The sequence below is a fragment of the Aquarana catesbeiana genome, linkage group LG05, assembly GCF_042186555.1.
Source record: "Aquarana catesbeiana isolate 2022-GZ linkage group LG05, ASM4218655v1, whole genome shotgun sequence".
NCBI lineage: Eukaryota > Metazoa > Chordata > Amphibia > Anura > Ranidae > Aquarana > Aquarana catesbeiana.
The window spans coordinates 397,991,556-398,063,644 of NC_133328.1; the positions used below are offsets into that span (position 1 = coordinate 397,991,556).

General features: G+C 42.7%; 1 protein-coding gene across 1 annotated transcript; it reads left to right on the forward strand.

The window, feature by feature from the left end:
• The first annotated feature begins 18,438 nt into the window (after positions 1–18,438).
• On the forward strand, positions 18,439–50,975 carry STMND1 (stathmin domain containing 1). The gene is made up of 5 exons (XM_073631109.1): positions 18,439–18,618; positions 25,299–25,467; positions 44,698–44,834; positions 45,161–45,295; positions 48,020–50,975. The coding sequence occupies exons 1-5, from the start codon at positions 18,529–18,531 to the stop codon at positions 48,311–48,313; spliced, it is 825 nt and encodes a 274-aa protein (XP_073487210.1). The 5' UTR covers positions 18,439–18,528; the 3' UTR covers positions 48,314–50,975.
• The last annotated feature ends 21,114 nt before the right edge of the window (positions 50,976–72,089 follow it).

Here is a 72,089-nt window from a genome sequence, read left to right on the forward strand (position 1 = left end):
TTAAGAATAAAAGATGAGAAAACAGAAACAAAAACAAAGGAAGATGGGAATGAAAACACCAATCTGCCGATGTGTGTGACCATTCCCCATCATATGGATGTTTGCCATCGAAAGCGAGGAGATCGGCAGGTCTGTTAGATCATTATTGATATCAGTCCCAAATACATTGTTTTTTTCACTAAGGATTACATCAGTGTATATGAATACATGAATGTGGATTAACCATCTTGTAGTTGTACCGACATCTACACTAGAATAAGAAAATCATTGAAGATGTAAGTTAAAAATAGGAGAAAGGGGACTTAATCAAATCCTGTTTGTGTTCGGCCCCACAAAAACGATGATGTCAGTGGCGATATAGGAATATATAACATATTCCAATGCACACCAACTGCCACAGATCCATGGCATCCGTCAGCAAACAGAGCAACCACTTCTGATTATATGTGGTAACCTCGGGAGGCATTTTTCTGTACAGGGATGGGACGTGTCTCATTCATAAAAGTGAGACACACGTCCCATTCAAAGTTGAGGCTGGCGAGCCTTCTGGTATTCAAAATGAAAATCCATCGGACCTCCTGTTTACACAGGATCTTGAAGTTGTCTCCACCTCTGGGTACCTTCACTATCCTTTCTATGCCCTGAATGGCCAAACTAGATGTGTCTTTATGGTGAAGTTCATTCCAATGGCGCACTACATTAGTGGAATAGTCCTTCTCTATGTCATAGAGATGATCATAAAGGCGATCCTTGAGTCTACATGTTGTCCTTCCAACATACTGTATGGAACACAGTGTGCATGTTATAACATACACTACAAACCGCGTATTACAGTTGATGAAGGACAATATTTTGTGTGATTTGCCTGTAGTAGTCAAAAGAACTGTGTCTCCCCCCTTAATAAAGGGGCAATATGCACAGCTCTTTTTCCCACATTTGAAGGTCCCTTTAAACTGTAACCAATGTGCAGGGGCTTTCTTGCTGGTATAAAGACTAGGAAATAACCATCTACTGAGCGAGGGTGCCCTCCTGGAGACTGTACGTATACCTTTGGATAATATTTGAGAATAAATGAGGTCATTAGATATCACAGGCAGGTATTTAGTAATTACCTTTTGTACTTTTTTAGATTCTGCACTGTATGGAGTCGAAAAAGTTGCAACGTTGCTAGACTGTTTTTACCTCCTGTTTTTATACTTTTTCTCCATGGCCAGTTTATCTACCAAGATTATGTCGAGGCATTTTGTCAGCAATACTGAGGGCCCTGTTAATGACAGACTTAGGGTATCCCCTATCTTCAAATCTAGAGGACATATGAATGGCCTCACGTTTAAAGTCGGAATCTCTACTGCATAGACACTTCAACCTGAGGAACTGGCCGACCGGGATGCGGTTTATCGTATGCCCAAAATGATGGCTGGAATAAGCACACAACAGTGTGTTCCCTGCAGTGGGTTTTCTGTAGAGATTTGAAGTAATTTCACAATTGTCTCCTGTTAACATCACATCTAAAAATTCAATAGACTTCATATTATGCTGTCCGGTGAATTTTAGATTAATGGTATTGTCATTCATGTATACCAACCATGTGTCTAGGTTAATGTGTTGTCCAGAAACTATAAAGAGGAGGTCATCAATGTACCTGCAATAAAATATAGTATCTTTTCAACGGGGACTATCAGGTCCAAAAATGAAGATTTTTTCCCACCAACCCATGTATAGATTGGCCAAGGAAGGTGAAAATTTAGTCCCCATGGAGGCTCCACACTTCTGGAGGTAATAGTTCCCGTCGAACATAAAAAAGTTATGCGTGAGCATGTATTCCAAACACATTAAAATAAATTCCTGCAGCATCAGTGAGAACCTCCCCGATTTATTTTAAAAAATAGGACACCGCCTGTAAGCCCAGAGCATGCGGAATAGAGGAGTATAGATTTGAAACGTCGCATGAGATCCATCTGTAACTGTCTTCCCATGCGAGGTTACTCAATTTAGATAAAAGTTGTTTAGTATCCCGAAGAAATCCAGGCAGATCCATTACTAACGGTTGTAATTGTTGGTCAAGCCACTGACCTAAACAGTCATTCATTGAGTCTATGCATGCTACAATGGGTCTCCCTGTAAGGGGATTTAACCTCTTGTGTATCTTCGGAAGATGGTGAAAGACTGGCAGCACTGGGAAATCAGGAATAAACATTTATTTTTCCTTTGATGTAAAAATACCCACTAATATCGCTCTATCCATAAGAGTAGAAAGCTCCTTTTTAAAGGCTTCGATGGGATCACTTCTCAGTTTACAGTAAGTGGTTGTGTCTGACAGCTGCCGTAGTGCCTCATACTAATGCCCCGTACACACGGTCGGACATTGATCGGACATTCCGACAACAAAATCCTAGGATTTTCTCTGACGGATGTTGGCTCAAACTTGTCTTGCATACACACGGTCACACAAAGTTGTCGGAAAATCCGATCGTTCTGAACGCGGTGACGTAAAACACGTATGTCGGGACTCTAAACGGGGCAGTGGCCAATAGCTTTCATCTCTTTATTTATTCTGAGCATGCGTGGCACTTTGTGCGTCGGATTTTTGTACACACGATCGGAAATTCCGACAACGGATTTTGTTGTCGGAAAATTTTATAGCCTGCCCTCAAACTTTGTGTGTCGGAAAATCCGATGGAAAATGTGTGACGGAGCCTACACACGGTTGGAATTTCCGACAACAAGGTCCTATCACACATTTTCCGTCGGAAAATCTGACCATGTGTACGGGGCATAACAGTCAAACTCTGATACACTAGCTATGATTAAGCACCAAATTAAGGTGTGAAAGGCGTCAGCTATTTTTCCCTGCCTTTGCAACATGAACTGACTGTATTTGGATTTTTATCTTCAATAAAAGTGCCTTATTGGTGTGCGGCTGTCCAGGACTTGTTTTTGCTCTCTGATTCATTGCATAGCCTTCACCTGAAGTGTTCCAACAGGGCATATGCTTTAAGAGGTTTTGGGTATGGAGCAGCAATCTTTTCCCTGTTATTTTTACCTGGACTGTGCTTCCTATGTTGTCTGCTCAACCATAGTCTTCTTTGCATTCGGTATCCCATTTAGCATTGCATAGTAAACATCTATGACCCAATGAACACGGCACTTATTATGGCAGAATCCGCAGCAGTTCTATATGAAGCAAAGACAGGGTTCATTTAGACCCTTACAGCGCCAATCGACAACCCACTCCGTTTAAGTCAGCGAAGTGGACTTTCACAAACCTCAGACATGAGTGATTTGATTCTAAAGCAAACTTTTTGGACATTGGAGAGTCTGATGGCAAAAGAGATTAGAGCCTTCTGGGATGTTAACACGCTAACGGGGTATTTGGCATTGGAACAAATCCCACAAGGGCTTAGAATCAAAAAATTTCCAACCTTTGAACTCTTTGATGAAGATCTCAAACTGGAGTGGACACACACCCTTTCCACTTGTTCCTTCAAGTTAATGCAAATTATTGTTGAATCCAAGAAAAAGAAACTAGACTGAGTACAGGGTGAAATGACCGCTATCCAGAAAGAGTTAACCATACAACAGAGTTTTGCTGGCTTCACAGATTTGGATGGCCAGCTGAATAAGAGGCTGGATGAATTAGAAACAGGTGTAATTTCAATGAAAAAAGAGAAACTAATTAGAGATCACATATATTATGAGACCAATAATGTTTACATATGGAAACAAAAACACTTTCCGTCCGGGTCGTCAACTTAGAACATCTTCCAGAAAATGAGTGAGTTTTTCTGATGTTGAAGGAGAGCCAGTAAATGATACCCTAGAGGTAACAGGTTCAGATTCATCTCCTGATACAAGTCATATAGCCGCAAGTACACGCAAAGATAACACACAGTCTTTAAACTCAGATGCCAGTGGCAACAACAAAAAGAAGAAAAAGAAAAAAGCAGGAAAACGAGGAGGGGAGGAAAAAGGCACAAGAGATGTGAATGAGGGTCACTATCAACTACGAGGTCGGAATCGGCACTAAACCTCAATGTAGTTAATTTGTCGCAATGATCGCTATCGGCCAAAGACATGTCTCTTCTATGAAGAGGACTGAATTTTTGCCCCTCCAACCACTTTGGAACTAAATTCGATGTTAATAAATTTGCATGAATATTAACTCTAAAGAAGCATTAATTTGTTGATCCTGAGAGCTACAAGTCCTTCATGTCTGTGGAGCAGTCACCGACGGGTGAGTCGATTCCCTTTCCCCAGTTTTTTACTGAAATATGTGCATTGTCAGATCTTACCAATCTTGCTTTTGAATCTTGTTCAGATGTTGACATCAATTTATGGCATCCCATAGTTTCATTTAAACTTAAATCTGATTTTTACCCTGTGGGTTCTAGAGTTAAAGATATGGACACATATCAAAAATTGGTGGAAAGGGACTTGACAAACCTAGCACGGAATGTCCCCAGAAATGCATCTGAAAATCTCACAGCTGATGAAAAGTTATCTCTTGAAAGTTTGAATAAAGATATCAGCATAGTTATTAAAAATGCAGATAAAGGGGGTCAACAGTGATTGTAGATTCAGCAGATTACAGAGCCTTTAAAAAAGCTTTTAAAAAGGAGCTTTCTACTCGTATGGATAGAGCGACATCAGTGGGTATTTTTAAATCAAAGGAAAAATAAATATTTATTCCTGATTTCTCAGTGATGCCGGTCTTTCACCATCTTCCAAAGATACAGAAGGGGTTAAATCCCTTTACAGGCAGACCCATTGTAGCAGGCATAGATTCATTGAATGAGCGTTTAGGTCAGTGGCTTGACCAACAATTACAACCGTTAGTAATGGATCTGCCTGTATTTCTTCAGGACACTAAACAACTTTTATCTAAGTTGAGTAACCTCGCGTGGCAAGACAGTTACAGCTGGATCTCATACGACGTTTCAAATCTATACTCCTCTATTCCGCATGCTCTGAGCTTACAGGCGGTGTTCTATTTTTAAAATAAATCGAGGAGGTTCTCATGGGCCCTGCAGGAATTTATTTTACCGTGTTTGGAATACATGCTCACGCATGACTTTTTTATGTTCGATGGGGACTATTACCTCCAGAAGTGCGGAGCCTCCATGGGGCAAAATTTTCACCTTCCCTGGTCAATTTATACATGGGTTGGTGGGAAAAATTCTGCATTTTTTGGCCTGATAGTCTCAGTCGAAAAGATACTATATTTTATTGCAGGTACATTGATGACCTCCTCTTTATAGTTTCTGCACAACGCATTAACCTAGACACATGGTTGGTATACATGAATGACAATACCCTTAATCTAAAATTCACTGGACAACATAATATGAAGTCCATTGAATTTTTAGATGTGATGTTAACAGGAGACAATGGTGAAAATACTCCAAATCTCTACAGAAAACCCACTGCAGGGAACACACTGTTGCGTGCTGATTCCAGCAACGTTCCAACTTTTTCGACTCCATACAGTGCAGAATTTAAAAAAGTACAAAATGTAATTACTAAATACCTGCTTGTGCTATCTAATGACCCCATTTATTCTCAAATATTGGCCAAAGGTATACGTATGGTCTCCAGGAGGGCACCCTCGCTCAGTAAATGGTTATCTCCTAGTCTTTATACCAGCAAGAAAGCCCCTGCACATTGGGAAAAGAGCTGTGCATATTGCCCCTTTATTAAGGGGGGAGACACAGTTCGCTATTACAGGCAAATCACACAAAATATTGTTCTTCATCAACTGTAATACGCAGTTTGTAGTGTATGTTATAACATGCACACTGTGTTCCATACAGTATGTTGGAAGGACAATACCTAGACTCAGGGATCGCCTTTATGATCATCTCTATGACATAGAGAAGGACCATTATACTAATGTAGCGTGCCATTGGAACAAACTTCACCATAAAGACACATCTAGTTTGGCCATTCAGGGCATAGAAAGAATAGTGAAGCCACCGAGAGGTGGAGACAACTTCAAGATCCTGTGTATACTGGAGGTCTGATGGATTTTCATTTTGATTTTCATTTTGAATACCAGAAGGCCCGCTGGCCTCAACTTTGAATGGGACGTGTCTCACTTTTATAAATGAGACACGTCCCATCCCTGTACAGAAAAATGCCTCCCGAGGTTACCACATACAATCAGAAGTGGTTGCTCTGTTTCCTGACGGATGCCACAGATGGGTGGCTGTTGGTGTGCATTGGAATATGTTATATATTCCTATATCGCCACCGACACGGTACGACTACAAGATGGTCAATCAACATTCATGTATTCATATACACTGATGTAATCCTTAGTGAAAAAAACAATGTATTCGGGACCGATATTAATAATAGTCTAATAGACCTGCCGATCGCCTCCATATGATGAGGGGATGGGGGGATGGTCACATGCATCGGCAGACTGGTGTTTTCATTCCCATCTTCCTTTGTTTTTGTTTCTGTTTTCTCATCTTTTAATCTTAATGCCTTATATGTTTTCTCTAAATGTCAGCAAAGACTACACACAGGGTAGATATATACGTATCTTCTCAGAGATCATTATATACACCTATTTCATTCACATTTAAAGCCCTCTAGTCTTTTTGATATATAGTAAGGGTCAATCTCACATCCATACATCTATTAATCGAGAGCTATGCTTTTCTAGTTCTCATCTACAAGGAATAGAGAGTCAGTATATGTGTTCACACATTAAGTAGCATTTACCTGAACTCTACAACAATATTGTAACGAGCCCCTTGCTCGCTCGGTTCCACTCTCCCGACACTCCTCTGCAGCTATAGCATCAGATTGCAGATCGCAACATCTGATTGTTCGGTCATCCAAGGTTCCGGGATTAGAACTACAGCTCTGTGCCGTTCTAACCCAGTTGTGATAGCTCAGAACAAACACCAGGCAGGATGTATGTAAGTTCAACCAGGAATATCTTTTATTGGAAAATACAGGCTTTTATACACTCAAAGTGGCGGTGCAGACCTCCGGCTCATATTACTCTAACAATACACCTGTAACCTAATTAACCTAATTAACATGAGCTAATTAACTAATCCCTTTAGACAGCCTAGATGACTCAGACATGACCGTTAGGCCAGACTGGCCGTCTTGTAGTTCAGAAAATCCAATCAACATTAGCACAATCAACATAGACTCTTCTTCACACAATAGCAGAGTTAATTAACACAAATAACAATGGGGATCTAATGACTCTTAGATCCCATAGTAGACTTATTTACAATACACATTTTCAGCAGACAATAGACAGACAGGTGTTGGAATTTACATCAGCATCTCCTAACAGTATCTGTCCCAGCATTATGAATCAGCCACTATTCCAATATGGCAAATCCAGGGTCCCCAGGCATACAGCTCACAAAGAGGACCGTTCCCCCAAATGCAAGGGCCCCCGATCGATTGGCAAGAGGCTTGCATACAGTCCCCTCCAAAAGTCTCTTTCCCGGCTAGGTCTGTCACAAATATGATATGTGTATTTTTCCATGGATGTATAACTGGAATAAATACAACATTCCAAATAACCAATTTTTTAATCACAGGTTTTTGAAAAGGATCTATGATCTTTTTATTAGGTGAATAGCTGTATATAATATAGGCTAGAACATGTATACTAACGAGATTTTATCTATTATCATGCAAGATGCTTCTTACTTATTCAACACAATAGTTCTTGTTCTTCCAATAATTTTATTCCATCAATATGAGAGCATCTTGGAGTGGGATCCTTTGGGAGGGGTATGAAAATAATGCATAAAGATATATATGGTAAATAGGACCTTGCAAGTCGGCACCTCCCATGGGCTCACCTCCCAGGTGTTCTCCATTCACAGTCTGATTGTGTAGAGTGGGTGTCTCCGACATACTTTCCATTGACTGGACACCAATCCCTACCCTTGCTTACAGTCAAACTGTGATACATTAGCTATGATTAAGCACCAAATTATGGTGTGAAACGCGTCAGAATTTTCCCTGCCTTTGTAACATGAACTGACTGTATTTGGATTTTTATCTTCAATAAAAGTGCCTTATTTGTGTGCGGCCGTCCAGGAGTTGTTTTTGCTACCTGGCTATAATGCTGACCCGTGGGTCTGAATGCTTTCTAAGCCATAGCCTGTATGCACATCAGAAAAGTTTAGGGAAAGTTAAAAATTCTTATCTGCATACCTCCCCCGGGTAAATGACTATAAATATTAGAACAACAGAGCCATGGTGCTGGCATTTTCAGAAAGAAAAGTCAGTAGTGGAAACCTCTTTAAACATAAAAACAGATTAAGTGTTCCAACAGGGCGTATGCTTTAAGAGGTTTTGGGTTTGGAGTGGCAATCTTTTCCCTATTATAGCCAGGTAAAGAGCAATTTTAGAAGGTTAGCAATTATATCTCCTACATATCTATGATGAAATAATGGATTTAACACCTTGACTGCAATTATACAAGTAGTGCTGTTAGATGAGCTCCAGAACATGGACACAGGCTGCCTCACCTCCGGCAGGTGCCGGTTGCAGTTGGACAGCTCACACTCAGCTCTTCAGGCATGCCCCCTTCCTTTCCTCAGGCTCTGAGCAGTGCTGTCTGGAGAAGATGGAGGAGGTGGGTGGAGCCAAAATTGACCAGGCGTGAAGGAGGAAGAAGTTCCTCCTCTGCTCTGAATGCTGGGGCCTCGCCTCACCTGCTAAATGCCAGGTGGCAGGCAAGTCTAGCAACCAGTGCAGCAGGCAGCAGAGAGGCCAGCGAATGATGGAATAAGAGAGTCTAGGGAGTCGGGGCGGCGCCACTGCTGTTGAATGTAACAGTGCCGCAACTGCCACAGCTTCGGCACTGATTCTTTGCGGTAGCTTGTGGCGCCTGGGCGCATTGCACCTGCCAAGTGTCCATGTGCAGACACCTTGCTCTGAGGGGGCACTTGTCCCCCCCTGCGGACGCCCATGACCTCCAGTTTCTACTATGGAGCGGCAGATGTCAGCGCACACACGTCAGCGGACACCGCCATCCGATCCGATCCTGTTTGCCAAAAATACCTATTCCCCATCCATTTTCATCCGATTGCCCCATAGACAATAGCAGCCTATGCCCATGACTGCTCTGCATAAGGGCCTAAGAAACTGCAGTGTGCATGTACAGATATTCACAACCAGCACACCTTCACAATTTCATTTATGAGTTTCTTTTTTTTTCCATTTTCGAGTAAAATTTTGACATGCACATTTCTTAGTTCACATAATCTGAACAGAAGACACAAAAGCAGCATTATTTGAATGCTTGGTGTACATAGCAAACCAGGACCACACTATATGCACTGTACATCAATGTACAGTATGCTGGACAGTTTCAGGAATTGCGTTCTCTATGCATGTTTTGGTCTTCACGCTCATGCGCGGCTGCAATGCAAGCGTTCCATAGCGATGTATCCCTGTTCTTGTTCTTTTACATTAATAATGCAGGTCCAATCTCTACCATTTCACGTCTTTCTCATTTTAAGTTGGCTGGATGCTAATCTTTTACAGCATTCAGATATATGGGTGTTTCTTAACCATATAAAAATAGCATGTGCTTTTTTTAGGTTTGAACCTACTACCCTGTAGAGAGGGCAATTAAATGTCATATTTAGTAATGTTCCTTTCATGTTCTCAGTTTCTGTTCTCTCTTTTCTGATTAGGTTTACATATGTTTGCTGGCAATGCCAGTAGTTAAAGCAACCTGTTTGTTAGGTCTCACAGCTGCTGTGAATACCGCATCTCCAGCCAGGAAGGGCTGCTTTCTTGTTTAGCTCATAGCACTGAATGGACCTCATAGAAGAGCATGTTGTAAGACTGTTTGATTTGGCTAAGCACCAAGCTCCTCCCATATCTGAACTTTACAATTTTATCTTTCCTAGAAACTTGAATAAGACAGACAACAACACATGTTCACATATCGTATCTGCTATACATAGATTTACATATGCTTGTCAATGAATACATAATGCATAGACTGGTTAGCTATGACTACTTCTTGTCAGAAGCTGGCAGCAAGTTCTAAGCTATATTTTTTCCAAATAAATTCTATTTCTGAAATAAAATATTTGTCTAGAATAACAGTGAAAGTGGCCTTACACACTTATTCTGGTACAGTGTACTTAAAAAATACCGTCATACATTATTTCCATTTCTATTCCCACTACTGGTTTCACAAGCTATAATGGTTAAGTCATTTGTATACTCAGCAGGAGATTTTTACTGTCTGTGATTACAGCTCTAGTATCTGTGGGATTCTGAATTTAGCCTTCAGATCCTAACCATGGGCATCTGCTATATTTTAAAGTACCGTAACTGCAATAATACAGCCCCATCAGTACTGCAGGATAAGGAGCAGAGCATCACTCAAACTGGTGCCAATAATGTATCCTCTTTAAAGGAAGAACCACCTAGTCAAAAAAATCTGTGATATGCAGTAACAGCATCCCAGGTAGACACTTGTCATACATGGTATGTACAGTGCCACAGTCTGAGCCATCATCATGATAAGAAATGGAAAAACTATGTGTTCATAAGAAGCAAATGATTTACTCCCTTCATGACCAGGCCATTTTTTGTGATACAGCACTGCGTTATTTTAACTGACGATTGCGCGGTCATGCAACACTGTAATCCAATAAAATGTATGTAATTTTTTTCCCACAATAGAGCTTTCTTTTGGTGGTATTTGATTACCTGTGCGTTTTTTAGATTTTGCGCTATAAACAAAAAAAAAGTCAATTTAAAAAAAAATATATATATATTTTTTTACTTTCTGCTATAAAACAAATCCAATAAAAACATTTGAAAAATCTAATATCTTCAATTTAGGCCATTGTGTATTCTGATACATATTTTTTGTAAAAAAATCCCAATAAGCGTATATTATAAACGTTATAGCATCTAAAAAATTATGGGATTTATGGGACTAGAATTTTTTTTTTATACTAGTAATGGCGGCAATCAGCAACCCCTATAGCAGGACTGCGATATTGTATTGGACAATCGTACACAGACAGTGCTAAAAATATGCACGATCACGGTACTAATGACGCTGACTGGAAAGGGGTTAAACATCTAGGGCGATCAAAGTGTTAAATGTGTACATAGCCATTGTTTTTGTGTGCTGTGTGAGGTGCTTTTACTAAGCAATGTGATGAATTTTCTCCAGCTTTGCAGGGAAAAAAAAATCTATACACAGTATCTCACAAAGGTGAGTACACCCCTCAATTTTTTGTAAATACTTTATTATATCTTTTCATGTGACAACACTGAAGAAATTACACTTTGCTACAATGTAAAGGAGTGAGTGTACAGCTTGTATAACAGTTTAAATTTGCTGTTACCTCAAAATAACTCAACATACAGCCATTAATGTCTAAACCGCTGGCAACAAAAATAAGTACACCCCTATGTGAAAATTTCCAAATTAGGCCCCATTAGCCATTTTCCCTTCCAGGTGTCATGTGACTCAGTGATACAAGGTCTCAGGTGTGAATGTGGAGCAAGTGTGTTAAATTTGGTGTTATCGCTCTCACTCTCTCATACTGGTCACTGGATGTTCAACATGGCACCTCATGGCAAAGAACTCTCTGAGGAGCTGTTGTCCCAGAAGGAAGCCTCTTATACAGATGATGCACAAGAAAGCCTGCAAACAGTTTGCTGAATACAAGCAGACTAAGGACAAGGATTACTGGAACCATGTCCTGTGGTCTGATGAGACCAAGATAAACTTGTTTGGTTCAGATGGTGTCAAGTGTGTGTGGCGGCAAACAGGTGAGGAATACAAAAACAAGTGTGTCAGAGATTAGTCCACTCTCTACTCTGCACCCTGGTGCAGTGGTGGCTGGTGAAGTTTTAGGATGGGGGGACGCCAGACCCCACCCTTCCTTTTTCACCCATCCCACTTGGTGAAAATGGGCGTGGTTTTAGTGAAATAGTGGGTGTGGCTCTAAGGTGGTGTGGTTAGCGTCTGAGATGAATGAGGGATGGAGGGAGAAGGAGGGAGAGAGGGAGGGACAGCAGACCCAGATCCTACACAACAATAGAAATATGTGTATTCTAGAAAGTTTAACAATCAGCAGATAAAGATACTCCAAACACCTGGTGTTAGCACTTCAATCATCCCGGCACTATGGTTGTTATGGTGTCAGGATGATTGAAGTGCATTATTTCTATTATTACATTGTAATATAAAATGAAATCATGCAACTCGCCATAATATAGAATCAGTGGGAGCCCTGAGCGTGTCATTTGCCTTGTCGCCTGCCACCAGATACCATCAGGTGTCCCCAGCGGAGTCCGTCCTTACATCAGTTGCCCCCAGTGGAGTCCCTCCTTACATCAGGTGCCCCCAGCAGAGTCCCTCCTTACATCAGGTGCCCCCAGCAGAGTCCCTCCTTACATCAGGTGCCCCCAGCGGAGTCCCTCCTTGCATCAGGTACCCCCAGCGGAGTCCCTCCTTACATCTGTGTCCCCGTCAGTGGAGTCCCTCCTTACATCTGTGTCCCCGTCAGCGGAGTCCCTCCTTACATCTGTGTCCCCATCAGCGGAGCCCCTCCTTGCATCTGTGTCCCCAGCTGAGCCCCTACTTACATCTGTGTCCCCAACGGAGCCCCTCCTTACATCTGTGTCCTCAGTGGAGCCCCTCCATACATTTGTGTCCCCAGCGGAGTCCCTCCTTACATCCGTGTCCCCATCAGCGGAGTCCCTCCTTACATCTGTGTCCCCATCAGCTGAGCCCCTCTTTACGTCTGTGTCCCCAGCCGAGCCCCTCCTTACATCTGTGTCCCCAGCAGAGTCCCTCCTTACATCTGTGTCCCCAGCAGAGCCCCTCCATACATCGGTGTCCCCAGCGGAGCCTCTCCTTACATCTGTGTCCCCAGCAGAGCCCCTCCTTACATCTGTGTCCCCAGCGGAGTCCCTCCTTACATCTGTATCCCCAGCAGAGCGCCTCCTTACATCTGTGTCCCAAGCAGAGTCCCTCCTTACATCTGTGTCACCAGCGGAGTCCCTCCTTACATCTGTGTCCCCAGCGGAGCCCCTCCATACATCTGTGTCCCCAGCAGAGTCCCTCCTTACATCTGTGTCCCCAGCAGAGCCCCTCCATATATCTGTGTCCTCAGCGGAGCCCCTCCTTACATCTGTGTCCCCAGCAGAGTCCCTCCTTACATCTGTATCCCCAGCAGAATCCCTCCTTACATCTGTGTCCCCAGCGGAGCCCCTCCATACATCTGTGTCCCCAGTGGAGTCCCTCCTTACATCTGTGTCTCCAACGGAGTCCCTTCTTACATCTGTGTCCCCAGAGGAGCCCCTCCTTACGTCTGTGTCCCCAGCAAAATCCCTCCTTACATCTGTGTCCCCAGAGGAGCCCCTCCATACATCTGTGTCCCCAGCGGAGTCCCTCCTTACATCTGTGTCCGCAGCAGAGTCCCTCCTTACATCTGTGTCCCCAGTGCAGCCCCTCCATACATCTGTGTCCCCAGTGGAGCCGCTCCTTAACTCTGTGTCCCCAGCAGAGCCCCTCCTTACATCTGTGTCCCCAGCGGAGTCCCTCCTTACATCTGTGTCCCCATCAGTGGTGCAGCAGGGTCCTCCTCACATCTGTGTCCCCAGCAGCACAACCCTCCTTCAAGCCACGTCTGTCTCTCCCCAGCTAGGTCCTGGCTTTCTCCGTGTGTTCAGTGGAGAGGGGAGGGGCCTCCCCTCTCCACTGAACACAAGGGGATTAGTCCTCACGGTGGCCATCTTTTTGTAGCCCGCCGGAAGTGACTTTGTTCTCACACTGATGAGAACTCGGAGCTCGGCGTGATGGATTGCGCCGCAAAGCAGCTCCAAACCCCGCCAATGAAGCACAGCGTCTGCAATCTCGTGATTGCATTGACGCGGCACTTCCTATAGTGCACTGTGTCCGGCGCCCGAACACAGTGCACTTAAGGACTTTCTTTTTTTTTTAAAGGGCCATGTTTACATTTTTTTTTTTTTTTTTGTGACTGGGGGGGGGGGGGCAGGGCGTCCACTGCCCTGGTGACTCTGGCTGTCGGCACTCTTAAACTCAGCACTCCAGATCCCACTCAGGCCGATGACATATAGCAGTAATGGTGCACACTGAACAGCGATGTGCACTCTCTGGCCTCCCTCACTGCAAAGAAGGAAGCTGTGTCCTGTACAGCCTGAGAACATGCAGCTCTTTTCAATCCATTCAACCACGTTCCAACAGAGCACATTCATGAAAATAGGTTACGGCTAGCTTCACCTAGCTTTGCCGATAACCACTGGAGCTCTTTCATATTCTTTAGGTGACCCGCTACAATATCAGTATTTTCAGAAATGTAAGTACAGCACTCATCACCAAGCAAAGCAAACACACTTTCTTATGCAGTTAGAATACAATCATCTGCTGCTCTATTCTGAAAAGCCACCCTATGGGTCTGTGAAAGCTCCCAAGAGAATTCTGCAAGTGCATCAGAGGTTTCATGTTTCACTTGATCTAATATGGGTAAAATACAGGTTCAACTTTTTTTTTATTATGTGAACCCCTCACCCTGTCCATCTTGTACTCAAAAAATATGCCATATCCCTATTTGAAAAGATTTCCCATTTTTAGGGCTGCAGCCAGAGATGGGCCAAACGAACCCCTGTTCAGTTTGTGGTAGAACCTTTGAAGATCGCAAAAGTTCGGAACCGATTAGCAAACCAACTGAAGTCTATGGGCACCAAACTGGAAAAATTAAAAGTGACTATTTTAAAAGCTTATATGCAAGTAATTGTTCATACAATGGTTATGGGGGTCCAGGTACTGCCCTGGGGGACAAGCATCAATGAAAAAAAGTTTGTAAAAAACATGATTTTTAAATGAGCAGTGGTTTACTGATGCTTAAAGTAAAACCATCAAAATGAGAAATAACAATAAAAATGAAAAATTCCTTTAAATATAGTGCCGGGGGGGGGGGGGCCCTTAATCTGCCTGTAATGTGACACATCTGTACCGTGTATAGAGCCTGCTGCAGCAATAATGACATTTATAAAGCCAAAAAAATTACATTTTCCACTCAAGCTTTCTTTAGGTTATAAACAACGGCTTGGTGATCCAGTCTGTATGATGAGCCCACAATTTAGTGTGCTCAGAACAAGATTAGAGATTTTTTGGATAAATTCTGGTGTCTCTTTCACAGACTTTGGATAGATAGAAGTATACAGGTGCAGTTGGGCTTTGGATGCCTTCACACTGTAACCCTATTGAGGTACTCTTGATAAAAGCAAAAATTGGCCTTGTTGTCAAAAATTGCAACGATATGCACCTGTCAAACAGGTGCAGAAAAATTGGTCTTTGGGTGTCGGTGGTGCCTTCACACCAATACCCTATAGAGGTACTCTTGATGAAAGCAAGAATTGGTCTTGCTGTCAAAAATTGAAATTTGATAACCCGCTCAAACAGTTGCAAATAAATTGGTCTTTGGGTGTCGGTGGTGCCTTAACAGTGTATCCCTATTGAGATACTCTTGATGAAAGCAAGAATTTGCCCTGCTGTAAAAAATTGCAATGATATGCACCTGTCAAACAGGTGCGGGAAAAATTGGTCCTTGGGTGTTAATTGTGCCCACGAAACCTACACCAAAAATATCTTTCAGATGAAATTAACACCCACAAAGCTGGGCAGTCTAGACAGTCTTTCAGAGATTTGAGATCCTAAAAGCACTTAATCAGCGACATCAGATAGCTAATCCAGGACTGATTCATTTTTATAAGAGTCAAACAGTCCACGGAGTCTGTGGACAGACGCATTCTCTTATCTGTCATGTATTTTCTGGTCTTTTCGCAGGCTTTGAAGAAAGAGGGAGCACATGCCTTGCAATTTCATGGAGGCATGAGAAGCAGACTCTTCTGGGTCACTGTCTAGAAGGCTCTGTCAGAAGACAGAATAATAGCCGCAGAAGAAACCCTGTTCCCCAAATGCCTGGGGGAAGAGGAGCATTAGCACGTGCTAAAGTGCAAATGCATATGCGCAGAAATGCGAGCACACATGCGCATGACAGATAAGGGTGGCAAAAAGGCTATTTAAGCTGGATCAGCACCCAGGATCAGTGCTGTCTCGTCTACAGCATTCTGTGAGTATCCTATTTCCTGTTACCTGCATCTGCTCTTGAAGTATTGACCCGGCTTGTTCCTGACTATTCCTGTTTTCCACCTGCATCGACTCCAGCTTGTCCTTTGACCATTCTCCTGCCTCCACATCTGTACTTGATCTGAGAGTTTGTGTATGACCCGCCTTGTCTGACTCTGCTTACATTCCAGCCCCTCCATAGCTACCAAGTTGCTAGCACCTGTCCAGCTACCTTTGGGACCTGCTCTTCGGCAAAGTACCAGCCTATTCCTGTCCACGGAGACCCAATGCCATCTGGTGGACTACTGGATCAGCAGCCCAACAGCAATAACATTTACCGGCACACGTGCAACTCTGCACTCCTGCATTACCTGAATACTCTACCAAGGGCCCCTAGTCAGAGGTGAAAGAGAGGCCTTCCTCTGCATAAACCAGGCTCTACTCACCAGGTATGTGACAGTATGAGACAGCCATGTCTGAGCCTGAGCGAGGAACCTCTCCCATGGATGAACTGTGCCAACATCTAGCCGACCTCACACAAGCCTTCAAAAACCTGCAGGAAGGTTATGTTCAGCTCGAGGAACGTGTACAGACTTTATCAGCACCCTCTGCTACCCCCGGTGCTGCTTCCTCATCTAACACTGGAAGCTCAGCACCTACAGTGGTGATGTTACCACCAGAGCCCAGAGTGCCTACTCCTGAAAGGTTCTCCGGTGACCGCAACAAATTCAGGACTTTCTGCTTGGCCTGTGAACTATATTTTGCCCTACAACCTTCTACCTGGAAACTACCAAGGTTGGATTCGTCATTAGGGATGGGTGAAACGTTTGGCACGAGCATAAGTTCGGGCCGAACTTTCGTTGTTCAGTCATTCAGCGAACATCCGAACAAACAGGTAGTTCGACCATTTGTTTGGCCCCCCAAACCGATCACAATGCATTGCGGTGCTGAACAGTGCATTGCAAGCCCTGATTGGCTAAAGCAGTGAAAGCTTCAGCAAATCGGGTCACAGAGCACTGTCAGAATCATGATTGGACAATGGCATCATGACTTTATCATGGCGCATTCCCGGCCCACAGTATAAAAGTATTATTTCAATGGCAGCCATTTTCAGTGTTATTTTGGCATGCAGAGAGATAGAACAGGGCTCTCTTCAGTGCTGTTAGTTATTGTGCTATACTGTGCTATTTTGCTTCAATTGTCAGTGTAGAATATTAGTTTAGTGTCAGTCTAGGGATACCTATCAGTGCTCATAAGTACCACCTAACAGGGCCCATCAGTGCTGCCTATCAGGGCTGCATATCAGTGCCACTTATCAGTGTCACCTATCAGTGCCACCTATGGGCACCAATAGGCACAGATGCCGCCTATCGGTACCCATCAGTGCTGCATATTAGTGCTGCTTATCAGTGCCCATCAATTCTAAATATTAGTGCCTCCTCATCAGTTCCCCTTTAGAGCCAGTTCACACGGGGGCGACTTGTCAGGCGACCTAGCCACCTGACAAGTCGCCTCCCGTTCTGTACAATGGAACCGTTCTAATCGTCGCTCCGACTTAGAAGAAAGGTTCCTGTACTACTTTGGGGGCGACTTGCATAGACTTCTATACAGAAGTCGTCTTGCAAGTCGCCGCGGCAGTCGTGTGCAGGTGGCCTCGGTGAGGCGACCTGCAAGTCGTGCCGCTTCTAATGTGAACCGGCGCTTAGTGCCACCTTAGTGAAGGAGAAAAATGTTATAACAGAAACAAAGAAAAACGTTTTTGTTTCAAAAATATCGGTCTTTTTTAGTTTGTTTAGCAAAAAATAAAAACTCCAGCGGTGATTAAACACCACCAAAAGAAAGCTCTATTTGTGTGAAAAAAGGATAAGTATTTAATTTGGGTACAAGGTTGCATGACTAAGTAATCGTCATTCAAAATGTGACAGCGCTGAAAGCTGAAAATTGTCCCGGGCAGGAAGGGGGGAAAATGCCCAGTATTGAAGCAGTTAAAGTAAGGCAGTGCCGGATCGCAAAAAATGGCCTGGTCAGGAAGGGGGGTAAACCTTCCGGAAGGCAAGTGGTTAAAAGATCAACAGGTTCACTTGTTACTCACTCCACACCTAACTTAAGGAGATCAATTGACTGCACGCTTTGTATATGCAGCTCCATAAGTGAAGGGAACAGGCTGGATAACTTATACAATCTTATTTCACCAGAGCAGTCACCATTGTCACCCTTCTAGCAGTGTGCACAGCCCCGGGGTATTCACGTACACTGCGCAGTACGGCCGCCTGACGTCACGTATTGTAGCAACCTGCCATGGAGACGGCGGAGTCCATAGTAACCGGACCGGCGCTATAAAAGAATGCAGAGCCCGGCGCGCCACGCACACACATTCCATTACAGCACCATCCATCACCATGGGATGTCAGAGCTCCAGAGTGCGAGTCGTTCAGCCCACGGACGGGAGGAAGAGCGTCTGGGGAGAGAAAGTAAAGCCGGCAGCCAAGGTCAGGCGATGTGCTGTGTATTATCCCCATCCATAGACACCTGCAGGACACCTCATCATAGGCAAGGCATGCAGAATGCCAGCACTCACCTTGTCACTTGTATCTTTATGGATGCTTAGCCACAGCTTTCCATAGATCATTAATAATCATATGCCTAATAAACAATAATGATCTGTACACTACTGGAATAAATACATCCCTTTGTTCCCAATAATCTAGCTCTAGTGCTGATCTGAAATCGATTTGACAAATCACTAGGAAGCACAGAGATTTCTGCCAAATTGGTTTTGCTGTCAGCCAAATTTTGGCAAAAAACTCCCAAAGCAGAGTTTGCATGGAAAAAAAAAGACTTCTTTTGTTTAGTTTAATTCCAATTTTTGTTGGTTATTATTTATTAATATTTTACTTTTTTGTTTATTTCTGTCTGGTTTTTTTTCTTTCTTTGGAAAAAAAAAGGTATAATAATGAGACTAGCGGAGATAACATTTTTGTGAGATTGTCACAACTACTAGTCAAGTATATATAACAAAAAGAAAGAAAGAAAGAAAGAAAGAAAGAAAGAAAGACCAAAAACCATTGTAATCTCACCTTTGACTACATTGTATTTAGCCCATATGACAAACTTTACCGAAATCCTATGACCTGGTGACATTTCAGAGACATTTAAAGTGGAGTTCCACCCAAAAGTGGAAGTTCTGCTTTAAGCACTCCTCACCCCCTTACATGCCACAACTGGTATGTCATTTTTTTGGGGGGAGGGGGGGAGCTGGTACTTATTGATTTTTTTTTTCATGAATTTTTTTTATTCAAGCAGCATTCATTTACAGGACTGCTTAGCATTCGGTGGTGCCATTAAACCCTATTGCCTATTTGCTCATATCAGTGAATATATATATATATATATATATACACATGGATGGTGTCTAGACACATTGCTTTTATGCTTTTATAGACAATGTTCTCTTTTAATGGTGAAAGGTGATGTTATTGTTTTATTTTTCAGTATTAATTTTGTAGTTTTTTTCCATAATAAACTTTTGTATATTTTGATTTTTTTTTTTTTTTTTGCATTATTGTGATAATATGTCCCTATGGCTCTGTTAAGTGGTACTTTGAACTATACCCTCTACCTAGGTATGTTTCTGTTTTTTCATATGCTAGGCTGGCCACTTAGCCCCACTTTTAACAAGCGTGAGTGGATAAGTATATAGTGGTATTATTTTGTACCCATACTTTAATTGTTTTCCATTTTTCTTTTTCTCAACTTAGTTTTGACAGGTACCTAGCTCCCACTTCCTGCTGTCGTCGCCTCGCTGCCTAGGCTACTCCTCCTCACCCCCTAGGTGACCCCCCCTCCCTCTCTGCAATCTTATGGGACACGTCACAGGTCCCAGAAGATTGCCTGGCCACTAAGAGAGCGCAGCACGACTCGCGCAGTGCGCACCCGGCTGTAAAGCCGCAAGCTGTCACGACCTGGTAGCCCGCTCTTGCAATGCCAGCGCCACGGAGAGGAGAGGGAGAGGAGCGAGGCTTCGGGCGACCGCATCGCTGGACCGTGGGACAGGTGAGTGTCTGCTTATTAAAAGTCAGCAGTTACACTTTTTGTAGCTGCTGACTTTTTATAAACATACAAACGAATGGCACTCTGCTTTAAACTCAGGTACTCTTATTCCCGTAGCCCACACATAGAACTATAATACAGGAAATATGATTTCCTTATTCTAGTGTGTGAGTCATGTTAATTATTAGATTTAATAAATACTGCTATACCTTTTTCATTACCCCTAGTACAGTGTGTCTAATTAAAATGGCTTGAGAGGCTAAAAACAATTTCAGGGAATTGTATTGTCTTGTTTTGCTTTTTTTTTCAATTGTATTTTTTGCAATTGTATTTTTGATTCACTCACGTTGATTGGTATAGCTCCTCAAATTTTATTGCTCACTGTTAATGTATGTTATTTGTGCATAGGACTTTCAGCACACATATCAATCTAAGATTTTTTTTTCCTTAAGTAGTTTGTCTAATTAAAATGGCTTGAGAGGCTAAAAACGATTTCAGAGCATTGTATTGTCTTTTTTTTTTGCTTTATTTCATAATGGGAAGTAGAGACAGCTCTCAAGGCTGATCTCCACTAAAAAGGGGGGAAAAAAGGACGATCTCGGTACTGGTAAGCAATATACTTGCTTACCGGTACTAGAAAGATAGCCCTTTTTCCCTCTTTTTTAGTGGAGATCAACCTTGGGAGCTGTCTCTACTTCCCATTTTGCAATTCACTAGGATGATGGTACTCCCCTTATAATTTACTTTCCTTCTTGGAACTATAACTTTCGAGGCATACGCCTACATTTTTGTTTTATTTCTTCATGTTATTTCTATATAAATCTAAAAATCATACATTTTAAGAAATACAATGGGGTTGATTTACTAAAGGCAAATATATGGTGCACTGCAAGTGCAGTTGCTCCAGGACTTAGTAAACAAAGTAAAGTTTGACTTTGCAAAGAATACCCAATCACATGCAAGGAAAATGTTTTAAAAAAAACTGTTTTTGCTTGCACATGATTGGATGATAGAATTCGGCAGAGCTTCACCTCCTTTACTAAGATCTAGAGCAACTGCACTTGCAGTGGACAGCATATTAGCCTTTAGTAAATCAACCCCATTGTTTTTTTGTGCTTTATGTGGATAAATGATTATTAAAACGAAATAATCATTTTGGTTACACAACTATCATATCTAAATAAAACATATTCTCTACAATATATAAATATACAAATGAATGAAGATATTTTTTGGCCTTTCCACAGAGAGTATGTTTATATTTCAAGAACTATAATAAGGTTTGAAGTGGGAATTGTAGCTACCAGAGGATCTTTTATAATCAGTCCCAAGCTGGAAATAACATGTAGCGGTAGAGTATAGAACTGCTGCAGCCTGGTTTGAGATAGGTGCTTGGCTTCTACATACCTAACATGTAGAGAACACAGGAAAGCTTGCCTTGCCTAGGCATCTTAAGTCATTTATAGCATAAGAGTTGTCTCTTAAGGCTTCTTTAATCAGGCTAAAACATATACAGTAGGTAATTTGCCATTATTTTGATTTTCAGCCACATTACTGTTATTTTCCCTATTAATTGAACCTAATTAGTACATATAATGGTTGTTGTAGCAAATAATAATTATTATATGTTTAGTAAATTGAACCTAGTGCCTCGTGTATACAGTCTGTAGCTTTCGGCTATAGGGAGCTGGTATTCACCCTATTTCTATTTCTGCAAGCACAGACTCCATTCCCCTCTTGCCCCCACAATAACCACACATGGTTACTTGAAAAGCAGCCAGCCACCAGCTTGCAGGACAAAAGGGCAGAAAACTTTAATTACTGAAACCCATCACAAAAGGCTGAGATGTCAGTGGTATGGAATCACACATGACTGTAGCTTAAGCAATAGATATCCAGGTTCAGAACACACTTGTTTGAATGCTCAAGATTGATGTGTGTTTCTTGGTCTATTGATTCAGTATTAAAGAAAACCTATCCAAATAGGACAATATGTAAACCTTTAAGATCAATGTTTTTCAAGCACCACAATCCCCTCTAAAACTCAAGGTGCTCTGATAAGCAAATTACAAGTTTTGTGAGCAATTGTGAGGGCTCACCTGTCTCCAGCGCTAACTATTGGTCCTAAAATATGATATAGTTACATAGTAAGTGAGGTTGAAAAAAGACACAAGTCCATCAAGTCCAACCTATGTGTGTGATAATATGTCAGTATTACATTGTATATCCCTGTATGTTGCGGCCGTTCAGGTGCTTAGCTAATAGTTTTTTTAAACTAATCGATACCCCGCTCTGAAACCACCACCCGTGGAAAGGAATTCCACATCCTTTTCGCTCTTACAGTAAAGAACCCTCTATGCAGTTTAAGGTTAAACCTATTTTCTTCTAATTTTAGTGAGTGGCCACGTGTCTTATTGAACTCCCTTCCGAGGAAAAGTTTTATCCCTATTGTGGGGTCACAAGTACGGTATTTGTAAATGGAAATCACATCCCCACTCAAGCGCCTCTTCTCCAGGGAAAATAAGCTCAGTGCTCGCAACCTTTCTTCATAACTAATATCCTCCAGACCCTTTATTAGCTTTGTTGCCCTTCTTTGTACTCGCTCAATTTCCAGTACCTCCTTCCTGGGCATATACAGTATCTCACAAAAGTGAGTACACCCCTCACATTTTTGTAAATATTTTATTATATCTTTTCATGTGACAGCACTGAAGAAATGACACTTTGCTACAATGTAAAGTAGTGAGTGTACAGCTTGTATAACAGTGTATAACAGTGTAAATTTGCTGTTCCTTCAAAATAACTCAACACACAACCATTAATGTCTAAACCGCTGGCATCAAAAGTGAGTACACCCCTAAGTGAAAATGTCCAAATTGGGCCCAATTAGCCATTTTCCTTCCCCGGTGTCATGTGACTCGTTAATGTTACAAGGTCTCAGGTGTGAATGGGGAGCAGGTGTGTTAAATTTGGTGCTATCGCTCTTACTTTCTCATACTGGTCAATGGAAGTTCAACATGGCACCTCATGGCAAAGAACTCTGAGGATCTGAAAAAAAGAATTGTTGCTCTACATAAAGATGGCCTAGGCTATAAGAAGATTGCCAAGACCCTGAAACTGAGCTGCAGCACGGTGGACAAGACCATACAGTGGTTTAACAGGACAGGTTCCATTCAGAACAGGCCTCGTCATGGTTGACCAAATAGGTTGAGTGCACATGCTCAGCGTCATATACAGAGGTTGTCTTTGGGCAATAGACATATGAGTGCTGCCAGCATTGCTGCAGAGGTTGAAGGGGTAGGGGTCAGCCTGTCAATGCTCAGACCACACACCGCACACTGCATCATATCTGTGTGCATGGCTGTCGTCTCAGAAGGAAGCCTCTTCTAAAGATGATGCACAAGAAAGCCCGCAAACAGTTTGCTGAAGACAAGCAGACTAAGGACATGGACTACTGGAACAATGTCCTGTGGTCTGATGAGACCAAGATAAACTTATTTGGTGCAGATGGTGTCAAGTGTGTGTGTGGTAGCAACCAGGTGAGTAGTACAAAGACAAGTGTGTCTTGCCTACCGTAAACCATGGTGGTGGGACTGTCATGGTTGGGGGCTGCATGAGTGCTGCCATCACTGGGGAGCTACAGTTCACTGAGGGAACCATGAATGCCAACATGTAATGTGACATACTGAAGCAGAGCATGATCCCCTCCCTTCGGAGACTGGGCCGCAGGGCAGAATTCTGACATGATAACGACCCCAAACACAGCTCCAAGACAACCACTGCTTTGCTAAAGAAGCCGAGGGTAAAGTTGATGGACTGGACAAGCGTGTCTCTAGACCGAAATCCTATTGAGCATTTGTGGGGCATCATCAAATGGAAGGTGGAGGAGCGTAAGGTCTCTAACATCCACCAGCTCTGTGATGTCGTCATGGAGGATTGGAAGAGGACTCCAGGGCAACCTGTAAAGCTCTGGTGAACTCTATTCTCAAGAGGCTTAAGGCAGTGCTGGAAAATAATGGTGGCCACACAAAATATTGACACTTTGGGCCCAATTTAAACATTTTCACTTAGGGGTGTACTCACTTTTGTTGCCAGAGGTTTAAACATTAATGGCTGTGTGTTGAGTTATTTTGAGGGGACAGCAAATCTACAGTTATACAAGCTGTACACTCACTACTTTACATTGTAGCAGTGTAATTTCTTCAGTGTTGTCACATGAAAAGATATAATAAAATATTTACAAAAAATGTGAGGGGTGTACCTACTTTTGTGAGATACTGTACATGCTAGTGTCCAATAGTAAGGCTTTTGGAGGGAAGGAGGTTGGTTCTTGGCTTTGTACTTGTATATGAAGTTGTCCTGAATTTTAAGGGGTTCCAGAGTTCTGGAGGAGTCATTGATAGGTGCATGCAGGTATATCACAGTACCCCCTTTTGTTTAATGTTGTATGCTTAAGGCAGAGTTCCACCCTAAGGTGGAACTTCCGCTTTAAGCACTCCTCGCCCCCTTACATGCCACATTTGGCATGTAATTTTTTTTTGGGGGGGAGGAGAGTAGGTACTTGGTTTTGACAGGTACTTCCTGTCCCACTTCCTCCTTCCATCGCTTGTCCGCCTAGGCGACTCCTCATCTCCCCCTAGGTGGCCCCTCACTCTCTACAATCTTTTGGGACACGTCACAGGTGCCCGAAGATTGCCTGGCCACTAGGAGAGTGCAGTGCGACTCGCACATGTGCAGTTCACACCCGGCTGTGGAGCCGCAAGCTATCACAGTTGGGTGCCCACAGTAGTAATGACGGCGCCACGGGGAGGAGGAGAGGAGCGAGGCTTCGGGCGGTTGCATCGCTGGACCATGGGACAGGTGAGTGTCTGTTTAACAATTTTTGTAGCTGCTGACTTTTAATAAACTTACAAACTCTGCTTTAAATTAGTTTTTTTCATTGGAGATATTCACCATAAATATTGGCTGCTAATATCTATTATCTTATATTATGTATAACATGCTATAGCATGTTGGTCTGTCAGTAACAAAGGAAACAACGTGAGATGTGGATTATCCTATTGTCCAGAATGACCTTTGCCTGCTGATTTGTATACAATATTTGCATATTTATTTGTAGGATGAACTTAAGTCTCCAAGAACCAGTGGCACCAATGTCAGAGATGGATCAGCAATGTCAAAAGGAACTTTGGATAGTGGCTTAGGTTTTGAAGATGAGGGTGTAGGCAATCATCTACCAGGAATAGTAGAGGCAGTTTCTCCAAGGAGGACACATGTTTTGAATAATGGTAAGAGAAACCTTTTATTATTTTTACTTGTGGTTTAAAGCGATTCTTCTGGAAAGTGTCAGAGCTTGCCCACTTACTTCTGCTCCCCTACATTTATGATGGGCTGCATCATTGTTAATAATAAAGTATGACTGTAAGGAGGCAGGATGGGGTGGGCAAACTTTGAAACTATTAGGAATGACCATTGACTATTTGACCATTAAATGATACTAAACACACAGGGGGAGTTACTAAAACGGGAGCACTAATGAATCTGGTGCAGCTGTGCATGGTAGCCAATCAGCTTCTAACTTCAGCTTGTTCAATAAAGCTTTGACAATAAAACCTAGAAGCTGGTTGTTTCTATTCAGAGCTGCACCAGATTTTACAATCTCCAGTTTTAGTTAATCAACCTCACACTGTTTAATTGACATTGTCTCTTCTATTTCTGCATATGTATGATGGCATTGTAACTATTGTAATTAAAAAAGTACCTCTTTCCTAATAAATATACAGCTATCACATGACCCAGATTTTTTCCAGCCTGTCTGCCTAGGAACATATGCAGTAGGAGCTTCTAATCCTCTGCTGTTCAAAATAAAAAAAAAACAGTCTTTGTAATACAGAGTAAAAAAATAAATAATTAAGATCAATAACCTCCCTGGCGGTATGATTATTTCAGATTTTAGGTGCTGAAAGCGGTACAATTATTTTGCACAGAAATTTGGCGTTTTATATTGTAGGCCTGTAATTCTTAGGAATAGTTCACTTAAATCTGTCCAAACAAGAGTCTAGTAGACATCCCGGGTATGATAAAGTTTGAAAAACGAAATAAAAAATTATAATATAATAAATAACTATAAATAATTAAAACACATAATAATATAATAATAATAAAAATTATATAATAATGTAATCAAATCAAAAACACTGAAATTTGCTCAGTTGCAGAATTTTAGCTTTTATTACTTTTAGTGTTTGATGACGGATCTCCCCACAAATCACTATCGCTCAATTCTGCAAGTGATTATAATTTATTATCGCTTTTTTCTAGCTGGTCTAAAACCACTTTTGATGTAAAGAGACAGTTTTGGTTGCTATGGACAATCTCCAGTTTCCTGGCAGAAAGAACAGTTTTATATATATAAAACTGCATGCAGGACACTGGGCAGACCACTAGGGACAAAGGGGATGTGTAGTTATTTGATACAGTACTGTAATCTGTAAGATTACAGTATGCTGTATCTATACTGTGTGTTTCACTTTTGAATTTACCGCCGAACTCCGTCCCCGTGCGTCGCAACGCTCGCAGGGAACGGAGCTCGGCACTGTGAATCGAGCGAGACACAGCGGCTCGCCGATCACAGCGGGGAGACATCGCAGGATCCAGGGGACAAGGTAAGTAAGCTCTTCCTGGATCCTGCGATGCAAGCCCGAGTCTGGCTCGGGGATACCGCTTTTCGTATGTAAAATCCACCCCGAGCCAGACTCGGGAATACCGCCAGGGGGGTTAAACTGTTTTAAATTGGCATACCAATATATATTTGAAATCAAATCTTTGTTGTTTTTTTTTTTTTTGGCAATAACATGGTGTGGGCAGATTTCTGCCAGTCACAGGCTGTGTCACGCCTCTCCAACCTGTGTCTTAGAATAACAGGGAGGCGAATTGTACAAAAGAATATTCCTGCGCTATCGGATATGGAATTAGCTAAAGGTGGAACAGCTGCACGCACCTATTAGGTATCACTAGGCCTATATAAATGTTGTATAGATGAATGGTGCCGCGCTAATCCTATTAAATGAGTTTATAATTAATAAATTATATAAAGAAACCGGCCTGGAGGGCCACTGATGTAAAAACCAGTGCTATATCTCACTGTGTGAACTAAATATAAATGCAAAAAATAATAAATAATAAATATGTGAATGTGAGCAAAAAATAGACAACCTAGATAATCAATCAATGTCTACCGTGACTAACCATAAATATGACTGTTCCAATCAAAAAATAAATAAATAAATGAAATAAAATTAAATAATTATTAATCAGCAAAGTGCATAGTGCCAACACTGTGCAATCTAGATATCTAAATCATAAAGTGACTATATATTGTGAAACAGCAAATTTTCCATAAAGTGCAGACGTGCAAACAAATATAACAGTTATGTGCAAATAATGACTCCAAAAGTGAACGGTATTAGATTGAATGTCCTAAAAAATGAATGTCCTACAAGAATAAAAAACGAGGGGCAATCACACAGGAAAACCGTCCATAATCTTAAATACAATCTTGTGACTTAAGGTGCTGGCATGCGCATGTAGCAGTTAAAGTGCATGGAATTTTCAATCACCAGGCACTTTAACTGCTGTTATATTTGTTTGCACGTCTGCACTTTATGGAAAATTTGCTGTTTCACAATATATAGTCACTTTATGATTTAGATATCTAGATTGCACAGTGTTGGCACTATGCACTTTGCTGATTAATAATTATTTAATTTTATTTCATTTATTTATTTATTTTTTGATTGGAACAGTCATATTTATGGTTAGTCACGGTAGACATTGATTGATTATCTAGGTTGTCTATTTTTTGCTCACATTCACATATTTATTATTTATTATTTTTTGCATTTATATTTAGTTCACACAGTGAGATATAGCACTGGTTTTTACATCAGTGGCCCTCCAGGCCGGTTTCTTTATATAATTTATTAATTATAAACTCATTTAATAGGATTAGCGCGGCACCATTCATCTATACAACAGGGAGGCGAAGCCCCCATTAATCTACATGTAATATCCCACCCCCATTGTGTTTAGCTTTTTAGTGGGCATGGAGGAGGAGGGAGGTAGTGGGTTCTCATTTACCACTGTGTATACGCCCACATGTGTGACTCTATAGACACATGGGCTGCTCAGATATGATAGGGAGGAAATGCTCAGCATAGAAATTCACTGAAAACTGAGCATGTGCAGAGTTGCCACCAAAGCTGAAAAATCCCTAGCTGAACTGGGGACATGAACAAACGGTGGTGATAAAGAACAGCAGGATCAACACATTTTTTTTTTTTGCAGAATACAGAAAATGAATCTCATAGTGAATGAGTGAGTGTGAACAGCATTTATTGATAGTTTTTTATGATGTGGGTTTAGTGACACTTTAAGAACAACTGACATTAAGTCCCAGCAGAAGTAATTTAGAGTTTCTACAGGTAATACTGTATATAGGAACTTTTTCATAGCTACTAGTGTGTGTGTGTATTGCTAACTGCCTTCAAAAATGCATAGTAGTCTGGCTTCCTCCTAATTTAATGAACCACAGACCCAGAACAGGCATGCAGAGCCACTTAAATTGAACATGTGATCTGCATTCCAGGTGAGTGACTAGGGAAATACAGAAGCCATTGGATCTGTTTAACAACTGGGCGGCAAACATTTTTAGAAGCGGAAGTCAGCAATAACAGGCTATCCATACTTCTTAGTAAGAGTTCCTTTAATGGTACATTACATGGTTTCCTATTCAAAACGTGGATGTATTGGAGACATTTTTTTCGAATCTTAACCAGTAAGATGTAAAATAGGTCAAACCAGAATAGAAACATAATGTTACATAGACAGAAAATATTCCGCAAGCAGCACATAGGCCCTATTACATTGTTAACATTTTCTAGTAGATATGTACTTAGCTTTTGCAGCCCTGATCAACGGCCAACAACTACTTATTTGAACAGTGATAGGTTCTCTTTAACCACAGCAGAACACTCCACAGCTCAGCTCTTAGTCAAAGAACATCTATAAGTACACATACCCTTCACATTTTCTTTAGTTTCTTTGACATTTTCCATCAAGTCAAAAGCTCGACAGGGTCTTTTCATACTATAGCTGCACAACATACATTAGTATAAAAATAGAAAAGTAATTGTGTGAAATTGCCTTCATCCATTTACTGAGCTACAGTATATTTCTATATTATAAAGTGTGCAGTGTAAGAATAATTAATAAAAGGAAACCGAAGAGCAAAAGGAAAAAGGAGCAGCAGATACAATTTTGGTATAATGCTGGTTTTGGCTTTCCACACAGTAGAATATACATATGCTTACTAGTTTTTTTTATACATTCAGTTTACTTAGTGTCAAATTTTGGAGTATATTTCTAAAGCAGTGAAGGTGATATTCGCCAAACATTCTCTGCGGGTGTATCTTCCTGTTTTAAAATAAGATGATTAATTTACCTGCAGTGAATATTTGGCGAATGTCACATTCACTGCGTTATAAATATGTCCATATATGAACAAGCTATGGCAAATGTATTCATCAATATCTTTCAGTAGGTAACTGGGATGATTAAAGCTAAACTCTGGAAGGTTGCAGAAGTGGCTGCATTACTTACCTTCTCCTTGCTCCATCAAACTTTGATGCTCTCCTCCGCTCCCTGATTCTCTGGTCTATGGTTGGAGCCTCTGTATCATCATGTACAATGCAGAGACATTAACCTCGTATTTTAGGAGGTGGGGTGAACATAATGGAGGCAGGGGGTCTTCTGGAGCGAGAGTCAGGTAAGTAATACAGCCTCTTCTACGTCCCTTCTCAATGAGCAATTACACCGTGCAGGGGGCACTGCAAGGGTTCACCCGCAGTAAATGTTTGGTGAATTTCACATTCACTGCGTTATCAAAGTGCCTGTATGTATGAACAAACCCTGGTACATGTATTGAAATCCTACAGTAGGTAACAGGGTTAATTTATCACAGATTGCAAGTGGAAATGTTGCCCATTAACAAGCGATGACATACATTTTAATTTTCTAAGGTATGCTGGCCATACATGGTTAGCATCTCGGCCGATTCAGCAGGAACAAGCCAAGATTCGAACCATTAATGGGCATGATGAATGTACCAAGTTGATCGATCGATCAACTTGGGTACAACCAGCCTGCCGAATTTGCTTCCGATAATCGCAAGAGGCTGCTATAGCCACTAGCAATAATCACTGTTTTCACCCGGCGGGGATGGCTTCCCCCGCCCGCTCCCCCCCCCCCCCAAAGAAGGCAATGGCCCAGCAGGAGGGATTCCCCTGTCAGCACTGTCTGTGTTGATGGGGGAATCAAGCAAATTTCTTTCCTGTAACCTGTGGCTGCAGGAAAGAAATTTGCACCGCCTATGGCCAGCCTAACTGATTTCTACAGACAGAACTCCCAACTTTCTTTCAACTTTGAATTTGTGAGAAAAGTCCTGGACAGCCGCACTCAAAATGATAATCGCCTTTATTGATAAAAACAACAAAAATACATGCCACAGCAAGAAGTACAGGGAAGCTGATGCGTTTCACACTATAGTTAGTGCTTAATCATAGCTATGATTAAGCACTAACTATAGTGTAAAACGCTTAAATATATCAATGGATCCGCGCTCGTGGACTGACTCCCACCTGCAGCCCCCCTAGATAGGAAGGGAACACCTAAGTGATCCCCCAAGAAATATAAATCAAAGGATAGGGAGTGGCGCTGTGTTAGGAGTGTAAATAAAAATTAACAAAAAATGAAAATGTGTGAATAAAAGTGTAAAGACAGAACGTGTGAAATTCTTTGGTGTGATCCAAAAAATTACTTCCAATAAACTTTTTTTATATATATATATACCCTTGTGTTAGTGCAAAAACACCTTGATCTAGTGGAAATTAATATTATATGTGCAAAGAATCGCAAATATCAAGCAGCACCTCTAAATACCATAAATACATGAATAAATATAAAGTGATAAATGAGCATAGAATCCAAAGCTGACATTGAGAGAGCGAGTGCAACGGATATCGAGTGGGGTCTTCTAAAACCAAGGGACAGGAAGTCCCCACCTCTCAGTGTATACAGCTGCGTTTTAAGAATGGGATGCGTGGAAGGAAACTGACATCTTTTGGACTGGAGTGAGAGGACCAGCATTATACGCTCGTACCCCTGCAGGGGTGGAGCGCTCTGGTGAGTGCAACCACATTGGGGGGACTACTGGTTGTCACAGCACGGCACTTTATCATTTAAGAAGATTTTTTGCACAATTGTTATGAACTTTCCTTGCACCAAACAACATATGGCTTTGCGATTTTTAGCTGCGATTTGAACACATTATTAACGATTTTTTATGCTTATAAATTAGTGCACGTTTATACATTGTTGGTTATGAATCTTTCTCTTACCAAACAGCATATGGTTTTGCAATTTTTTTAGCTGCGGTTTGGACACATTATCAATGAATTTTTATTACTTATAATTATTACATTATTGGTGGACAATTATTGTTTTTGGACATTTATTGTTTTTGGCACTTTATCACTTTATATTTATTCATGTATTTATGGTATTTAGAGGTGCTGCTTGATATTTGCGATTCTTTGCACATATAATATTAATTTCCACTAGATCAAGGTGTTTTTGCACTAACACAAGGGTATATATATATAAAAAAAGTTTATTGGAAGTAATTTTTTGGATCACACCAAAGAATTTCACACGTTCTGTCTTTACACTTTTATTCACACATTTTCATTTTTTGTTAATTTTTATTTACACTCCTAACACAGCGCCACTCCCTATCCTTTGATTTATATAGTGTAAAACGCGTCAGATCCCTGTACTTCTTGTGGCATGTATTTTTGTTGTTTTTATCAATAAAGGCAATTATCATTTTGAGTGCGGCTGTCCAGGACTTTTCTTACAAATTCATTGTTACAAGCATTGCCAGCACCTGAGGCTTCCAGTCTGGAGGAGAGGTTCCTGATTGACCTTCCTAAAGCAGTGATTTTTCTTTTTCTTTCTACCAACTTTGTTCACAAAGCAACCCCACTGCTTTAAATTTGGCTTGACCTCCCCTTTTTTTTTTATATAAGATAAGGAATTATATTTTCATGTATTGATAGATTATAAATATTTACTACAAAACATAATTGATTGATAATAATGTTACAGGCACAAAAAGTAAATACTATTTTGCAGAAGTTTAAGTACTCTGTTGCTAATGGAATGTTTTTTAACTGTATCATTATGGGGTTGCTCAGGTGAAAACCTGATTGACAACCATACAAGACAGTGTTCATTGTTCCTTCTATTCATGTTATGTAATTAGACACAGCTTGAATGGCAGTATCCTAGCAGCAAGGTAACCCCTATCTTTCTAGTAGTGATCTCAAATCTTTTGAGACAAAAGGGTGTTTTAAAAGTGAATAAACAGGTTTACATACTGAAAAGATAATTGTTTTCTCCATATAAGCAGATCTGTGGATTGTGATTATCTTATCACCGCCATCTCAGTCTTCACGTTTAACTAATACGTGATGGGCTTTTGTATATGTGTAGATTTTTCCAGTATAATTTAGGTGTCATCACTATATTTTAGGCTGAGTCAGCCTAATGTAATGATTTGTTGGTATCTTGTACCAGTTGGTACCCCTCTTGTCTTAACTAAGCAAAAATGTTTTATTCAGACAAAAGCCAATGTAACCCTAGGGATCATGTTGCTGTCAATAACTCACAAGGATCAGGACAGCACAATAGATTGCACACCTACTTCTACAACGTTACTCCCTCACTGGCTGAAGAGCTGCAAGATCTGGCTCACCAGCAAGGGAACAGCAAAGGAGTGTCAACTCGCCAGTCTGGGCAGGAAGAGAATGACACTGTAAAAAGCAGGTGAGGATTCTCTGCACTCCTGATGATCCTCTTGCTGGAATTCTATGTCTTCCCCACTCCGGCCAAAGAGATTAGTAGCACTGAGATGAAACAAATAATGCAATAAATTGGAAAACCATATTTTCTAAAAGAAGAAAAGCATGACAGTCGTTAATGATAAACAATGCTTTAGCAAACTCAGTGTCAGTGAATTCGGGTTTACATCTAGTTTAAAGCAGTATTAAACGCTCAGCGTTTTTTTAGCTCAACACATTGAACACAATAAAATAAACATTCCCCAATAAGATGTTTGTTAAAATTCCTACCCAGGCACTTGCAGTTTACTACTTTCAGTGCTGCTGGCTCCAGCTCACACAGTGCTGCTTCCCTGAAATTCCTGTCTTCACAAGAAAGAGTAATGCCCCGTACACACGGTCGGACTTTGTTCGGACATTCCGACAACAAAATCCTAGGATTTTTTCCGACGGATGTTGGCTCAAACTTGTCTTGCATACACACGGTCACACAAAGTTGTCGGAAAATCCGATCATTCTGAACGCGGTGATGTAAAACACGTACGTCGGGACTATAAACAGGGCAGTGGCCAATAGCTTTCATCTCTTTATTTATTCTGAGCATGCGTGGCACTTTGTCCGTCGGATTTGTGTACACACGATCGGAATTTCCAACAACGGATTTTGTTGTCGGAAAATTTTATCTCCTGCTCTCCAACTTTGTGTGTCGGAAAATCCGATGGAAAATGTCCGATGGAGCCCACACACGGTCGGAATTTCCGACAACACGCTCCGATCGGACGTTTTCCATCGGAAAATCCGACCGTGTGTACGGGGCATAAAGCTTAATGTACACGGGACATTTTTACCACCTCTCCTGAACGATTTAACTTGACAGATAGTAACCCACGTTTAAAAAGTCTGTTTTGCTGCCTTTACATGCGTTGTGCCGCGTTTGCGTTTAGAAGCATTTGAAAATAAAAAAATATATATATATTTTTTTCAAAATAGTGAAAAATGAAAAACGCCTGTAAACAAAACGCGGATAAACGCGAGTTACCGCATTTAGCTGCTTTTGGCCTTTGAAATGCCTCTAAACACAGCTTCTGAATGCATTTTTTGGGGTTAAAAAAAAGCCTCTAAACGCAACTGCCTAGAAATGACTATAAATGAACCTATGTATATTTACTGATAAGATAACATAGAGGAGAGTTCAGGAGCAAATTGAAAATAATGCCCAACTGCTCCTAAACATCCGTTTACCAGCAGCAGTGTACATGAGGCCTTCACTGTAGACACTGCAGTCTCAAGTCAGTCTATTAGCTTGGAGAATGAAGGAGGGAGGATCAGGGGAGTTCCTTGCCATCCTCGTCCACTTTTCATTTTGTGTTTTGTGTTTTTTATTGATGTACTCAGTTCAGGGAGACACGACTCCAATCCCTGCATGCAAGGGTGGCTCCATAAGATGCTGAAAGAGAAAGGAGTCACCCTGGCACAGGAAACCTGGGGCAGTGGTCATGGCACCAGCTTCAAAAGCTACATTGTCAAGGATCGAAGATGAAGAAGCTGCATATTCAATAAAAGGTTAACTCAACTCAGCTAATGTATATATCTACAGTGCCTTGAAAAAGTATTTATACCCCTTGACATTTTTCACATTTTGTCATGTTACAACAAAAAAAGGAAATGTATTTTATTGGGCTTTTATGTGATAGACCAACTCAAAGTGACACATAATTGTGAAGTGGAAAAAAAAATGATAAATGGTTTTCAAATATTTTTACAAATAAATATCTGAAAGCTGTGGCATGCATTTGTATTCAGCCCCCTTTACTCTGATACTCCTAACTAAAATCTAGTGGAACCAATTGCCTTTAGAAGTCATATAATTAGTAAATAGAGTCTACCTATGTGTAATTTAATCTCAGTATAAATACAGCTGTTATGTGAAGCCCTCAAAGGTTTGTTAGAGAACCTTAGTGAACAAACAGCATCATGAAGGCTAAGGAATGCACCAAACAGGTCAGGGATAAAATTGTGGGGAAGTTTAAAGCAGGGTTAGGTTATAGAAAAAAATCCCAAGCTTTGAACATCTCACGGAGCACTGTTCAATCCATCATCCAAAAATGGAAAGAGTATGGCACAGCTGCAAACCTACCAAAACATAGCCGTTCACCTAAACTGACAGGCCGGGCAGGGAGAGCATTAATCAGTAGCAGCCAAGAGGCCCATGGTAACTCTGGAGGAGCTGCAAAGATCCACAGCTCAGGTGGGAGAATCTGTCCACAGGACAACTATTAGTCGTGCACTCCACAAATCTAGTCTTTATGAAAGAGTAACAAGAAAAAAGCCATTGTTGAAAGAAATCCATAAGAAGTCCCTTTTGCAGTTTGTGAGAAGCCATGTTGGGGACACAGCAAACATGTGGAAGAAGGTGGCCTACAAGCAAAATGCTATGTGTGGCAGAAAACTAATACTACACATAATTTTGAACACACTATCTCAACTGTGAAATATGGTGGTGAAAGCATCATGCTGTTGGGATGCTTTTCTTCAGCAGGGACAGGGAAGTTGGTCAGAGTTGATGGGAAGATGGATGGAGCCAAATACAGGGCAATCTTAGAAAAAAACCTGTTAGAGTCTGCAAAGGACTTGAGACTGGGGCGGGGGTTCACCTTCCAGCAGGACAATGACCCTAAATATACAGCCAGATCTACAATGGAATGGTTTAGATCAAAGCATATTCATGTGTTAGAATGGCCCAGTAAAAGTCCAGACTTAGATCCAATTGAGAATCTGTGGCAAGACTTGAAAATTGCTGTTCACAGACATTCTCCATCCAATCTGACAGAGCTTGAGCTATTTTGCAAAGAAGAATGGGCAAAAATGTCACTCTGGATGTGCAAAGCTGGTAGAGACATACCCAAAAAGACTTGCAGCTGTAATTGCAGTGAAAGGTGGTTCTACAATGTATTGACTCAGGGGGTAGGAATACAAATGCACGCCACACTTTTCACATATTTATTTATAAAAAAAAAATTGAAAACCATTTATCATTTTCCTTCCACTTCACAATTATGTGTCACTTTGTGTTGGTCTATCACATAAAATTCCAATAAAATACATTTATGTTTTTGGTTGTAACATGTCAAAATGTGGAGACTTGCAAGGGGTATGAATACTTTTTCAAGGCACTGTAACTATGTGTGATCAGGTGATGGAGAAAGTAAAAACACAGTAAAATTCCAATTAGTATGAATACTTGGTGTGTCCATAAAATAATGAGAATGATGTTTTAAAGATTCTTCTATTTAAAAAGTTTACAACTGAACATTGTTTCCTTCAAAGTATACACCATGTGAGTGTACACAAGGCTCCCAGCGATTTTTCCATTCTATATAGCATCCCTGGAAGTCTTCAAGTGGGATGGCGTTCAGAGCCTGCGTAGTGGTTCTTTGGATGTTATCCACACTACCATAATGGTGTCCTTTCTCATGTTCAAATGCCGAGTCACGATTTCATGAACAATTGACTTGGTAATTTCTGCTTCCTCTGCAATCATTCTGATAGTGAGCCATCGGTCATGGTTGAGAAAAGACCTCACTGCATCTGCATTCTGTTCCGTTTTTGTCGATGGCTCACTATCAGAATAATTGCAGAGAAAACAGGAATTACCAAGTCAATTGTTCATGAAATTGTGACTCAGGATTCGAACATGAGAAAGGATACCATTTTGGTAGTGTGGATAACGTCCAAAGAGCCACTACACATGCTCTGAACCCCATCCCACTTGAGGACTTCCAGGGATGCTATGAAGAATGGAAGAATCGCTGGGGGCATTGTCTACACAAGGTGCATGCTTTGAAGGAGACAATGTTCAATTGTAAAATTTTTAAATAAAAAAAATTCTTGAAATATTCTCATTCTTTTCTGGACACATCTTTTATATATACTGTATATAATTTATGTATAGTGAGGTGAACCACTGAAGGTCAACTATATTGCCTTCAAAAGGTTGCCAACATCCCAAATAAGTGCATAGGATAAGACCCTTAAATAAGGGAACTTATATACCCCCCAGTACAATGGGACTTTATAGGCGAACAATGCGATTAAATTAAGTAAAAAATCTTTTATTTATTTAGAAAAGCATAAAAACAGAATATATTGAACATAAATCTCAACAAAAGTGCTTATGCAATAGATTTTGCTTTCATTAAGTTATTGTATACTTTTTGAAATAGGTTTATACCAAGATAGGTTGGTTACAACCTTTAGGCACATGTCTCTATACTGCTCATTAGTCATGATGACGATGTTTCCACCATTATCTGATGGCTTGATTGTGAGAGAATGCTCTCTTTTTAGGGATTCTAAGGCCAGTAGTTCATCATTAGTGAGATTACTTTGGGAAATTTGTGGTTTGCTAGTTTTTAATTTTTTTATCTCTGATGTGGTGGATGCTATGAATGCCGCTAGGTTGGGATTAGTTGTAAAGGGCGGAAATTTGTCTGATTTTTTTCTTGAATTTTACTAATGAGCAGTATAGAGACATGTGCCTAAAGGTTGTAACCAACCTATCATGGTATAAACCTATTTCAAAAAGTATTATAAACAAATTCCATGTTGCCTTCTATGATTTGGTTGATAAAGCGTTCTGTAGCGGAGCTATCGATAAAGACATTTGGGAATACATAAGAACACCATATCCACGTACCCCCACTTTGTATTGCCTTCCCAAAATACACAAAAACAAAGAAACCCCCCCCGGGCGTCCCATCATTTCCGGAAACGGGTCCTTAACTGAAAACTTGAGCAAGTTTGTAGACAGTCACCTCAGACCCCATGTTGCAGGTCTTTTTTCATACATTAAGGACACTATCCACTTGTTGCAAAATCTGGAAGAATTACATATATTACCACATTCGCTTCTATTGGCCATCGATGTCGAGGCACTATATAGCTCTATTCCGCACGATTTAGGACTCTCAGTCATCAGACATATTTTGTCACAATCTCATAAAGATGACCGTAAACTCAACTCCTTTCTCTTGGAATCTTTAGATTTCATTCTAACACATAACACCTTTTCGTTTGACGGCTCCCACTACCTCCAGGTGCAGGGGGTTGTGATGGGGACTTGTTGTGCCCCATCGTATGCCAACCTGTACCTGGGGGAGTGGGAGCGGTCACTCTTGTCAGACGATAGCCTCTCGTCATATACCACCCATGTAGCAGCATGGTTCAGATATATAGACGATATATTCATGATATGGAATGGGACACCTGAGGCCTTACATTCTTTTATACAAATCATGAACTCAAATAACTCTAACTTGTTTTTCACGATGACTTTCAGTGATACCTCAATTACTTTCCTAGATTTAAGCATAACCAAATCCATAGATGGGTCTTTATCCTGTGGTCTCTATCGGAAAGAGACCGCTGGAATCACCATTCTACATGCGTCAAGCTCACATCCCAAATCATTAGTTTCATCCATCCCATACGGACAATATCTAAGACTCAGACGTAACTGCTCAAATGATACTGACTTTGTCAGGGAAGCAAACAATTTAAGAGAAAGACTCCTTCAGCGAGGATACTCGCCTACATGTCTAAAAAAAGCCTTTAAAAAAGCCCGAGGACAATTAAGGCACAACATTTTGTTCTCTAAAAAAACACCTTCCACCTCTCAACCAGCCATTAGAGTAATTACCACTTATAACAAACAGCATGGGATTATTAACCACTTCAATACTGGGCACTTAGACACCTTCCCGCCCAGGCCAATTTTCAGCTTTCAGCGCTGTCGCAATTTGAATGACAATTGCGCGGTCATGCTACACTGTACCCAAACAAATTTTTTATCATTTTGTTACCACAAATAGAGCTTTCTTTTGGTGGTATTTGATCACCTCTGTGGTTTTTATTTTTTGCGCAACAAATAAAAAAAGACCGAAAATTTCGAAAAAAAAACAAGTTTTTCTTTGTTTCTGTTAAAATTTTTTGTAAATAAGCACGTTTTCTCCTTCAATGACGGGCACTGATATGGCTGCATTGACGGGCACTGATACGGCGGGACTGATGGGCACCGATGAGGTGGCACCAATGAGGTGGCACTGACGGGCACTGATGATGGGCACTGATAGGCGGCACTGATTGGCACTGATAGGTGGCACTGGTATGTGGCACTGATGGGCACTCATAGGTGGCACCAATGGGCACTCATAGGCGGCACTGATGGGCACTCGTAGGTGGCATTGATTGGTACATATGGGTGGCACTGATGGGTACTTATGGGTGGCACTGATGTGTGGCACTGATGGGCACTGATAGGTGGGCACTGATGGGCACAGATAGGCACTGACAGGTGGCACCGATGGGCAATGACAGGTGGCACCGATGGGCATTGACAGGTGGCACTCATAAAACATATTGGGGGCATTGCTGGAACATAATGGTGCCAATCAGTGCCCATTTGTGGGCACTGATTGGCACAGATTGGGCACATGTGGATGGCCATGGGGTACATACCTGGCCATCCACATGTTGCCCCTTCCCTGGTGGTCCTAGTGGCGATCCCTGGTGGTCCAGTGTGGTGATCTGAGGGGGGGCTGCGCTGATAAACAATCAGCGCAGACCCCCCCGTCAGGAGAACCGCCGATCGGCTCTCCTCTACTCGCGTCAGTCAGACGCGAGTGAGAAAAAGCCGATCAACGGCTCTTCCCATTGACAGCGTGATCAGCCGTGATTGGACACGGCTGATCATGTGGTGAAGAGCCTCCGCCAGAGGCTCTTTACCAAGATCGGTGGAGCGGTGTGTCAGGCTGACACACCGCTCCACCGATCGCCGCGATGCGGACCCCCGGGGGCGCGCAGCGGCATGTTATCCTGCTGGACATCATATGACGCCCAGTCAGGATAACGGAACCACTTCCCGAACGTCAATCCGCTATAGGGCGGGCGGGAAGTGGTTAAAAGTATCCTACAAAAACATTGGCATTTACTACAAATAGACCCCAATTTAAAACCACATATATCTGCAACACCCACTATTACTTATAGGAAAGCTCGTTCATTAGGGGATCATCTCGTAAAAAGCGAATACACAGGCACTTTCCGTTCAGATATATGCAAGCGACCAGGAACTTTTACATGTGGTGGATGTTCATGTTGCCGCTATATGAACACACAAATCAAATTCAAACTACCTAATGGAAGAATGTATAGGCGGAGACATTTTGCCAATTGCAAGACCCCTGGAGTTATTTACTTACTAACTTGCCAATGTACAGTCCCTGACAAAAGTCTTGTCGCTTGTGTACAAATTGACCTGAAGTGCCGCTAAAATATATTTCTAATCAAGATTTTTTACAAGAAATGGGTCATTTTAATCCCAACAGCTTTTGTAATAATGTTTCAGTGCAAAACAAAACTGACAAAAAGTATTCTAATATTCACAGCTTGGTAAAGCCCATTGAGTCAATTTTTGCCAAGACATAAGTGTTGTCGCCTTGTTATATGAGCTTCACCTGTAACTAACAATGGATCAATTAGGTCTCAGGTGTGTATAAAAAAGAACACCAGTACACTAGACCTTCTCAACTGCAACTAGACCTCTGCAAACATGCCTAAGATTCACCCGGAGACTAAAGTGTTGATTATCAAGAGGCTGAAGACCAGATCCACTGCTGATGTGGCAGACACCTTCAGTGTGTCTCAGCGTCAAGTTCAGAGGATAAAAAAAACATTTGAAGAGACTGGAGACGTTTTGGACAAGGCCAGGTCAGGCCCACCCCGCAAGACAACTGCTCGAGAGGACCATTTGTTGGCTCAAAAATCCAAGGCCAGCCCATTTTCCACTGCAGCAGAGCTCCACGAGACCTGGTCACCTGAAGTCCCTGTGTCAACCAGAATAGTTTGTCGAATTCTGTCTCAAAATGGCCTCCATGGTCGAATCAGTGCCCATAAGCCAGCAATAAACAAAAGACAATTGAAAAACCGTGTGGAATTTGCCAAGGGCCACAGCCTGCTAAAAGGATGGACTCTGGAAAAGTGGCAGAAGGTGGAATGTTCTGTTGAATTACACCACAGGCGCCGCAAATATTGCAGGAGACCTACTGGAACCCGCATGGAGCCGAGATTTACCCAGAAAACAGTGAAGTTTGGTGGAGGCAAAATCATGGTCTGGGGTTACATCCAGTATGGGGGTGTGCAAGGGATCTGCAGGGTGGAAGGCAACATCAATAGTCTAAAATACCAAGAAATCTTAGTTACCTCTTATATTCCCAACCATAAAAAAGGCCAAATTTTGCAGCAGGATGGTGCTCCATCGCATACTTCCAGCTCCACATCAAAGTTCCTTAAGGCAAAGAAGATCAAGATGCTCCAGGATTGGCCAGCCCAGTCACCAGACATGAACATCATTGAGCATATGTGGTGTAGGATGAAAGATGAAGCATGGAAGACGAAACCAAAGAATATTGATGAACTCTGGGAGGCATGCAAGACTGTTTTCTTTGCTATTCCTGATGACTTCATCAATAAATTGTATGAATCCTTGCCAAACCGCATGAATGCTGTCCTTCAAGCTCATGGAAGTCATACAAGATATTAAATTTGGATCTCACAGCACCACTACTTAATTTGCTGACATATTTTTGGATTTTCAGTAAAGTTGTTCAATTTCTGTATAGGCGACAAAACTTTTGTCTTGCCAAAATTTGACCTGTCTGTCTTGATTAAATGATAAATCTTTTTTCAGTGAAACTAATTTATTTCAGTGCATTAAACATCATTTGGGAGGGCTTTAGCTTTTCATATGAGCTATTTCTAACACCAATTGATTAATTAAAAGTCAGGTTAATAGCAGGAGTTTCTACAAAATAGAGAAGCGACAAGACTTTTGTCAGGGACTGTAAATGCTTTTACGTTGGCAAAACCAAATTAGAGTTCTATAAAAGGACGGCACGACATATCACCAGCATGAGGCAGGAGGACCCGGACCTCCCTCTGGGGCGACATGTGCGAGACCATCACACGGGCAAGCTTCCCCTTGTCCATTTCACCATCCTCGACCGTGTCCATCCGGACACGAGGGGGGGGTGATTGGAACAAGATCTTGCTCCAGAGGGAGGTCGGTTGGATCGCAAGCCTCAATGCAAAACAATTTCCAGGTTTGAATACCCAAATGAGTTTTCGTCCCTTCTTGGAGGGCTTTGTCTCAGGTGGGTGCGAAAAAGAATAAGAATCCAACACTGCATACCTAAAAAATATCTGATATATGCATTCTTGGAGAATATTCTTGAATTATTCAAAAGCAATGAGATATTTAATTATGTTTTTGATGATAAACTCCTCACATGATGCCACCTGTGCTCATGTAATATTGTTTTAACACATTTGTATACGTACAATGATTTTCATACTGTATTCAGTATTTATATATTTATATATGTTTGTATATAGTTTTGACATTTTTTGTCATTTGATTCGATGTACAAAATATTCTATATGTGGTATTGTACTAACTGTCATTTATGTTTACCCATTCATTGCGCTTCCAGCTATGTCCACCATGCTCAATTTACCAGAGTGGTGTCTTGCAGAACCACTGTACTTTGAAACACTAATTAACTTTGTTTTTGACTTAATATCTTTTTTATTTAGTTTATATTTTTTGGTTGTCTGGTTTTGGATCTGTCTCCGCCCGGCGCACGTGGGCCACGCCGGACCATCCTCGATGACGGCGTGGCACCTTTTTACACTGCAGACTCATCCGGTCACGGGCTTGTCATGACGGTGTTTTCGTGCGTCGGTGGGGCTGGTCTGCATGACGCTCCCCCAGCGCTCAGGCTCTGGGTGGGCGCCGTGCAGACCCGCCCCTGGGGCCTCACCATTGGATGCCCCAGGTCCCCTGCTTTTTTGTTTCTAAATAAAATTAGTTAGTTTGATTTTCATTTTTAATTCAAACCTTTCATGTATTTTGCTTTTCCCTATACGGCCGCAATAACCCACAATCTGTCTGTTTGTCCCCTCCCTTCTTCTTCATTTCTGCCCTTCTTGTTTATTTCTTTTCTTTCCCCTCTCCCCCCTCTGCGTGACCGCCCCCTTAGTTGCCATAGTGATGGTTGTTTTCCCCCTCTTTCATACATGATGTTGTCTGACCCTACGTTGCAGCAGGTATTAGTCTGGCAGTACATCGCCGCGCTTCACGTTACACGCTGTGACGCAATTATTCAGGGACGGTGCAGCCTCAGAGCCTTTTCGGGCCCCTGGTTGTCCGGCTTCCCTGTATGTGTCGCTCCGTTTGATGCATGCGCGTCACATAGAGCGGCACTCTCTCCACCTCTGCTGAAACTTCTCATGCGAACCTCTATGCACAGGCGCCGGCGGCTATTTAAGCCGCTCCTTGGCGTCCTGTCCAGTGTGTTATTCCACCACCAAGGCTCTCCATGCTCCAGCTGTCCATGCGCTACACTTCAATCTAATAAGTAAGTAATTCCAAACACCCCCCCCTTTCTAATGTGAGATATATCTTCATGCATGATACGTCTTCTGAGAGACAGAGGCAAGCAAATCTTGCCACTTTTTTATTTTGTACTTATACTTAAAAGCGGCTCAGCTGCATGATCATTTCATATCTACATACAGGAAAAAGATTTTTTTCTTTGCATTGTGAGACGGCGGCATTACTAATGTCCTGAATTCGGTAGTCCTTTTTGAATGCCTTCTTTTTGAAATTAGAAGTCCTGAAATAAATGGCCTTGTAAATATGGGATACTGGCCAGATATGTTGTTTAAAATCAAAGAGAAAGCCTTGTATGGCAAACAGTAAATAAAATGCATGCACATAAACCCATAAGTTTTGATAAGTTACCTAAAAACTTCCTTTTCCTTTCTTTTTAAGGTTATTTTGGGGATCCAGCAGGGTCATCCTTTCACTTGGGGGCCTTTGCAGAGCCATTTCTGAAGCCGGGGGATAACCATTACATACGCTGGTTGGTCAACTGACAGCCAGTGTGTTTTTATCTAAAAAAAATATGCAATTTGTCATCTTATCCAAAAGTGTACGCATGCGCATATCTTATGCATGTGCTTTTCATTCATAGAAAACTCTTTACTGGTATGTATGGTGGACACTGTGGGGTGCTCGGCTGCGAAACTTTCTTGCGTTCATAATGCTACATTATGCAAATTGTTTTCATTTGTTGTTTCAGAATGTATCTTCTACATATATAATTTTTCTCTCTGCAACACGCCTGTGAAGAAGGGACATCGTCCTGAAACATGTCAGGCTTCTAGAGAAAACATTTTGTCTATAAATGGAAGTATACAATAACTATATGAAAGCAAAATCTATTGCATAAGCACTTTTGTTGAGATTTATGTTCAATGTATTCTGTTTTTATGCTTTTCTAAATAAATAAAAGATTTTTTACCTAATTTAATCCCATTGTACTGGGGGGTATATAAGTTCCCTTATTTAAGGGTCTTATCCTATGTATATAATTTAAGGTATACATATGTTGACGTTTTCATTACATTTATTTTTTGATTTCTGTTCTGGTGTTATAGATTTATCCCTGCTGAACAGACAAGCAGACATAAAGGAAAGGCAAACTTCCACAGATATCCTGGAGGAGCTTATGTCTGAAGGAATAATACAGGGTCAGAGCAAGGTTGTTAGGAATGGGGAAGCATACGATGTCATGGTGAGTATGTGAGCACATATACTTTTCTACATGCAAACAACAGGAGCCTTTTTGGATCCCTTTGGTAGTAACATAACCATCTATTATAGACCCCTTTGTTTACAGGACTGATTGGCCCTACAGTCCATTACTACTAAAATGCAGTGCAGTTGGTGGTGTAGCATGTAAACAACTGAATTAGTTCCCAAATCCAATAAAACCTGGGGGCTACAAAATGGAAGGGGAGGCTTCTGTATTACTACATATTTCACTTGGATGTTTACAGACATCTCTATATTCTCTCCAATGCAAATTGTATAATAAGGCTATATCTTATATGCCTTCAGATGGAAACACCTGGGAAGCCTCTAAGAAGACCTCCTGCAAAGTTGGAGAAACTGAAAACCAAAAAGAAGAAAAATAAAAGTCTAACTAGAGAAGATATTGAAGCTAAAATGAAGGCTGCTGAAGAAAGAAGAAAGGTAGTAATATCCTGCATAAAACAGTTGACTAATCTGTACTAACAACTAAGGTATCCATAAACACTACAACAGTAATAGTCAACCAGTAGTCCAGGACCTTGTGTCCATCCTGGCCTTCCCTTTCAGTATAAAGTATGCGCTCAATGCAGCAGATTTATGGCTAGGATGGGCGAATCTGCCTGGCTTTGACTAATTTTTTAGATCCTGTTTAAAACTCTGCAAACCCAAACTTAGTGAAACTTAGTGAAGAATTCCATTGGCGTTTATGGGGAGAAGGGGACTCCTCTTAGTATACTTTTTTTTGGCCATTTTTAGGGCCAATATGCACACTACTGTAAGAAAAAAAATGGGAAGCTGGGCACTCCTGCTGTAAAAATACAGCAGGAAGAGGGTCTTTTACTCTTCAAGAGTAATAATAAATAAACCCAAATCCTTGTTATAGAATGCTTGGGTGATGCCTTCAAACGGTACAGTCTCCATAACTGCATACACTGATGTTGCATCCTTTTTGCTGTGAAATTGTTTTCTTTTTCTTTTACAATTAGTTTGGTGTACATACACCAGCAGCACAGCGTTCTAATTCTGAGTCATTTTATTTAAAAGAAAGGTTCTAGCATTGACATATGCTTTTTCCCTAAACAGTAATAGGCGCGCTTTGACTGACAGATATTGACCAGTAAACTACTGAGCCTGTCCCTATTTTCTCATTTAAAATGAATAGACTGCATATAATACAGAAACTAAGCCAGCAGCAGGGCATTTTTAATGGAGGAGAATTGGCTAAAATGTACTAGAGAAACGAGTACAGACAAGTGTTTTACTACAAGAATTAAGAGAACGATGACAGATGACACAGCAGTGTAAAATTGGCCAGCAACAGAACATTTGTAAAAAGCATGGCTGGGCCCAAATGTACTAGGGACAAAGGACACAAAGTTACAAGAATTAAGATACTGCAAAGGATACAGTAATGTAAAACTGGCCAGCAGAAGAACAGTTTTCGTTTGGGATAATAAGCCTAACCGATGTATGTCTAACTTTTATCTTTTGGGATGGGGTGGGGGGGAAAGTTGTTAAGGTGCACAATGTTCTTTGCTTTTTTTTTTTTTCTTTTAACCAGTTCCGGACCACCCACTGCACATATCCTGCGAAATAAAAAATAGTATAGGGCGCACAGGACTAGCGTAGTCCAAGTGATGTCTCTATTAGGGGTCGGCAGTCCAAAAATGAACGGGAGAAATGTTGGTTGAAAGGGATGAAAGGATGGTAATCTTCAGCAAAAAGGGCTGCAACTTTAAAAGACTTGAAGCAGGGTCTAAAATGACATAAAAACAAACAAAGGCGCCTCTAAGTGCAGAAGATAAACAATTTTAATACCCCAACTGGATTAAAAACACTTACAAAATAGGAGTAGAAAACAGGCACATCGTGGGTAAGGCTGCATTGGAAGGGGTCACGATCAGAGGAAGCCTTCAGGAGGATGGATGTAATCACTGTCAGCAGCGGTGTAAAACACAGGGAACAGCTGTGAAGCCGGCGTCGTCAGCGTGTGAGGGCTGCGAACCCGGAAGTGATGTCATCCGATGAGCGGCTCTGTGACCAGCCTGAACCGCAAACGAAAGGCCAGAGAGGGGATGTGATGTCATCAATGAGGGACGCGTTTCGGAACCGTCATTCGTTCCTTTCTCAACCTTGATCGTGACCCCTTCCAATGCAGCCTTACCCACGATGTGCCTGTTTTCTACTCCTATTTTGTAAGTGTTTTTAATCCAGTTGGGGTATTAAAATTGTTTATCTTCTGCACTTAGAGGCGCCTTTGTTTGTTTTTATGCACATATCCTGCTACAATGCGGCCCGACTGCGCGAAGCAACGTACCTGTACGTGCTCCCTGGTCTGGGGTGAGCGCGCGTGCCATCGGCGACCCACTCCCGCTGGTGCCAACCAGCGGGTCCAGCGACCGCGGTGGCCCCCCGCAATCGTTCTAGGGAATGACAGAACAGCGGTCTTCTATAAGACAGGGTGAGAGAGAGATCTGTGATTCCTACTAATCAGGAAGTCAGATCTCTCTCTCTGTCTAGTGTCAGCATCCCCCACACAGTTAGAAAGCACTCCTAGGGAACAGATTTAACCCTTTTTAATGTCTAGATAGCCCTATTAGGTAGCAAACAGAATTAAAGTACAGTTTTCTAACTGATCCTAATCTATCCCTATGCAATTTTTCTGCACTTCTTAATCTTTCTGTAAAACAGCTTCCAATACACTGACAAGATGGCTACCCTGTGTCCCCCTGTTTTATAATGAGGTGGCTGGCTTATCCAAAAACCTTCTTATTGACCATTCTAAGCCAGCTGGCTAGTGTGTTATGATTTTTTAAAAATTCTCTAAGGTGACTCTGCACATAAATTAGCTGTGACTGCAAATCTTAAACCCACAAGATTTGCCTCCAACCCATGGTGGCAGCAAGCTGAAGCGGAATCTTATCCCTATTTATAGTGTTTGAAGAGATGAGCATATTCGTAGCATGTACTGATTTTCTATTTGCTATTGAGATCAAAGCTCTGGCAAACAGTTTACACTAAAGTGACTGAAACTTAAACTGAATGCACCATGATTGTAAAGCAATCACTAAGTATATTAGCATAAGGTCTAACAGAGTCAGTAATGTTTCTTTGTATTGTGAATTGTTTCAAGTTAATACCAGTTGCAATGCTTGACTATTACAGACAAAGGAAGAGGAACTAAAGAAAAGGCTGCGTGAAAGGCCAATGACTGCATTGCCTAGTCAGTCTCAATTTAGAATGGAAGGGGCTTTCACTCCTGATGATGGACAAGAAGGTGAAGAAACAACTTCAACTGAAACCTTAGATTCTGCTGCACTGGAAAATGTAATGAGTGAACCAACAGAGAGTCTCAGAATTCCAGCTGATGAGCCTGATGAAATAGGTGCTGTGGAATCTGACAACACCTATAACAAACCTAGTGACCAGACCATTGACTTTGAAAATCATCTCTTTTGATGCAAACTCACTTAAAAAACATGTACTTTGATATATGCACCTGAGCACAGAAATATATACTGAAGTTTGATATTAGGATTGCAGTTCATATGCAATGCAGAAAGATCCTTCTTTCAGGTGCATAATAAAATGGGCCAAATCAATACAGGAACTGTTTAATGTTTATAGGTAGGTGTGAATAAATTTAAATGTACAAGGTGCAATTATGGAATTGTTCACTTGCAGAAAAGTGCGAAACTTCTTCTGACCCTTAAGCCTAGTACACACTAATGCACTGTACACACGATAGGATTTTCCGACAACAAAATCCATGTATTCTTTCCGACGGATGTTGGCTCAAACTTGTCTTGCATGCAAACGGTCACAAAAAGTTGGTCGGAAATTCCGAACATCAAGAACGTGGTGACGTACAACACGTACGATGAGCCAAGAAAAATGAAGTTCAATAGCCAGTGCTGCTCTTCTGCTTGATTCCGAGCATGCGTGGAACTTTGTGCGTCGGAATTGTGTACACACGATCGGAATTTCCGACAGCGGATTTTGTTGTCGGAAAATTTGAGAACCAGCCCTTAAAATTTTGTATGACGGAAATTCCGATGGAAATTGTCCGATGGAGCCTACACACGGTCGGAATTTCCGATAAAAAGCTCCTATCGAACATTTTCCATCGGAAAATCTGACCGTGTGTACGGGGCATAATAGTTTTTTGGGTTGAACAAAAAAAAAAAACAACTGCTTGGGTCAGAGCCACTGTACTAACAATGCAACGTTAGTACAGTGATCTTCCTCCATTGGCAGAGAGCACTGATCGGGAGTCGGTCGGCTGCTGGTTTTCCAGCATGCTCGTCCGACACGACCGGCTTCTGTCGGACCGGCTGACATACACATGGGCCGAATGTCGGTCGGTTTTTATTGAACTGGCCGATGTCTACCGACATTCGGCCCAGGTGTACAGGGCCACTGTTAGAAATTATGGGGCCCCATACAGCCTACCTGACGGGGCCCCCTTCAACCACACCCTTGACCCCACCCCTGTCTCCCGCCCTGATCCCGGCTCAAAATGAAATGCAGGTTTGTTGCTGTTTACATATGCGTGCGGAACCAACGTGTGCTTTCACAATTGTACGTAAGCACAAAGGAGCGAGGGTAGTTAAAATTTCTTTTAAATTGGATTTTATTTATTTTTTTACAAATCATTTTTTTTTTTTAATCTTACACTGTATCTTTACTTTTTTTTTTTTTTGCTTTTTTGCTTTCACAAGAGATGAACAACATCCCTTGTGATAGCATGGGTCATGACAGGTCCTCTTTATGGAGAGATCTGAGGTCTTTTAGACCCCAAATCTGTCCTCTGGCCTCCAAAGCATCTGATCAAACCAAGATCAGTTTGATCAGATGCTTGTTCAAGCCAGTAATGGCTTCTTTACATGAGAATGAAACCGGAAGTGATAAAATCCTTGTCACTTCCAGTTCTGATGTCACACAGTGGGAGGAACGACATCCATCCCTCTCACTGTGTCCCAGGAACACAATGCTATTGGTCACATCTTAAAGGCAGTAAAGGCGGTAAAGGCAGAAGTGGGACCTCTTTCCACTGCCTGTAAAAGTAATAAAGTGGCTTCTGAGCCACTAGGATTACTTTTACTTGGTGCAGAATCGCAGCGGCTAAAAAATGATATTTCGATCATTGCTTTAATGATGACCGAGATATCACCCTTCCAATCCAGTGACGTACTGGTACATCACTGGACGTGAAGCAGTTAAAGGAGATTGGTTTGGGGGGCAGTAAAAATGCAGCTCTGCTGCACTTTTACTGCTCCCCAACTGAAGTGTAAAGTAGCATCTCACTGTCTTATGATCATCAGCATTACAATAATCATTACACAGGCAGCACAGCAAGCAGGTACTCTATCATGGCTCTTGGGTGCTGACTTTGATAACTTATGGCTGTACTGAGTGTTACAGACTGTAACACAGCACAGCCATAACAAAGTCAGCACCCAAAAGCAGTGTGGCACAGAGCCATGATAGAGTACCTCCTTGCTGTTCTACTTGTGTAATAATTGTAATGCTGATGATAACTTGCTGTGCAGGTAGATATAATGGGACACAGTGAGGATTATATGCTCTATTATTCACTCACTGTGTCCATTCCAGCCACAATCTCCTCCTGTTGTTCCCTGTCAGCCGTTCAACTGCTTCACATCTCGTGAGGACTGCAGCCAGGAGCCGGATGGAGAATCACTGTATCACTCTGCCAGGCGGGACTAATAAAATAGTGGGGCAGCATGATTTAAATGTGCCCCGAAAATAAAGAAATAGTCCCCCTGCTGCGCTTCCCTCCTGAGCCCCTCTGTTGACCTGATGGGGCCCAGGAAAATTATATACCCCCTCCATAAGCAAGTAGAAGTGGGGGAGGAGTTTAGAAAGTTTTTTTTTCAAAGCAGTAACGAACTATTGCTGCCCGGGCCCTGCTGTGTACTTGATGGGGGCAGGCCCAGTAAAACAGGACCGGTTGTACTGCCCTACCACCTTTGCAGTCAAATTGGAATAACACTTACTTTATATTTATTACATGTTTTCATTCACATAGAATTGCTTTTAAAAATAATGAAAAATTGCTGCTTACCTTTTTATTTACAGTAAAATCCTATAAAATCTTTTTAGTTTTCCCTATGTATGTAATATTAAAGTGGGAGTCCGGCGACCAATCTTTTTTTTTTTTAGGTCATTGAGACACTTTGCTAATCCCAGAATAATACTCACAGTTTGGGTGTAATATTTCCGCCTCTGTCTGTTTTCGTACTGAAGAATAACTTTAAAAATGTGATGCTGGCTGTTTCCATCTTGCTTGTGGGCATGTGAAGCCCACAAGCATTGATTTCCTGGATGCCGTGAATTCTGTTCATTCACAGCTTGTTCACATGCATGATCATTGTTCTCACACTGAATCTTGGGAAGCCTGACACTAAGCTCCCAGGAGATAGTGCGGCTCCGGGGAAAGGCAATAAACACTCCTACTCCCTTGGGAGGAGAGACAGGAAGTGCCACAATCAAGTACAATATAAAGGTAATTACAGCGATAAAAAAAAAATTCATGCGGCATTTGAACATCTATGCAATTAACTGAAGGGGGTAAGATTAAGTTAAAAATTTGAGTGGAACCCCGGTTTAAGGAAGGAGCTGGGAAGTTATGTTTACTATATTTAACCCTGTCTGTACTGTGCTGGCAAAGTTGTAAACTTAGATGTGAACAATGTCTATCCTAACAAGCTTGGATGGTAGATTGGTAATGCATTTTAGACCAATCTGTCCCTAAAGTGTCCCTTGCAAGTTATTCTGAAAAACACAATGACTTGCAGCTTCCACGGGTATTGCTTAGGTATGAGATATGCATACTTACATTGGTCCAGGCTAGACCATTGTAACTATGCACATACAGTACATTCATACCTAAACCACAGCTTTAAGCTGACACTAGTAGCAGCAACAGATACATGTTTAAAGAGGAACTGCAGTCTGCTCACATAGTTTGTAGTAAAAACATCTTTGCCATTCTGAAGCTTCCCTCCAACCACTTTGCATATTATGTTATATATTCTGTGGTTCTGTACTTGCCAAATATTCTGCAGAAATCTCCCTCCACTGAGTGTGGCTGCATCCATTTTAAGTGTGGGCAGCTGAAGCTGCTGCCTGTTCACTTCCTGGATTTACACAGAGGCACACCTCCAGCTCTGCAGCCCTGCAGCAATCATTGGCCCTCTTATGACTCATCCTCCCCTCCCTTCCTGGAAAACTCTCACAAGAGTGAAAGAGAGCTTATGCATGATGTCATAAGCCTAGGCTTTTTACCAGACAAGAAACAGGAAGTGGGCTGTATAAGGTATTTACTGGCAGAAAATAAATATTTTACTATCCAAAGTTAAAACAACAAAGGCAAAAAGATTTAATAGATGGAAAGTTGAAAAAATAACCGAAGGTCCGCTTTAAGAAGTGTTTTGGACACATTTTAAAAGACCACTTTTCAGTTGACTTGAATGGGAAAGTACATGTCAGTAAAAAAAATGCAACATGAACAAATGTTTTGAAGGCACTCAATGCAATATATCATGTGTGAACAAAGCCTATCAATTAGTGTTTACATTCTTCTAAAAGCTATCCTATGGGGTTGATTTACTAAAAATGGAGAATGCAAAATCTGGTGTAGCTGTCCATGGTAGCCAACCAGCTTCTAACTTCAGCTTGTTCAATTAAGCTTTGACAAAAAAAATGGAAGCTGATTGGTTTCTATGCAGAGCTGCACCAGATTTTGCACTCTCCAGTTTTTAGAAGAATGCATACACAGAAGAAAAATCAACACTAATTGATAGGCTTTGTTCACACATGATATATAGCATTGAGTGCCTTTAAAACATTTGTTTATGTGGCATTTTTAGTTTACTGACATGTACTTTCCCATTCAAATCAGCTGAAAAGGGGTCCTTCATAATTCTTTTAAAATGTGTCCAAAACACTTCTTTAGGTATGAATGTACTGTATTGGCATAGTTACAATGGTCCAGCCTGGACCAATGTAAGTGTGCATATCTCATATCTAAGCAATGCCTGTGGAAGCTGCAAATCATTGTAGTAGTCACTGCTGCTACAGTGACAACTGCAGTGTCCAAGTTTCAGCGCAGATTGGCTGTCCTGCTGTATAGTGTCCACAGAGGGCTGCTCGTTTGGCATTGATTTTTTAAAGATGCATGGTCATGAGGAGGCACTAGTATAGAACATGTATGCAGCTCAGCTATTACAAATTCACAGGCTGCATGCATAATCTGTGGCAGTAGATAATAGAGCGGAGATAAATGTGGCAACTCAGGAGCTTGGACCTTAAAAACCAAGTTGATGATGCCATCTTCTGTATTTCTCTTCTTTTAATTCTGACATGGGGTAAGTCAACAAATGCTAAAATCTCAGAGCCCCGCTAAGAAGGATAGAGGTTTTCTCATAGTACCTACCCACACATCCCTGAAAGTGGAAAGCCCCTGGAATACATTAGAAAGTGTTAAAGTGGATGTAAACCTGAAAAAAATGTTTTAATTACGGCTTGCACCTTGTACATTATAGGGATTCATATCATCTGTGCCCAGTCTTGCCACAAAGAGGTAATCCAGCTCTGAGCAATCCTCTTATCTTTTTTCAGTGAGATAAAAACTGACACACAGAGAAATTGTAGTCAGTTCTTCCCCCTTGCTGTAAGTGACAGGTGATTTACATATCTCATGTACGAGCCTGAGAGACATTCTGTGTACTTCAGATCCCCTCCTCCTTTCTTTTCCAGCTCTCCCAGGATTGGCTGCTCCACACCTCAGCATGATTGGGCATGCTGAAGTCATGTGGTGACTTTTCTGGGTTTTGAATGGATGTTAGTTATCATGGAAAGGATGAGAGTGGGTTTACATCCACTTTACGTTTAAAAAAACATATACTTTTTTTATTTCAATCCAGACTGTCAAGAACTCAAGAATATTTTTATTATTTTATCAATGTCATTAATTGCACATATATCTTGCTATATATTCATGCATTACGTTGTACTTTAATGTTTTCAAGTTTGCCCAGCTGCCTTCCCTGTCAGATAAAAAGGAAATGAGGAAATCTTTCCCGATGGGACAGAGAAATCAATAATAGAAGTATTTTTTATAATCATGTTTTTTTATAGAGTGAGGAGTGGTGGTTGTTCCAATTTTTTATTGTCTGCTGTGCCCTGTGACGAACGCAGGTGTCAGATCCCTGCCCTCCTCGCTAACTCGCGACAAAGTACCGGCCAACCTCACACCATGCTGTCACTTACGTAACAATGCCACTCTCAACTACGCCCAGCACAAAGATTTTCCAGCTTGCGGGACCACAATCCAGGTGCGAGCAGCCTGAGAGCGATTTTCACTGGGCTAATTACGCAATTGACGCTTTAACTGCCACCACTGATATTTGTTTTAGGAAGGGTCAGGACTTCCATCAATTTAGCAATACCAATTATGATTTCAGAATAAGCGTCATACACTGCCACCACAGAAAGGTCTGCTCAGAAGCCTTACCCTAAAACAGTACCACTCTTTTAAGAGGCAGGTTCTTTTATAGCTTGCATTAAGAGCTTTAGAGACAAGGTTAACACTTTTCAGCGTAAAGGTTTATTATGAAAAGGTCAAGTTGGTACAAATAAAATATTTACAGAAAAAAGATGTTTCAAAAGGATAAAGACAATATACAGCCACAAAGAAATAAGGTACAATTGGGGAGGAAGAATACTTTCAATTAATGTCCGAGGGTTGATCAGAGTTCAATCGATGAGCTGGGTAATCGGTTCTCAAACTTGGCAGATGTTCCTGCTTGGATGATAAAAGGAGAACTGACCATTGGCTTCTCCTCTTTTCTGTCAAATCAAAGGGGGTGTTGACAGTGACCAGTGACCAATCGTCTGGTCATCTTGTTTAGGGGTTGGGTACTGGGAGGTGTCTACACTCATGACCATGTCCCAGGTACACTTTGTGATACATATTCATATTTCTGCATTTATAGTGTTTACAGACTCCAAATATCCATATTATTGTTCAGCGTGAGATTTGCTTCAAAACAAATATAAACATGCCATGTTTCTACTGTCTAGTTTACCTAGGAGGAATAAGTGGTACCAGTGGTTTCCCATATGACCTGACATAGGGGTGTCTGGACGTGAAATGTTACAAATTAACTGAGGAAACTAAATATGTCCATATTATGGCTATGCTATTATTACTTTGGAAGTTATGAAACATGCTGAAATTTCATACGTATTCAAATGTTTTAAGCTTTATGTGCATTCAGGTATTTACGACCGATATCTGCTGGTTCTCAGAATTGAGAGGGTGACTGTTTTACGACAGGCCTGAACATCCTGCCAGGCCTACATGAGTTGTTTTTACAGACCTAGCCTGGTCCTGCTTTCTCTGTTGAGATAACCGTTCCTTTGAAATATAAACCTATGAATTCCTAACACAAGGGAGGAGGGAGAGAGAGATTTTTCTGTAATATTACGGTTAGCCAAGCTGTCATGGCAGCCCTAAGGTTCTCACACAACATGGCCACTAGCTACAGCTTTTCATGTCCAGTACGTGATATCGTTACATGCACTGGTTAGGCAATTCCTATTCACCAACTTTGTAGACATCAGGACAGTGATAAGCAACCTACCCACCTGGGACCAAAAGAGCAAGTAACAGCCTGATTTACTGTAGAAGTTCTCTGGATTTAGGGCTGGTTCACACCTCGAAAACGCACTCCAGACCCCTTTCGGATGCATTTCTGCATTTGTGGTTTTAACACATTTTTAACATGTTCTGGTGCATTTTTGATGCATTTCTGGATGCATTCCATATGCCTTTTTTCTTTTTTTTTTTTGTACTGGGCTCTGGTGCATTTTTGATGCGTTCCAGTGCATTCCAGCACATTTTTGATGCGTTTCGCCATGCTTCAGTACAGTCCAGTGCAGGAAAGATGCAGCAAGTTCTACTGTTTTTTCTGGAACTGGAATGCCCTGGAACTGACCGCACCGGTGTGAACTATGACATTTAAATCCTGCAAGGCTATTTAAAACGTACCCCATTATCCCCAAAGTACCCCATTATCAGTGGGTCCTACATAGAATAAAAGGTGCTGCATCTCACCCATGGGAGCCAAACTCCTCTTTATGGGAGATCTATAAGGACTTCTCCTATAACACAGGTGGACACTAAGAGGTAATGAAGGGGGGATGGGGTGCCCTGGCCCAAGGGATCTGGTCAGGACCCTTACAATATACAAACAACAGACTTGGGGGGCACACCCTAAAAAATGCGTTTACATTCAAGATGGTGCTGCTATAAGACCCCAAACAGAACAAAATAGATTACAGTGCACACATACTAAAATGACGTTTAAATCCTGCAAGGCTATTTAAAACACCTGAACATATTCAAAAATATGGGGATTTGGTTACACCATAGGACCATATAGTACTAAGCCCACTACTGCCCACTAGTGCTAAGCCCACTACTTGACGCAGTAGTGGGCTTAACACTATATGGTCATATGGTGTAATCTCCCCATATTTTTGAATATGTTCAGGTGTTTTAAATAGCCTTGCAGGATTTAAATGTCATTTTTGTATGTGTGCGCTGTAATCTGTTTTGTTCTGTTTGCGGTCTTATAGCAGCACCATCTTGAATGTAAATGCATTTTTAGGGTGTGCCCCCCTGTTGTTTGTACTGGTGTGAACTATGCCATTGGAAACCATATAACCTACTTTCCATGCGTTTATTTATGCAGCAAAAAACGCACTGGACTGCATGTGGTGTAAACTGGCCCTCAGTCTTTAAGCTGCCGCAACGTGATTTTGTGCATCCAGTCATTTAATACAAAAGGAAATAACTGAAAATGCCTGTATTGATACACAGTACCTAAAACCAATCCATATTTGAGGCCGGGTCCACACCTATGCTAACTGGATGTGGATTTCCCCGCATCCAATTCGCATGACAGGAGATTGAGACCGGCTCTCTATGGAGCTGGTTCACATGTCTCCGTTGCGGCTGCGGAGCAGCTTGCACAGGAATGCTGTGCGTCTTTGTCTCCTGCAGGACTGAATTCAGGCAAAAATTTGGCCTGAAAGGGAGAGCAGGGACGCACCGGACCCCTGTTGTGAGCCGCATTTGTTGGAGGTGTGAACCCAGCCTGAATGTTATTGTTGCAGAAAATTTAACTTTATTTATTTATAAGACAGTTTTCATTTATTTTTTTTATAATTAATAATTTTGTTGTTTGGCTTTTTCTTTAATAATGCTGGCCATACATTATATCATTTTCTTCTTCAATTTCCTTTAGATTTATCTTTAACTATGTAGTACAAGGGCCTGCCTGATTGCATACAAATTGATTAGGTGTTTAGGTTTGACCTCATATTATATGGTTTTGGTAAAGCTAAAGAAAAAATGTACAAGAAAATTGTATAATGTATGGCCAGCCTTAGTTTTGAGGTAAGTTTGGCCCTGACAAGTACATGAGAAAAATACTGACAATGCAATTTTTGCCTCTTTAAACTATTATAGAGATTTCTGAGTAGGGATGAGCTTCGAGTTCGAGTTGAACCCATGTTCGACACGAACATCGCCTGTTTGACCGTTCGTCGAATTGCGAACGTTATGGGCCGTTCGCGCCAAATTCGAGTGGCGCGTCATGGCCCATAATTCACTGCGGCATCGCAGTGCATTGCTGGCTGATGATCCGCATGCTTGGCCAATCACAGCGCAATCTGTACAGAGAGCCGTAATTGGCCAAAGCCAGGGTAGCTTTGGCCAATTATGGCTCAGGGGTGGCGGCCTTGTGTAGTGTGTTTCGGCGGCGGAGAGAGATGGACAGAGAGACAGTGTCATTTGATTTAAGTTAGATAGAGTAGGCAAGCGAGTCAGTTAGCTACACTTACAGTGTATTGTGTATATATATATGCATCTCAGGTGTTGTGTGTGTGTATATATATATATATATATATATATATATATATATATATATATATATATACATACACATACATATACACACTGTATTCAGTTTAGCTAGATTCGTTCCTGTTATTCTCTTCCTACTGACAGGCAGGCAGGTGTTTTTACAGTATTTACAGTTAGTGTACTGTGTCCTTTGCACAGTGTGCACCTAAAGCTACCTGAAGAAAATTACCGGTGTTCTTCTGATCCTATTAGTACCACAGGCAGGCAGCTGCAGTAGTTACAGTTAGTGTACTGTGTCCTCTGCACAGTGTGCACCTAAAGCTACCTGAAGAAAATTACTGGTGTTCTTCTGATCCTAATAGTACCACAGGCAGGCAGCTGCAGTATTTACAGTTAGTGTACTGTGTCCTCTGCACAGTGTGCACCTAAAGCTACCTGAAGACAATTGCTGTTGTTCTGATCCTATTAATACTACAGGCAGGCAGCTGCAGTAGTGTACTGTGTTCTCTGCACAGTGTGTACCTAAAGCTACCTTAAGACAATTGCTGGTGTTCTGATCCTATTAATACCACAGGCAGGCAGCTGCAGTATTTACAGTTAGTGTACTGTGTCCTCTGCACAGTGTGCACCTAAACCTACCTGAACACAATTGCTGGTGTTCTCATACTAATAATACTACAGGCAGGCAGTTGATTCTGCTAGCTGCATTATCAGTATATATATATATATATATATATATATATATATATATACATCCCAGCTTTGTGCAGCTACATCTCACTGCAGGCCATTAGTATGTCTGGAAGGCCAACAAGGAGAGGCAGACAGTCACAAGCCAATAAAAGAGGACAAGCAGGCTCTGTGTCTAGAGGCAACAGTGCTGGTCGTAGAGACGGTGCATCCCCATCAGCACATGGCCGTGGGACACGCTTGTCCTTCTTTTCGGCAGCTGGCCGTGCTGAGCCGCAACATGCGGAAGAATTGGCAGAGTGGATGACCAAGCCGTCCTCATCCTCCTCATCCTCTCTCACGCAGGCTCAGGGTACTTTGTCTGGCAAAGCAGCTGCCAATGTGGCTTCTTCCCTCGGCTCAATGGCATCAGTCACTCCTTCCCTAGCCCCACCATGTCCTCCTGAGGAGTCCCCGAACTGTTTGACCACAGTGTTGGGTACATGCTCCAGGAGGATGCCCAGCGTTTTGAAGGCTCCGGTGATGGTACCCAGCTAGAGGAAGGCAGTAACGTGAGCCCAGAGAGAGGGGGTGCCCAAGAAGGATAGCAATCTGGCAGTCATGTTCCCCCAGCTGCAGCATACTGCCAGGTTTGCTCCAGTGATGAGGAGGGAGGGGATGATGAGGTCACTAACTCCACGTGGGTGCCTGATAGGAGAGAGGAAGAGGAGGAGGAGGCACATCTCCAACGAGGCAGGATTCCCTCCAGGGGCCAGCTTAAGAGCAGCACACCGACTGCATCACACCGCAGAGCTCCGCATGTGCAGGGCGCTGCTGTCTCTGCGCGTTTTTCCAAAAGTTCTTTGGTGTGGGCCTTTTTTGAAACGAGTGCATCAGATCCCACCGCTGCTATTTGCAACATATGTCTCAAGCGTATCTCACCTGGCCAAAACATCACCCGCTTGGGCACCACATGCTTGACCAGACATATGTCGACCTGCCATGCAGTTTGTTGGCAAGCGTACCTAAAAGACCCACACCAAAGAACAAAGCGTACCTCTCCTTGCTCCTTATCAGCTGGGATCTCCAACCCCACTATACCTTCAGTCCTCTCTGAAACTTGCACTTAGAGAAATGAAGGTGTAGAATTAGGTGTGTCACAGCCAAGTACTTGCGGGCAATCTGCTATCGGTACCCCAACGTCAGATTGTACCAGGCAAATTTCCCTGCCCCAGCTGCTGCACTGCCGAAAGAAGTTCGCTCCCAGCCATCCACATGCCCAGCGGTTGAATGCTAGCTTGGCTAAATTGCTAGCACTTCAACTGCTGCCTTTTCAATTGGTAGACTCTGCTCCCATCTGTGAGTTTGTGGAATGTGCTGTTCCTCAGTGGCAGGTTCCCAAACGCTACTTTTTCTCAGGGAAGGCGATTCCGACTCTCTACCGGCATGTGGAAGGCAATGTCTTGGCCTCGCTGGACAGGGCGGTCAGCAGTAAGGTGCATATTACCGCTGACTCATGGTCCAGCAGGCATGGACAGGTGGGAAGGATGCAGGACAGGGTGCAGTAGTGTTGGAGGTTGTTCCGCAACCACGCCTCCAAAATTCTACTAGTGGTGATTCTGCCACACCTCTGTCCTCCACCCCCTCCTCTTCTTCTTCCTCCATGGCCTCTTCCTGTGCTTATTTGTCCTCGGAACCAGCGGTGCTCCGTAGGCGTTCAAGGGGCTATGCAAGCATGCAGGCAAAAAGATGCCATGCGGTGCTTGAGCTTGTGTGCTTGGGGGACAGGAGCCACACTGGGGCAGAGATTCTGTCAGCTCTGCAGGGGCAGGTTCAGAGATGGTTGATGCCACGCCAGCTTAAGCCAGGTATGGTGGTTTGCGACAATGGCACCAACCTCCTCTCCGCCCTCCGACAGGGACAACTGTTCCATGTGCCCTGTTTGGCTCACGTCCTTAACTTGGTGGTGCAGTGGTTCTTGGGCAGGTACCCGGGCTTACAGGATGTCCTGAGGCAAGCCAGGAAAATCTGTGTGCATTTCCGCAGGTCATATAATGCGAGTGCTCGGCTGGCTGACCTCAAAAAAGGAATTTAACCTGCCCAAGAACCACCTAATCTGTGACATGCCCACCAGGTGGAACTCAAAGTTTGCCATGCTGCAGCGGCTGCACACGCAGCAGAGGGCCATCAATGAGTACCTATGCAACTATGGCACCAGGACAGGGTCAGGGGAGCTTGTTTTTTTTTCCCCACGGCAGTGGGCTATGATCAGGGATGCATGCACTGTCCTGTCACCATTTGAGGTGGCCACGAGGATGGTGAGCAGTGACAGTGCATGCATCAGTGACACTGTCCCTGTTGTCCACCTGTTGGAGCACACGCTGCGTGGAATAATGGACAGGGCACTTGAGGCAAAACAGAGGGAGGAAGAAGAGGACTTCTTTACCTCTCAAGGCCCCCTTTATCCAGACAGTGTTCCTGCGTGCCCGCCAATCACACAGGAAGAGGACAAGGAGGAGGATTGTGTCAGCATGGTGTAGTGATCGATACAACACATGGAGGTGGAGCCTGGCACTCAACATCAGCAGCAGTCTTCAAGGGATCATTTACAGTCCAAAGAAACCCATGGACTTGTATGTGGCTGGGAGGAGGTGGCTGTGGATCATGTCGTCCTTAGTGACCCAGAGGACTCTGGACTGAATGCCTCAGCAAACCTATGCTGCATGGCCTCCCTGATCCTGCAAAGCCTGTGGAAGGATCCTCGTATTCGTGGTATCAAGGGGAGGTTTCATTACTGGCTGGCAACCCTCCTTGATCCACGTTACAAGGTTAAGGTTGCGGACCTTATCTTGCCATCGCAGAGGGAGCAGAGGATGAAACATCTTCTAGAGGCCTTGCAGAAAGGTTTGTGCAACGCGTTTCCAGAGCCTGGGAGGTTACAATTTCCTGGTCCTCCTGGACAACGTGTTGCTGAGGCTTCGGTCAGTCACAGAAGGAGCGGTGGAGAAGGTGGCCATCTGACCGGTGCGTTCAGACAATTTTTTAGTCCACAGCCCCAAGGTATGATCGGTTCCAGCAACCATCGCCAGCGTCTGATTCACATTGTGCAGGAATACCTAGGGGCAAGATCAGACTTGGACACCTTTCCCACCGAAAATCCTCTGGGTTACTGGGTCTTGAGGATGGATCACTGGCCAGTGCTTGTACAGTATGCAATTGAGCTACTGGCCTGACCTGCATCCAGCGTTCTTTCGGAACGCACATTCAGTGCTGCTGGAGGCTTTGTAACCGATCACAAGGTGTGCCTGTCCACCGAATCGGTCAATCGGCTGACCTTCATAAAAATGAATCAGTCTTGGATCACCAGCTACCAAGCACCTGATGCTGATGTAAACAATTGATTTTTTTTTAAATGTGAGATCCCTTCAAGACTGCCTATGCTGATGCTGAGTGACTATCCTGTTATGCTGAGTGACAATCCTCTTCCTCCTCAATTTTCATGCTGATAGCTTGTAAGAACATTTTTGGTTCTGGGCACCGCCACCAGTGGCCAAGGCCCAATTTTTCTGCCCCTGTTTAACAGGGGCATGTAATTACAATTTTTGATGCAATACTTTGCAGAAGGGCTCATTCTTGCGCTCCAACTAGAGTATCTGTGAGGGGTTGCAGTGTTGTGGCACCAGCACCAGTGCCCAAGGCCCAATTTTTCAGCCCATGTTTAACAGGAATGTATAATTACAATTTTTGATGCAATACTTTGCAGCAGGGCTCATTCCTGCGCTTCAACTATAGCATCTGTGAGCGGTTGCAACGTTGTGGCACCAGTGCCTAAGGCCCAATTTTTCTGCTCCTGTTCAACAGGGATATGTAAATACAATTCTTGATCTAATATTTCACAGCAGGGACCATTCCTGCGCCCACCAAGAGTAACTGTGAGGGCTTACAGTGTTGTGGCAACACCACCACCAACACCACCACCAAAGGCCCAATTTTTCTGTCCCTGTTCAACAGGTGCATGTAATTACAATTCTTGATATAATATTTCACAGCAGGGCCCGTTCCAGCGCCCAGCAAGAGTAACTGTGAGGACTTACAGTGTTCTGGCACCAGCACCACCACCACCAACACCAAAGGCCCAATTTTTCTACCACTGTTCAACAATGGCATGTAATTACAATTTTTGATCTGATATTTCACAGCAGGGCCTGTTCCTGCGCCCACCAAAAGTAACTGTGAGGGCTTACAGTGTTGTTGGAACACCAACACTTAAGGCCCCAATTTCTGCAGAGTTTATAGGGCAGGCCCCTACTTTCAAACATCCAACTTACAAACGACTCCTACTTGCAAACAGAAGGAGACAACAGGAAGTGAGATGAAATCTACCCCTAGGAAGGGAAATTCTCTCCTGTAAGAGTTAATATGAAAAAAATGTGTCTCCTCTTCACTGATGCTTTATCACCAATCCTTGTTTCACTAAAAACCCCAAATTTTCAAAAAAACATTTGTCATTCGGACAGAAAGTGAGGTGAAATCTTCTGAAGAGGTGCGCAGACAGCAAAACAAATGTCACAGGGGTGATAACCCTTCCCTAGGATTTCCAAAAAGCTTAAATATAGATTTTTTTGGCTGGAGCTACACTTTAAAAATGTACCAGTTCAAAATTACAAACAGATTCTACTTAACAACAAAGCTACAGTCCCTGTCTTGTTTGCACTGCCTGTATACTGCTGTTCTGAGTATATAAGGCCTGGGGGCCCCACGCCTTTCCTTTTTTTAATTTGGGTGCGGGGTTCCCCTTTATATCCATACAAGACCCAAAGGGCCTGGTAATGGACTGGGGGGGGGCGGTGTACCCATGCCGTTTGTCTCACTGGTTTTCATCCATATTGCCGGGACCCGACATTACATTAAAGCCACAAGCAGTTTGAAATGACTTTTATTCCTTTAAAAATTTCATTTTGTGCAGGGACTGTTTTAAGCACGAGAAAAACACGCGCCACTTTACAGGCATACTATAGACACCCCCCAGGTACGATATTTAAAGGAATATTTCACTTTTTTTTCACTTTAAGCATCATTAAAATCACTGCTCCCGGAAAAAACGCAGTTTTTATAACTTTTTTTTGCATTGATATATGTCCCCTGGGGCAGGACCCGGGTCCCCAAACCCTTTTTAGGACAATAGCTTGCATATAAGTCTTTAAAATTAGCACTTTTGATTTCAAACGTTCGAGTCCCATAGACTTTAATGGGGTTCTAAAGTTCGCACAAATTTTCGGTCCGTTCACAGGTTCTGGTGCGAACCGAACCGGGGGGTGTTCAGCTCATCCCTATTTCTGAGCAGATGGCAAGGCTAATGAATTAGGGTGTTAGGGCCTCTCTACACCTTTAGTAATCAATGTTTTCCTGTATATTAATTTCCATTATTATTTTCTACCCTTGATTAATGGGTTGTACAGTCAAATGTAAGCTGGAGATTTATCATTCATTATACTGTTATTTTATATATTATACAGGTCAGTGGCAGTGCGTCCATTAAGGGCGCACAGGTGCCGCCCCCTCTCTGCAGTCACCCCCTCTGTCTAGTATGGATAGATTCTTGCATTGCATGAATCTACCCATAGGCGCTGTAGCCACCCCCTATTCAGGCGTCCATGCCCTTTTCGGGCGCCGGGCGCCGGGCACCTGAATTACAGCGGCAGGGGGTGTTTTTGAAGCACCTTATTAGAGCCATAGGCTCTAATACTGTAGGCTTCAAAAAAGGTGAACTGTGAGCGCAAACCATTGCAATTGATGGGGCACAGTTGGCTGCATTTGCTGGGCATAGTGACTACATATTATGGGCACAGAGGCTGCAATTGATGGGCCACAGTTGGCTGCATTTGCTGGGCATAGTGACTGCATATGCTGGGCACCAAGGCTGCAATTGATGGGCACAGTTGGCTGCATTTTATGGGCACAGAGGCTGCATATTATAGGCACAGTTGGCTGCATATGATGGGCACAGTTGCCTGCATATGATGGGCACAATAAAAAAAAGTGTAGCAGCACTAAATAAGAACCAAAAAAACTGTACATTGATATACAATATCAACCAATATCAGTGAATATAATATCATCCAAAAAAAATTAATGAGTGAATATAGGAGGTAACAGTCCAAGATGTAGAACCAAAATAAATTAATCAATTAAGGAATAATCCAAAATGAAATTAATCAATTAAGGAATAAATATAAAATGTCTATAATGTGAGGTAGAACTCTTCCACTGTGAATTCAGTTTAAATCCTTAAACGAGTGAACATACAAGATAACTGTGAATAACTGACAATTCCACCACCACAGCCCAAGTGTGAACACCGCATAAAATGCACGCTTACCATAGGGCAAGCTAGGTAGGCTTGCGACCAATAACCGGGTCATGGCCTTTGTCCCAGATTGGAAACCGTTGCCTCCGGTCGGGGTCTTTATCCCAGGGTGGAAGATGATACCTCAAAATGATCTAAGGGATATAGCCAGCCAAACAGTACGATTCCCCCGGTCAGGAAAGTTCCGGCAAAGTGGTCTTATGAATCCAGGTTGTAGTGATGGGATGGATTGCAATGTCACTCACATGAGATTGAATATTGTAAGATGGAGATGACAGATAACCGCCTTCTACCGGTGCAGCCTCTGACGTGAGATGTCTGACGTTCACACAGTGACGTAATCACAAGGGGAGAACCAAAGAAGATTTGGTGCAGCTGATTCTACCGTTACCTCATCCGCCTCAGCCAGCCGACACGGCTGCTCTCACCATTCAAATTCCCCGACACGCAAGCAAGTGGGCACTATTAGTGATTGCAGCCTAAGACATGCCCACACCTGCAGAAAGCCCCGCCCAACACATTGTGTGTGTATCTCACTTCTAGTGGCTGCTTTTCTTTTTTCTTTAGTTTTATTTATGTGCCCACAGCGCTGTATTTTATGTTGATGTATATGATGGGCACAGTTGGCTGCATATGATGGGCACAGTTGGCTGCATATGATGGGCACCGTTGGCTGAATTTGCTGGGCACATAGGCTGCATATGATGGGCACAGTGGCTGCAATTGATGTTTTTGTTTCAGTATTTTTCAGAATTTTTTAGTTCGTTTGCACTCCCCCAAAAAGAAATTTTGAGCACCAGCCACCACTGATACAGGTACTGTATACTAAAACATTATAGTAAAGGTAGATAAAACCTCAGTTTAGGCTTTATTCATAAAAATGTTAGAGTTAAATGGCATCCAAAGTCTTGTTGACAGCTTGTGGCCTTGTGACAATGGCATCAGTTTGAGATGCTTCTGAGATCATTCAGGATTTATTGACAGGTTTAGTTTCATAGACTTGTGTAGGAATGAAAAACCCACTGGAAGCAAAAAAAGCCCATTGGCATAGTCCCAAAGACATCTTGTACGTGTATTGTTCAGGCCCTGCATGGGAACACCTTCGTTTCTAAAAATGTTTACCCTCTATATTGGACTGAAAGACACAGTGGGGGTTACTTAGTAAAATTGTAGAGTGCAAATCTGGTGCAGCTCTGCATAGAAACCAATCGGCTTCAGGATTTTATTGCCAAAACTTAACCGCTTCACGCCGCCCGTACGCAAATATGCGTTCTCGGCTTGAAGGGGTTATACTGGGGTGGTACTGTTTTTTAGAGCCAGCGGTTGGCTTTTTAGTGATAGCAACCGATGCGGCTAAAAGCCGCTCGGCTGTTATTCCAAAGGAGCGGGAGGGGACGTGCCCCCCCCCGCCGCTCTCCCGTCCTACCGGGAGGCCCGAGCGACCAGTGGACACATCCGCTGGCTGGCCAAAGACCCAAATGAAGCCAGAAGCTTTGATCGGGTCTCCGATCAGGTCTCCGATCTAGTAACCCAAAAGCGATGTCATGACATCACTTCCGATCTACTCGGCTGCCAATGGCGCCAATTTAAAAAAAAACCCTAGAATTCCAAAATGCTGATTTTGGCGTTTTAAATACTTTTATGTGCAAAGGAGGCATTTGGGGGTCTTCTAGACCCAAGATCCCTCCATAAAGAGTACCTGTCACTGCCTATTACTGTCACAAGAGATATTTACATTCCGTGTGACAGCAATAAAAATGATCAGAATTTTTTTTTTTAAGAGACTGTGTAAAAATAAAATACATTTAAAAAAAAGTTAAAAATTTAAAGCGCCCTGTCCCTCCGTGCTCGCGTGCAGAAGCGAACGCATACGTAAGTCGCGCCGCAAATGTAAACGGTGTTTAAACCACACATGTGAGGTATTGCTGTGATCCTCAGAGCAAGAACAATCATTCTAGCACAGGACCTCCTCTGTAACTTTAAACTGGTAACCTGTAGAAATGTTTAAAGCGTTGCCTATGGAGATTTTTAAGTACTGTAGTTTGTTGCAATTCCACAAGTGTGCGTAATTTCAAAGCATGACGTGTTAGGTATCTATTTACTCGGCGTAACATCATCTTTCACATTATACAAAAAAATTGGGCTTACTTGACTATTTTTTTTCTTTAATTTATGAAAGTGTATTTTTTCCCGAAATATTGCATTTTGAAAGACGACTGCGCAAATACCGTGTGACATAAAAAAATTGCAACGATTGCCATTTAATTCTCTAGGGTGTCTGCTAAAAAAAAATATATATATATATATATATATATATATATATATATATATATATATATATATATATATATATATAATGTTTGGGGGGTCTAAGTAAGAAATAAGCTTAGGCATGAAAGGGTTAATTGAACAAGTTAACATAAGAAGCTGATTGGCTACCATGCACAGCTGCACCAGATGCTGAGTGCACCAGTTTTAGTAAATCCCCCCCACTTTCAGTTTTCCAACCAACACACACCTCGCCAGTGCCCGCCCCCCCCCCCCCCCCCCCCCTTCTCCTTCTGCTGCCTCAGGCTTGTATGTAAGGGAATTCTAGTACTACAACACTGAATTGGATGGGCCAAAATGCAGCCCAATGTCTAATCACTTGCCGACCGCCTAACGCAGATATACTGCGGCAGAATGGCATGGGCAGGCAAAATCACGGTGCCCGAGGCGGTCATCATCGTTAGGGGAGCGATCCGTGCTGAGGGGGGGGCACTCATTCGTGGCCACCCCCTCGCGATCACTCCCAACAAATGACAATCTTCCTCTGCTGCTGTAATGTAAACAGCGGCAGAGGAAGTGATGTCATCTCTCCTTGTGTCCGTCTTTTCGTTCCAGCTCCTAGGAGAGAAGACATCCAAGTAAGTCTGCACCAACACTACACGTACAGTAGAACACTCTAGGCACACTTTACACCCCCCATCACCCCCCTGTATCCCCTGTCACAGTGACACCAATAGCAGTTTTTTTTTTCTGATTATTGCATTGGTGTCATTTTGTGACAGTTATAAGTGGTAGGGCAGTTAATGGTAGGCCCCTTTAGGTCTAGGGTACCCCCCTAACCCCCCCTAATAAAGTTTTAACCCCTTGATCACCCCCCGTCACCAGTGTCACTAAGCGATCTTTTGCTGATCGCTGTATTAGTGTCACAGGTGACGCTAGTTAGGGAGGTAAGTATTTAGGTTCGCCGTCAGCGTTTTATAGCGTCAGGGACCCCCATATACTACCTAGTAAGGGTCTTAACCCCCTGATTGCCCCCTAATTAACCCTTTCAGTGATCACCGTATAACTGTTACGGGTGACGCTGGTTACTTAGTTTGTTTTTTATAGTTTCAGGGCACCCGCCGTTTATTACCTAATAAAGGTTTAACCCCCTGATCGCCCGGCAGTGATATAAGTTACGTTTTAGGGTCAGATAGGGTCTGCATCGCCCCAGGCAGCGTCAGGTTAGTGCCAGTACCGCTAACACCCACGCACGCACCATACACCTCCCTTAGTGGTATAGTATCTGAACGGATCAATATCTGATCCGATCAGATCTATACTAGCGCCCCCAGCAGTTTAGGGTTCCCAAAAACGCAGTGTTAGCGGGATCAGCCCAGATACCTGCTAGCACCTGCGTTTTGCCCCTCGGCCCAGCCCTGCCCAGCCCACCCAAGTGCAGTATCGATCAATCACTGTCACTTACAAAACACTAAACACATAACTGCAGCGTTCGCAGAGTCAGGCCTGATCATTGCGATCACTAACAGTTTTTTGGTAGCGTTTTGAATCAGTCAGGAGCTTTTTTACCTGTGAGTCTCACTAGTGTACCACTAAATTTAGAGCCCAAAATGGCAAATCGAAGGTACACTAGTGAAGAGGCCTACACGTTTCTGAGCATGACAGATAGTGAAGAGGAAGTCACTCATCTGTCAGATTCAGGCTCAGAATACGAACCGGTAGAGGACAGCGGCTCCATGACAGATAGCTCTGACGACTGAGTTGTAGTCCCTGCCAAGGTCAGGCGTACCAGACCCCAATCTTCTTCTTCTGTCATTGATGTGCAAGAACCGTAGGCCCCTCGTATTGAGCAGAGAAGTACTAGCGCCGCTATTCCTTCTGGTGAACTGGCAAGCACCAGCAGCCTAGTACACCCTGGTTGTAGTCAATCCAGCACTGCAGTATCACGTGATGACGTGCATAGTTGCCAACAGTCCCGATTTTCCCGGGACAATCCCGATTTTGGGACCCTCGTCCCGATTGGAGAGTGTCCCGAATCGGGATTTTCCATAAGGAAAATCGGGAATGTTGGTTTTTTTTTTTTTTTTTTTTTTGGAGCAGCGGGCTCCAGCAAAATGGCGGCCGGCGCTGCCGCTCTAGCTGCCTCTAGTGGAGAGGGGAAGGGGGCTCGATCCGTGCAGCCAATGAAGCGGCTTCTTTGGCTGCACGGCCCCTCCCCTCTCCACTGAAGCGAGCAGAAGACACGGCGCCGGCGCCGTGTCTTCCTGAAAGTTCCCCAGCCCCGTACTGCGCAAGCGCTGCGCCTGCGCAGTACAGGGGGTCCGCCATTGCCGAGGGGAACTTTCTCGGCAGAACACCGGCCGCTCCTCCACTGAGCGGGGGCCGGGCTGCATTGAGGGGGGGAGGCTGCACTAACTGAGGGGGGGCTGCACTAACTGAGGGGGGGCTGCAATAACTGAGGGGGGGCTGCACTAACTGAGGGGGGGGCTGCAGTGAGGGGGGCTGCACTAACTGAGGGAGGGCTGCAGTGAGGGGGGCTGCAATAACTGAGGGGGGGCTGCAATAACTGAGGGGGGGCTGCACTAACTGAGGGGGGGGCTGCACTGAGGGGAGGCTGCACTGAGGGGGGCTGCACTAACTGAGGGGGGGGGGGGCTGCACTGAGGGGGGAGGCTGTACTAACTGGGGGGGGGCTGCACTGAGGGGAGGCTGCACTAACTGGGGGGGCTGCACTGAGGGTGGGCTGCACTAACTGAAGGGGGGCTGCACTGAGGGGGGGGCTGCATTAACTGAGGGGGGGGCTGCATTAACTGAGGGGGGGCTTCACTGAGGGGGGGCTGCACTGAGGGGGGGCTGCACTAACTGAGGGGGGGCTGCACTGGCGGGGGCACCTGATGCAAGGACAGACTCTGGCGGGGGCACCTGATGCAAGGACAGACTCTGGCGGGGGCACCTGATGCAAGGACAGACTCTGCTGGTGGCAGGCGACGTGGCTAGTGACACGCTCAGGGATCCCACTGATTCTGCATTATGGTGAGTTGAATGATTTAATTTTATATTACAATGTAATAATAGAAATAATGCGCTTCAATCATCCTGACACCATAACAACCATGGTGCCGGGATGATTGAAGCGTTAACACCAGGTGTTTGGAGTATCTTTATCTGCTGATTGTTAAACTTTCTAGAATACACATATTTCTATTGTTGTGTAGGACCTGGGGCTGCTGTCCCGTCATTCCCCTCTCCCCCTTTCCCTCCCCCATTCATCTCAGACTCTAACCATACCCTCTTGAGCCACGCCCACTTTCCGCGTAAGCCACGCCCACTTTCCGCGTAAGCCACGCCCACTTTCCGCGTAAGCCACGCCCATTTTTCGCCGCGGCGCGCTTCGCGCGCCGCAACTATTATTTTTTACTAGGTCACGCCTACAAACGAATGCCCCGCCTCCTAATTATTGATTGGCTCCGCCTACAGCAAAAAAAAGTGTCCCACATATTTTTTTTTTCAATGTTGGCAACTATGGACGTGGCGAGTCCCATAAGTGCAGTTCAAGCTGGTGAGGTGGCAAGCACAAGTAGTGTCCCGCTGCCACCAAGAAGACAAACACAGGCCTGTCGTGCCCATAATGCCCTTCCTGCTGCATTCGCCAATCCTAATTAGGAACCCACCACTTCTGCAGCACCCGTACTTCCCCCATTCACTGGCCAACCCAGCATTCAGGTGGAAACAGTTGATTTTACGTCACTTGATTTTTATCTCCCTATTTAAAATCAAATTTTATTAAACACTATTTCCTCAAATTCGCTAAATTATACACGCTGAATTTATGGACAAACTATAAACAGTCCTCAAGAAAGAAAATGTACATACTTTTTATAAAATACATAAAAAACTTTATGAGTTGTAGCTCTACCTAGTATTCATATTTTATATTTGCTTTAAAAAATCACTAATAAAGCAATTTAACTCAAACTCTATGTTTAATCTATTAGGTGTTAATGTTTTTAATTTTGTATACTCATTTGATTCCTTTTTGATTTATTCCCTTATTTTATTACTTCTGCTTTAGTGTTTTTTTACACTTCTTAATTCCTCAGGCCTCATTCATATTTGAGCGTTTTTAAGCTTGTAAAACGCTCACCTCTGAAGCTCCAAAACGCCCAACAAGCAAAATCCCATTCATTTCAATGGCCCCTGCTTATGCCTGAAGCTCAAAAAAGTACATGAGCTTCTTTTTGGCAGATTACAAGCGTTTTTGGCCTCATAAACTTCAATAGAAATGCCTAACTTGAGCAGGAAAATGCTTGTAAAATGCTCGTAAAAAATGCTCAAATAGCAGCTCTCCACTCCCAATTTCCTCTCCCTCTCTTCCCCCTTGTGCTTTCTATTGGCTAAACAAAAACGCCTGAAGCTGTAAAACGCTTGTAATACGCTTCTAAAGCACTTTAAAAAGCTGCAAAAAAAGCTTAAAAAAACACCCGAAAAACACCAGTAAATCTATATGCGCAGGCATAGGCGTCCGCAGAACTTTTTTTTGGGGGGGGGGGCGCTTCGGCAGCGCGATACACAGTCGCATTTAACCCTTTCTTCGACCGCTAGTGGGGGTTAAAAGCACCCCGCTACTGGCCGAATAGCGCCGCTAAAACGATGGTAAAGCGCCGCTTAAACTAGCGGCGCTTTACCGATAACGCGGCCAGATGGCAGTGTGAAATAGCTCTTGAGATAATTCAGCTTCACTCCATGCCCATATAAATATAGCCTAGAGAATGAACATCTTTCTATTTGTAATGTATTGCAATACATCTGTTGTGGCCATATTTTGATCTTGATGAAAACAGCCTATACAGTATAGGTTGTTTTCATCAAGATAAAAATATGGCCACAACAGATGTATTGCAATACATTGCAAAAAGAAAGATGCACATTCTCTAGGCTATATTTATATGGGCATCATGGACTGGTATGCCT

What these genes read in the sequence shown, in the direction of transcription:
- STMND1 (XM_073631109.1), top strand. Translation starts at nt 18,529, where the DNA reads ATGGGATGTCAGAGCTCCAGAGTGCGAGTCGTTCAGCCCACGGACGGG. An exon ending in GACACATGTTTTGAATAATG is followed by an intron (nt 25,468 to 44,697) that starts GTAAGAGAAACC and finishes CTGGTGTTATAG; the next exon opens with ATTTATCCCTGCTGAACAGA. An exon ending in GGGAAGCATACGATGTCATG is followed by an intron (nt 44,835 to 45,160) that starts GTGAGTATGTGA and finishes ATATGCCTTCAG; the next exon opens with ATGGAAACACCTGGGAAGCC.